Source organism: Erithacus rubecula (genome assembly GCF_903797595.1).
Source record: "Erithacus rubecula genome assembly, chromosome: 8".
NCBI classification, from domain to species: Eukaryota; Metazoa; Chordata; class Aves; order Passeriformes; family Muscicapidae; genus Erithacus; species Erithacus rubecula.
This window is the reverse complement of record NC_136659.1, coordinates 17047320-17119408: the sequence shown is the minus strand read 5'-3', so window position 1 is coordinate 17119408 and position 72089 is coordinate 17047320. Positions and strand designations below refer to the sequence as shown.

Sequence of the window (72089 nt, the reverse complement as noted above, 5' to 3'; positions counted from 1 at the left end):
CTAGACAACGATCAGAACTGCATCACAGTAAAAATTGTTGTCATTCCTAACTTCTGGATTTATTTCAAAGCTGATGTTTGTTTTCTGACTTGCATTCAAGATTGCTAAACATCCTAAAATGTTCAAACTTCCTAAGCTTCAATAAAAAGATACTCTTAAAGGCTGCAGTAGGTCTCTTCTTAATGGTGTTGCTTTGTCCTTTTGTAGCGTCGTTGTTCAGGAAGGAGAAACTTCACAGCCTTTCGAAATACAAAACTGATTCCCATGGAAACATCCTCATCCTCTGATGACAGCTGTGACAGTTTTGGTTCTGATAATTTTGCAAACACAGTAAGTACAGTACGAGAACAAATAGGATCATATGGGCAGTACTAGTAAAGACTGCAAAAAATGTGAAGCTAGTAATGTAAAACGACTTGCTCTACTTATGGTTTTGTATACTAGTTATAAACCTGTGCTGTATGTTGTAATTTCATTCCACTCTTGTGCTTCTAGGTGGTAATTGTTGGAAACAGATTAGCTATCAGTTCTTTGATATGTCACCTAACCTAATGTGCCTGATAATTTGCAGCTATGGTTCTGAAACCCCTTGTGAAATTCTTTAACTTTTTTTTCTGCATTAAAAAACTGTTTTCTTGTACTATACTTACAAATGTTAATAATTTTCTGTACAACTTAAGTTAAAGGGTATTTTATTTTTTGTAGAAATGCAAATTTAGGTCAGATATTAAAGAAGAACTGGCCAAAATTTTTCATGAAGCCTCTGATGATGAATCTTTCTGTGGCTTTTCAGAAAATGAGGTTCAAGATGCATTGGTAAGACACTTGATTTTAGTTTGCTATTTTATATTTAAATACTTACACATTCTTAATTGGAAAACAGTGCTAGCTTCGATTTGAAAGTTCAGTGTTTCAGAAGAAAGCATAATTCCATTTAGTAAACAGTCCAAGTAGCCAGAGTTTAGTTTTCTTTTCATCTCCATGAAAAGCACTCAAGATACTGAGCTTTTAAAATCCACCATATGTATTTTGAAATATAACTCTTAAAACTGTCTTTGCTGGATGTTACTCTGTTGGAGCCCAGTGTTTCTGGTTTCCTCAGTATGAAATGTTAGGCTAGCCCATGGGCTCCAGCAAGCCTCAGAAAAAATCTTGTGTGTCTTGACATGCAGTTCAGACCTCCACTCTGGCAGCATAACAGGGAATGCTGTGCATCTTTCAGCAGTAAAGAAACTGCTTTTCCTTGACCTCACTTCAAGATCAGTTCTATTGCTTAAAAAGATCAGTAGTTGACATTCAGAAGAGAAACTGTATTAGTACCACATTTGGCAAAACCAGGTTTGTCATAACTTCAGGACATGCTGAAGAATGACTAGAAAAGAAAAACATCTAATTGGAAGAAATCACATCTGAGTTAAAACACAGTAGTGAAGAAAATAAGTAGAAGACAAAGCTGGAATAGATAAGTAGAAAAAAAAAAGTCAATGACTACACATAATGTGCAACCAGAAACACATACCTACTTAATAAAAAACCTGTGTAAATAAAAATGGCCATTTGATGTCCACTATTACTGGTGATCAAAATAAGACTGTCTTGTTGTGTCTAAAAAGAAAAATCAAAGCCTGTTGCCTAATGAGTTTTTAACTAATTTATGTCCTCACTGAACTATTGTTTCTTGGGAAATTTGTAAGCAAGACAGGAGAATTCAAAGATTAGAAAATAGTGGTATTTTATTCGTAATTATTTCACTAGTTCCATTCAATGGAAACTTGAAGGAAGTTTCCATTTTTTATTATTGATACTGTGAGATGACTGTACTTGACAATTTACAAAATTTGGTTTAACCTTCTGTGGAGATCTGCATAGTGTCCTTTTTTTACAGCCAAATACTCTATGTAGCAAAATTGAGCCCTTTAAAGGCAGTTCTCTTTCTCATACCATACACACTAACTACTTTTGCTATTAGACCTGCAAGTAACAGCTGAGACAGCTGTAACTTACCTACACTCCTTTTTCTAGTGTGTTTGGCACAACCATGTGGATTTCTGAGTTTTTTTATCCCTGTGTCCCCTCTGCTTCCCTCCCACTCAAAAGTGCATTAGAACAGTAGGACTGGATTTCAGCCAGGTAGCCTCTTAACCACTCCTAGACAAAATGTCAACTGTATTTAACTGCAGAGCAACTCTCCTGGATTCACATGCTTCCGTTTTGGTTTGTTAACAGAAATTGGAATCAGATTCAGATGGGAATGATACAAGTGCTGAAAGTGAGATGGATCAGAGAGGGAGATGCCCTGTTCCTCTGAAAGTAGCCATGAAGTTTCCACTGCGGAGATCAGAGAGGAGGAAGGGGGTTGTGGAGCCTGTTCCTGAAACTCCCATGCCTGCTCCAGATTCAGACTCTGACACTGAAGAAAGTGGTGCCATGTTTTTAGAAAAAAGAGCTTTAAACATAAAGGAAAACAAAGCAATGGCAAGTACTCTTGTCTTCCTGTGGACTGGCCTTTTTCCCCCCTCCCATTCGACTCTGGGGGGACCTCTGTTTAAATTCTCTGTAATGGGAATTATGTGAATGCATTAAAATGAATTTGCATTCCTTAAATATAAATCTGATGCTTTATATTTACTGCCATATGAAAATCCATAGGCTGCAAGCCTAACGACATAATCAGTTTGAGCATTTCCAAATTACTTGCAGTCACTAAAACATAAATAAGACATAAATGTAAAGAGTTGAAGAAAGACTGCATTTCCTAGAAGTAATTGTACTTGTAGCCAATTGCCCTAGTAGTCTGTAATAACACATAAATACCCTTTTAAGGCTCTGCTTCATTTTTCTCTCTCTTGTTAGCTTGCAAAACTAATGGCTGAGTTGCAAAATGTTTCTGGTATCTTTGGTGGGAGAAAATCGTTGCCAGCTGTCAGTCATGTGAGTACAAACTTACTGTATTTGCATTCAGATTTCTAAGAGTCAAATTCTGACATTACAAAGCAGGATTCTCAACGTAAAAACTTAATAAACCATGCAAATCAAAGTCCAGTTAGAATTTTATTGCTTCCTAAAATGGGTATCCTCACTCTATAATTCTCTTTTGATTTGCCATGGTATACAGCAGAACAGATTAATTTATAAAGGTTAAGTGTCTCCACAGGCCAATAAAACCAAACAAAGTGCTATGTAAATATGTGTTTATACAAAGGCTGGAGATGAGGGAGGGCAGCTCAGACCTGAATATTCTGTGAGTTTGGAGCCTTGAAAAACACCTGGCATTATGCCAAACTTTTAAGAAGATTGGGTTGTAAATCAGCAGTGTAATGAATTTCACTGCTGATGTATTTGTAATTTGGGTGAAGATTAGAACAGCACTGAAAATTGCAGCTCCTCATAGGCACGGGTTCTGCTGCTTTTGACTATTTCTCTGTGACTAGTAGAATGCCTAAGATGAACAAGATGAATTTGCTTAGGTTCTTTTTACCTGTGTTCTGACTGGGACAGGGATAGACATGTCTTTGGAAAAGATGAGAGGAAGGCATCTTTAGGGGAGGAATTCAGTAGGGTCAGGAGCTATCTGTGTTTTCACCTGTTTCATAAGGGCCTTTAAACATTAGCAGGGACCAAAGCGACTTCCAAGGCATTCATTGCCCAAATGTGCCTTGAGGAGGAACCCAGACCGGAGCTCTCGGCCTCACACAAGGTCAAGGTCCTTGATTGAAGGTCCTCCTACTCTGGTACCAGACGAGGAAGAAGATGACCGGTACATCTTGGTGAGAAGAAGGAAAATGTCTGATGAATACCTGGAGGTATAGTTCTCCTGTTGTGGGTTGTTTTGTATAAAGGTTTCACTTCAAAAAAATAGCGATTCTTAGGGAGTTGATGAGGTTTATCAGTATGCCATGGCCTTGGAAGAATCTTAAAAAAAAATCAAAGAAAAAAAAAAAAGGACATTCTGTGCATGCTTTCCATTTCCTCTTCCTTGTCCTTGAAAAACCACTTGCACTTGCACTCCAGCAGGAGTGAAGCAAGATAAGTACGTACCATCACTGCACCCTGAAGGGGATGGGTCAAGTAAAGGTGCTAAAGCTGCATCCATATCATACTCTATACAAAGTTGTTATATTTTGCTTAAATGTGTGATGGGTGTTTGAGACTTCAGCATTGCTGAAGATCCTTGCCTTTGTATAGTTTTTGCAGAAACTAATACTAAAAGTATTTCATCTTTGCTGTTCAGCATGAAGCCCGTGCTCCCAGGAGGGGTCACCGTGGTGCCATGGCTTTTCCACATGTTGTGCGCCCAGTTGAGGACATAACAGAAGAAGAGCTGGATAATATTTGTGGATCTGCAAGTGAAAAAGTATATAACAGGGCTATGGTAAGTATATTCCAGCTTAGTGAAATGTGTACTTTGCAAAGTCATTTTTTTGTTATTCCGTGTTTGTGTTTCAGCATCAAATAGAGCACACTCCCTCTCACTGAGAGAGAGAATGTGATTTTTGGGAGAAATATGTCTGAGATCGTGAAGTGTCCTTTGTTATTTTTGCCTGAATTTGTAGAATAGCCTTTACCAAGCCAATTAGCTTGCTTTCACTCTGGAACAACTGTAATATCTAAGTGATACCAGCCAGGGGCTGTGATTACCAGACACCGAAGATGCAGTGTTAAAACAGTCTCGGTTCAAAATTGCAAGGTGGCTTTCTGTTTCAGGATAAGCACTGCTAGCTGCCAAAGGGATTTTGTTCAATGCTTTTTTCCCCCTAACTAAAACTTAAATGTCTTGTTTGTTTTCCCTGTGTCCTAGGGGTCCACCTGTCACCAGTGTCGCCAGAAGACCATAGACACCAAGACCAACTGTCGCAACCCCGAGTGCGTCGGAGTGCGGGGCCAGTTCTGTGGGCCCTGCCTCCGCAACAGATACGGGGAGGATGTCAGAGCAGCACTGCTGGACCCGGTAGGACAGTGCTCCCTGCTGCCTGGTTGTGCTGGGCTTGCACAGCCAGGGGTATTGGTCACTGGCAGCTGGGGATTTAACAGAGCTGCTCACAGTGCTGTAGTATGTCATGCACTCCTGGCTTGCTTCAGCCTGAATCACAGAACTGTGTGGTATAGGACTTGTTGTATTTAGTACTTGTGTAGTTTTATTTGCAGGAGTAAAGTATGAGAACAGAGCAGCAGCCCAAATATTCTTGTGTTTGAGCATCAGAAATAGTGTTCTCTTTTGCCTTGCATTAGTGCTCAATGCCCTATGGAAAGGAACTGTATTGTGGATAAAGTGCTGCTGCTGTGGACTGCTTCCTGTGGTTATATGCAAGGCAGTCAATAGAGAGCTTAATCCCCTGCAGACTGAGGAATTTGTACTCTTGTGCTGGTTTAGACAGCTTTATGCAGTGCTGATGTTCACTGCAGAAGTCAGTGTGTAGCAGGGCACTCTTCTAAGTCGTGGGTGTGAGTTCCATCTGGTGTAGCATCTCAGCTAAAAGGGCTTCTTGTTGTCTCTTCTCTGTGTAGACATGGAGGTGCCCCCCATGTCGTGGAATCTGCAACTGTAGCTTCTGCAGGCAGCGAGATGGCCGATGTGCCACAGGTGTCCTGGTCTACCTGGCCAAGTACCACGGCTTTGACAATGTCCATGCCTACTTAAAAAGGTGAGTGTGCCATTGTGTCAGTGATGTCGTTGCATTAAGTGGGATAAGCATCTCAGAAGTGGGAGGGCAAAGATGTCCACATCCTAGTTCATCAGATAAATCTCAAGATTACTGAGTTGCCTCCAGAATCTGAGATTTTATCCTATGGTTTTTCTGATGCACTGGTTCTTTACCCGAAACAAGTGACAAACCCACTCTGCCCTTTAGCTCAACCTCAGTGTGTATTGTCAGGGCTTCCACTAATTGGTCTAAAGAATTTTCAGTGTTTTGCTACAAACTGACTTATATTCTTACTTGTCTTTCAGTCTGAAACAAGAACTTGGAATGGAAGACTGAAGCTGTGATTGCCTTCAAATTATATGCTCTTTTACCAATGTAATATTATTGCCTGCAGTGAATTGTTTTATCAAATGAGATTACAAAGTGCCTTCCCTGCTTCTCTTTTAGGCAAAAAATGGATAAAAACCTTTCATTTATTTCAGTATAAATCATACTTGGGAAAGCTGTTTAATGCAGGTCTTTACCCACAGGCCATTGTTTTCTCTTTAGACAACTTTCCAAATCAGTCTTTGTTTTCATGATAGTATCTTTTCTTCTTCCTGAAAGGGGATGGGGCTTTAAGCCATTAGTTTCACTCACGCCACAATCTCTGCTGCAGGTTTACTTATGCTCCAAAATTGGTTGCAAAAAGATAGAGATGTTCTGAAAATCTGAGGAAGTTTTCCTCACAGAACCAAGCACCAATTTCTGCAATGCAGACATTTCACCATCAAATGGAATTGTAGAATTCTCTGAACAACAGCATGTTCTTAAATTCAAAAAGGAAGCCCTATAAGTCGCAGCTGAGCAGTCTCCAAGCACTAATATTTGATTTTATAGAGTACTTAAAAGTTCACACTGGCCATTTCAAGGGAGATTTTCTGAATTAAACAATGCAGTCAATGCTGTTTGACGTGGCACTTTGTGTTTGATGGAGAGGGCCACTGCTGAAAGCTTCCACAGCAGTAGCATTGCCTACTGGTGACAGTGGTGTGAACATACTGGTATACATTTTGTAGTGACCACTGTAAAACAGAATGTTCCATGTGTTAAATTACTGTTTTGGTGGGCTCTCTTTTCCCTGTCCCTGGTGCAGCTGCAGAACTGCTTTGCAGTGGTCCTGGGGAAGAGGGATATCTCCAGACCAGGGCTTGGTCAAGTAGAGGGGTAGCAGTTCATGTGGTTGTTGGCCATCTTTGAGTGGATGAAAGGTGGTAACTTGTTTGGTTTGGTTATCAGGAAGACAGGCAATTAATGTTTCTGTGTCTGGCTCTTTGTGTTTGTAGAAGGTTCTTTCACATGACATTTGTGAAATGTAAGTACAGCAGAAATGAAGCTCAAGAGTTCTGATAGCTGAGCAGATAGGGGTTGCCTGTACTCAGTGTTATAGAAAAGAAGGTGCCATGAAAATTGAATGCAGAGAACCATAAGGGGTGTAAATGTGCTTAGTTTTGTTATGGAAACTACTGTATAAGCTTTAGAATGTAATGTTATAAATAATGTACAGTTGAACAGTAGAAGAACAATCAACATGGGTTTACACTTCTGTGCTTGTGCAGTATTTGCACTGTGTGGATACAAAATGATCCACAGTTCATACCTTTCTGGGAATTGCATCAGTGTGTGTGGGAGGGGAGGAGAGAGGAACTTAGAAACAACAGATATTTATGTCTCAGACTTGCAGTTCTGTTTCATAAATCATCACTCCTATTGAAAATCTCCTGTCCTCTCTTTGTCTGTTTTTATAGTGTGAATAGCTGTGCAATCTGAGGTGTGGAGAGTGCTCTTCTCTCTAGGTACATTTTGTGAAGAAGGAACTCATTTTAGAAATACATGTTCTGACAGATAAAAGTGGTTGGGTTTTTTTTTCCTCCTAATTGCTTGGCTTGCCTTCTGATTGCTAGAGTGTGAAAGTACTGTGCTAAAAGCAGACCCTTATGTTATATTACAGAGACTGCTGTATTTAGATTTACTCAAATCTACGCTGTTCTGTACAAGATTTTTTTATTTTGAAAATAAAAAAAAATCAGTTTTAGAATATTTTTTGCCTCTGAACTGGTTTTTAAAAGCCTGTTAGAGTTTTACTTTGATTTTACCACTCTCAGGTGAACTTATGCTACGAAGTAAAGGCTTGGTCATTCCCATCATCCCTGGGGGAGCAGTTGGACTTGGACATCTTCTTATCTTTGGCCCTGTGTTCCTGAATCTTATTGCTCTGACATTCATGCTGCTTGGATGGAATTGTTAGGTACCTGGTGACTAAGTAGTGATGGTCAAAATACAGAGTGCTTAGTTCAGGCTTGATACAGGCTCTGGGCAGGTGTGCTGTGTGCTTTACCCTTCTGCTTTTGCTTTTTTAAACCAGATGCCTGCATCCTGAGCTGACAAGGATAAGGATAAAATTTTGGACACAAGTTGGAGTATTGTGTCTACCATATTTATTTATTTATTTATTTATTCTTTTACAAACAAGCTCTTAAGAAGCCCCTTGGGAGCTCTTTCCTGGAGCAGAGAATTACCTGATGGGGCCTTGATTGCATGCTGATAGTGAAGACACTTGTGCTGCTTTTGTGCCCTGGCTCTAGAGAGTTGTATGAGGCTGTGGCAGAAGGTTACACAAAGCTGTAACCTGTAGTGAGAGGAAATGAGAAACAAGTGATCTAGCAGTGACTGAGTTGTCCTGGATGATCTTTAGTGCTAAAAACCTTGTTACTCTCACCTAAAAGCTGTGTTTAGATATGCCCCTCATCTCACTGCTGGTGATGCAATAATAAATTCATATTTATGAATTGTGTAGGATGTTAGTTTGTTTTATGTGATGATTTTGAGGTGTCAATACCCCACTTTCCCCAAGTCCCCAAGCTACTTAAGTGCTGTTGATGTGGACTTGAAAAATAGTAAATGAGTTCATGATTTTTAAGTGCAGTGAATGAGCAGCAGTTTAGGAAACTTGAGAGGAAAAGGTCCAGTGTTTAAAAGCTTTAAAACCCAAAGATGCATAGAATAGAGTATCACTGTGTAAGGAAGAACAAGAGATTGAAACTCATGTGTGAGGTAGAATGGCTACTGATTTATAATTGAAAAAGGCTGCATGAGTTGACATTTCCCCAGTACTCAGCTTCAGAGCCAGGTGATCTTGTCTGCCAGCAACCTAAAATGTATTTTGAAGAGAAAAGCACAGAGGTGGAAACGTACTGAAGCATCATCATCATTTGCTTAGGCAAATTAAATGGAAAAGGGCAAAATGGTGGTGTCTAGTAAAAGAATGACTTGAAGTGTTTCAGGGTGAGGGAAATCATTTGTAATACACTGCATTTGTAACTTTTGGCAAGGGAGTCACCCACTGACCTCTGCTGGCATAATCCAGTTTGTTCTCTTACGCCTTTCTGTGAGTGCAGCTTTTGCATGGCTAATGGCATGAGCTAGTGGGGTGATTTTGGAAACTGCCTACTATTTTCATGTTCTTGGCCTCTAAAGCAAGTGAGTAAAAAGATAAAGGTGTCAAATGAAGGCTGGCCAGTCTATGGGGTCCTAAATGTCAGCACCCAGATAATGCTGGTGTTTGTTCTAGATACATGTGAATGCATGGGCTCCAGATGCCAAAGAGAGAGGACAGCACCACACTTCCATGATTGGCTCTCAATATTTTTCCAAATAATAAGCCTGCATCTCCTAAAAGGGTGTCATAAGCCCCACAAGCCCCTTGGACCTGGGAAATGGTAGGGGAATTGTATGTTTGAACTCAAAAATGTAATATTCAGTGCTAGAGGTAGGAGTCCTGAAAATGGAAGGTGAGAGGGGAACTGGGGATCTTATTGTGACTGATACTCACAAGAAGTTGTGAATTTTGAATCCATATGAAAATATGTCTAGAGCATAGAGATACAGTCATATTAAACCAGTTCTTGTTGCTGTTTGGTGCAGGCTTTCTTCCAGCTGTAATTGATCAACCTCTTGTTGTAAGGATGGCAGAGAATTCTGTTATGTGAAAAAAATAAACCAGAAGTTATGGTGTAGTTAGGATGGGGCAAGAAGGCATTGCATCTGTCTCTGTTAGTAGTACTTCAGTAGTTTTTGTACTGATCACCTGGGCTAGGAAAAAAAATCAGTTTAAGTGTAGCTCCAGCTATGTTGAAATTTAGTGATACAGTCTTTCCCTTGAATATGTCTATAGGCAAAACTTACATCTACTCCTGAGAGCAGATATAAAATGTTACTGAAATTTGGGTTCAGACTCGAGATGGCTTTGTATCCTTTCCTGTCTCTTAATGTAACTGCAGGCCTGGAGAATGAAATTATGTGCTAGGTTGTGTCAAGAGGTGTAAGTAACAGAAGCCTATGGCAGCCATCCTCATTTTCTTTTAATCACATACTCAATAACAAAAAACCCTATCAGCACTTCTTTTGGCCATGCCTTACCTCTTTTTAGCTTGAATATCTGTGTAAAAATTGTATGTTTGTGAATTGCTATATAAGCTTCACAACTGACTGACACCAGGACTGAGGGTGAGAGCTCTCCCACAAATAAAAATTGTTATTTTTCATGTTTTTAGAGAATTAACATTTATGTGTCCTTTCAGGATATCCAAACAAACTCCTGTTTGAAGGTAAAACTACTGGAAAGACTATACTAAATATTTAAACATTTTAGACTATTTAAACATTTTAGACTTGAGAGAAATTTAGATGGTTTCTACTTTATTGTATAGATGAAGTATAATAAGTTCAATCAGTGTCCATCATTTTGTTCTACACCTTGGAAGTAAAACATTTTTAGATGCTCTAAAGTTCCAGATGTAGAGGCTTAGCAATGTTTCTACTCAAATATGAATGAACACAGGCACTCTTATCTTACATGATTCTCTTCTTATATAGCTTATTAGCAGAATTTAGCAGTAGGAAAGATTCTATTTCTTAGTGCTTTTGTGCTGTGTATTTTTTTTGTTGTTGGGTGTGTTGGGGGGCTGGTTTTGGTTTTTGGGTATTTCTTTTTGAGGCTAGTTGTAATGTGAATACAAGTGATAACAGTGAATCATCAAGAAAAAAAAAAACCCTTTGGAAATAAGCCAGAGTCAAATTCTTTTCTCGTGCTCTGTTCAATCTGCTTCCTCTTTAAAAGAAAACTTTCACATTAGCAGAAAAATAAATGCTTAGCCAGAGTTCTTTTTGTGTCCCTTTCAGCAGGGAGAAGGGAATGAGTGTGCTGAGCTCAATGCCCATGCTGGCTTCCTCCTGCCGTGGAGAGTTAACACTCTAAAGCTTTTTCTTCCCCCTTTATTTCTCTTTCCATTTAATTCTTATGAAAAAGTTGCAATGTTACAATTTTAGAATTGGAAACCAAGCACAGAGTTTTGTTGTGAGGAACTGAAATGCTTTGATGTAATTCTAGTTTTTTTTCCAGGAGAAGTAACTTCTAGTTTTTAAATGGTTGGTGTGGCTAGAAAACAGCATTGGTACTACAAAGCTCTGAAAAGCATCTCCAGTAAATAAAAATATACTTGTGTATATGATGTGCCCATTACAGAATAGATACAGTGTTCTGTCAATGATGATGATCTTAATCACTTAAGTCACTGTTCCTGTAGTTGCAAGACCAAAACCCCATTCACCTACATAGCCAAAGCTTGCTTTGGAAAAAAATTAACACTTGAATATTCTTAATGTGAGTACAATTAATTTTCATCAAGACAGGCAGACTTGCCCACAGCAAGGAATAATGCTTTTCTTTTTTTCTTCTGTATACCTACTAAGCACAGGCTGGGGACGCACACCCTTTCTCCTTGCAAACAGGACATACTCACTAGTAAGTATATTATGCCTTATTTCTTTGATATAATCACTAGTAAGTATATTTTACATTATAGCTGATTCATGGGAGTTGAGAGTATTGTAGTCTTTTAGGTACCATTGTTTTTTTTCCCCACTTGTTTTTCCAGTTTTTAAAATCTCATGTCTGTTTTTTTATTTCTATTTTTCTTCCCAGTTCTGAAGAAAAGTTATGAATGAGATGAACAGTTTGGCTGATGTTAGGCTTAACTAACTTGCTAATTAATCAGGACTGTTGAAATGTATCTTCTGTTTTCCCCTGTACAGATACCACATTATACTTTTTACATATTGGGATACACAAGGAAATGTTTTTCCTGCCATATCTTGGAGTTCCCTGATACCTAGTGCAACAACTAGCCTTGCTGAAGTTCCCTTGCACCTCCCAGTGAGCCACAGCATGCTGTGTAATGTGCAAGATATGGATTTTGCAAATGGCTTCTTTTCTACAAAACACTCAACTCCTCTGCACACTTCAAAAGACCTCGAGCTCTTTCTGCCTCAATTTCTGAGCAATATTTTCTTGATGCTTGCATGGCACCTAAACCATGTTGACCTTTTCCCTCAGAAAAGGGGCAGTTGCTGCAGCCAGAGGTACCTCTAGTACCTCTCTGTCAGGCCAGGGTAGTGTTGCTAGTGCTTTTACCTGTAGTTGTACTGAGCTCTGCAATGCTGTGGTTAGTGTGGTTTTGGGACACAGAGCACCAAAAATAAAAAGAGGGGAGAGAATCCGTTTTGTAGTTGTTGTTTGTTGCAAGGATCATTCAGCAGTGGCTGCCAGCTCCCACCACTGGTGAGATGAGGGAGGTTATGCTTTGTTTGACAGCCTGTCTGGAAGCACAGGTATTTTTCAGCTGCTGTTGGTGAGATTGAGGCTCCTTCACATCTGTCACAACAGAAACCTGGATGTAAAGGAACCTTATGAGAGCAAATGCTAAGTGTCCTGAAGTAGAAATGTTAAATTATTAATAATGCTAATCATGTTTTAAGCAGCAGCTGAGGTGGATCTAAGTCCTGAGGCCCTGTGTAGAGTTAATTGCCTGTGGTTTACTTGGAGGTGATGTTTGTGTGTTGGTGAGAGCCAGAGAGGCTGTTCTGGTGACACAGTTACAGCTTGGCAACTACACTGGGCCCAGCCCAGGGAAATCTCCAGTTTGGAGACCGAGGGTGGGAGACTGAGCTAACAATCTCAAGACTTCCCAGGTTTCCTTAAAATAAAAATTCAAGGAAGAAAATGCAGATCAAAAATATCCATTAAATAGGAAAAAATCCTTTCAGGTACATGAGTTGCCTCTAGTGACCCACACCCCTTTTACTTTTGTCCTAAATGAAAGTCTTGTTTAAACAAAGAAACCTGATAGCACAGACCAGCAGTTTTATTTATTAATGTAGAGAAATTTACTTTAAAGTTATTTAAGCAGTGCTTTAGCTAGGAATTAGACCTGTCTAACATGGAACAGTATAGCTGGAGGTGCAGAAAACATTTTTACATGACAAAAATGTAATGGATTTTCTCCTGGTCCTGAGATCCTCTGATGTATGTCCTAAGACATTGCCAATGCATGCCTTTTGATACAGTTCACTGCTGTGTTACAGTTTTGTGTGCTAAAGTCTGCAATTGCTGGAAAAAAGGAGTAAATTATGCTGGAAAGTAAATATAATTTGCAGCTTTGGTTTGAACTATAGACTCATGTTCAGCATATTGTATATTTCTTTATTTTTCTTAAACCTGTTAGAAGACTGTTCCATCTGAGCAGTTGCTCTAAAAGCAAATGAAACATAAGGCATCAATATTTGTTCATGTGTTCGTTCTCTGAGATAAAATGCTTTGTTGTATCCTAAATTTTTTTGATATCACAGACTTACACATCAGAGACTCCAGACTAGAGCAGGCTGCTTTCTTGAGGGCTAGGAGAGACATTCACATAGGAACACTCCTTCTTAACCCCCAGACAAACCCTTTATCTTCACTAATGTGCATTCTTTTACTTTTTGCAACGGATACCCCAAATTCTGTTTTGCCATCTGCTCTGTGGCAATTGAGGCTTCAGAGGGTTGGCTATTTATTGCTTAATAGCCATGGATAGAAATACAGTAAATTCTTTACAAAATAAAAATCAATACTCACTGACATACTGCATATTGAGGAAAATAATTGTTTATGGCACACAGCTTAAGCTGTTCTGGTAATCACGTTGAAAAATACAATATTTATTCATTAGATCAAATTTAATGAGGCCTCCTGGCAGTAATTATAAAAATTACTGTAGCAGTAAATTACTAATGAGTTGTGATGTGCTTCCTACCTGTGAGGAAGGACTGGGGGTTGAAAAAATTGATATCCAGACAACACTAGGGAGGGTGAGATCTTGAGGCTAGGAGTCAAGCTCACAGCAGCGCAGAAGTTGTTCACTGCACCAGAATGGTTAAACTAAAAAAATAAAAAAAAAAAAAAAAAGGGGGGGGGAAATAGCTGAGAGACTAATAATCAGGAGTTTCACTTGAAATTGTAGCTCTACATTTGTTTCCAAACCGACACCTATAGGCAAGGGAACAATGTTATCAATGGGAGGAACAGACTTCTGTACATCGACTTGCTACAAACGCAGCTGAAGTGACCTAATTTACTGTAGTAGATCTTAGGATGGGAACAGCTTCTTGCTTTCCAGCTGTAATAAAGTTCCATGCAAAACACAGCAAAGAGGACAGTGTTTTCATAGTGCCCTTAAATCTTCAGAAGAGTCACCTAAGATGTGGAGCTAAGACAAAGATTTAAATCCCCCACCAGCTTGCTTTCAAGCAGGGGAGTTTGACCCGGATTTCTTTCTTCTGAGACAAAGCTTTAAGGAATGCAGAGGCTTTTGGTAGCAAATGGTACACAGTATGAATAACACCAGGGCATAAAGGTGTAAAAATGGTGCCACTTTTATCAAAGTCCAGGTTGCTGCTGAGCACAGGGTGTTGCTGCAGTAGCCGAGACTGGCTAACGAAAGGGGTTCTGCTGTATGTCAAAATTAATGCAAAAATGAATTGGCATATAATTATGTTTCTATCTGTAGCTTGTAAAGGTGCTGTAGATGTGACAGGTAGTATTTGGTATTGTAAAACCCAATTGAATTGGCTAGCTTTTGGCAAATTTTGATCAAAAATAATTTTTAAAAGATTTTTAAAAATCTTTTGCTGCAGATGATTGATTCTGGATTGAAACATCTACCCAAAACCAAGTGGAAAAGGCTGTGCATTTTTCTCTCTCATGGCATAGAACTGCTCTTAAATACACTGTTGAGGCTTTAAAAGGAGTGGGGAAATCCAGCACAACATTTACTCCTTGTGTTGATATGTTGTACTAAAAGGAGCCACCAGGCATGGATACTTCCACACACTCTTACACACTGTGAAGTCAAAAGGGGAGAGAAGTGTGTCCACTTACCCTCTGGTCATCTTCCAAAATCCTTGAAAGAAGCAGAAATGCAGGTGCCTTGGACACAGCGATGCAGAGGTGCTGGCTTTTGTGGAGCTAAGGGTTTTTTACACTGAAAGAGCCCCTAAAAGTCAAGCATTACAGTACTGAGCCCAAGACCCTTTGTGCTTTTAGCCTCACATCTAAAAAAATGTATACACTGAAAATACATACAAAGCCTTGTGCAAGCTACAACATGAACAGCAACAGGTCAGTATAAAGCAGGATTATTTCTGCAGTTTCCATACTTTCAAGGAAAGGGTACATTGCTACTCCCTTCTAAAAAGCAGTGATTTGCAGTGGTTCAGCTAATTCACCTTACCTGGCTTCTTGTTATTGAAATAAAGCAAGAAGAGCTTTTGCCATGATGCAATTACAAAAAGACAACACCTCTCAGCCACCCAGAAATTAACCTTATTTAACTTCATTGCCACTAAATCCCCAGACCTACTGTGTGTGCTGTTATGTCACACTGCAGAGAAAACCATCTGGTTCTGGCTGTGAAGGTGGTATCTCTGCTGCTCGAGTGCTGAGTTCTTTTCCTAGCGCTGCCACGCGTTTCCTCAGTGACCTCAGGAAATTCAGTCTTCCCCCATTTCTCTTTTTAAAGCATGGAAATCCTCTCCAGGCTTTCCCTTGCTGTCTGATCCTGTCTGGAAAAGAAAATAAAGTGTGGTTTTTTATTATTAGCTAAACTGAATTTGGCAATGGACAGATGTTCACTTTGCATACAGCTGTGCTGGCTGAAGATACATTTTTGTGTCTTTCTGGAAGCTAAATTAACACTGATAGAAAATTCTGTGGTCTTCAGATAGAAAACACTTTAGAAACAGGAATTATTGTGGGTTGGATTTTCAGAATTGCTGTCAGCCACAGCTGAAATCAGTGGAAGCTGTGGGCTGAAGAAACCTGGAGCCCTTAAATACAATAGTTTGCATGAATGTATAAATAGTTAATGGCTGCACAGGATTTTGGATCAATCTCCAGTAAAAGCTCTCAGGTAAATACAAAAGATAGATGTAGTGGAATGCTCCTATTTGGTTTTTTTTTTTGCCTGTGTTGTTTTTTGATGTTTGTTTCATTTTTTTAACTGCAGTATGCAGGTTTGAGGACTTATGCCCAAAAGGCTACAAGCTTTCATCATAGGCTGTCTGACTATTGTCTAATGATGCAAAATAGGTTTTCACTTAGTATTGTGAATTCTTAGGGCAAAATGAGAGCAATTTACCTAATATTTCTTCTTCTACACCTATGGAATTAATTTACTGCATGTGGAGAAGAGGGGGGGAGGGGACACTGTGGAACTAAATCCAAAAACGAAATAATAATGATGAAGCTTTTAGGAGTGAATGTCTCACAATCTGACATAAGTAGTAAGATTGTTGCTGTGCACTATTACTATAATTAAATTACATTATGCTATTGCATTAAACTAAACCGTCAGTAATACTGTACTTAGCAGTGAGATTTTGTCACATAAACATCATGTGCCTTTAAACTTCTGTATTTTGTCTTGCAAAATGCAGGGAAAATACAGAAATTGGAGGAACAGAATATAACATGAAAAGCTATAGCACTGGAAAAAGGCCAGCTGGTTCAACATGCCAGTCCTTTTAAAGCAGGTAAGTAGAGTGTTAGAATACATTTACCAAAAGGGTGGAACATGAGATGCATGTGTGAGGTGCCTGCTATTACTTTGAAAATGTTAGGTGCCTATCTAAAAATTATCTTTCTAGCCTTTTCCCAAACTACAGAACATGTAAGGTTAAATCAGAAGCTGCTGAGAATAAACTGTTAAGAAAAGCATGCAAATAATAACTGAAATGAAGCTGCAATCTTTTATCTGAACAGAGGCAGAAAAAGAAGAGGGCTACGGATCACTTAGACTATGATCAGTGAAACGGCAGCTGATCAGAGAGGTGCAGTCTTTAGAACAATGTTAGCTTTTGCAGACCCAGGAAGCAGAATAATATTTTTCAAACTGAAGACCTCATTCCCACCGTAAGAGATCAAACCTGCTGAAAGGATCTTTCAGAGCAGCAGATCCTGTCCTCTCTCTGCCTGGTAAGCTGTTGTACATTTATTCTGGTGCTAGTTCTTTTCCAAATGAGTTACTGGTGCTTTCATCCACATCCTGTTGACAGCTATCCCTTTCCCACCTTTGCAAAATACAGACCGTGTTAATTGTTCCTTTTTGTTATCATGCACAATTACTTGGATTTTAGCAAAAATTATCAAGGACAGTGACAGGCAGATTTGTCTCTTTGCTCACCTCTCCCATAGATATCATATAGACACACACTATAAACTTACTGTATGCCAAATAGCTGTAACGGACTACAGCATTTGTTGTCCTTCCTGTATTTGCCTCTGCCTTTAAGTGTTCACTGAACCATCCTAGTCTGCACTCCCTGTGATCTAATTGTGCTGGCAATATGCGGGGATGGACATGCTGTTCATTAAGGATTCAGAGGTATACAGGGGTTCTCTTCCACTTCCTGGGGGTAGGAACAGGATGAAAACATTATGAGACTTTATTAAGTCTTATAAGACTGCCACCCCTTGCCTCTGGCAGCTTCAGGGGTGGGAATTAGCCTTTACAGGAAGGTTATCATCTGTAATACATATTTATGCTGTGTCCATCCTATATAAGAATGCTCTCAGTAAAACTTAGGCTAGGCTGTAATAATACTTTGCATTTCTTTGTTGCCTTTCATCTGAGCATTTCATTGTGCCTTTAAAGGCTTTCATTAGCTAAAATTCACAACCCTGTTGTGCAGTTACTGTGGATTAACACCTCCATCACATGCAAAATACAGTTCAGAGAAGCAAGGACTGGAGTAAGTGGTTTAAAATGCTGGAAAGAATGGGGGGTGTGGGGGGAAATTGAATTGATTATTTCCATATCTATGTGCTAGCTCTGTGTTTTCTATCTAAATATCTTAGACTTGGATTGATGTTCTGGCTTCGTTCTGCTGCATTTTTAAATGCTGATGTGTGGCAAATTTAGCATTGTTTCAAAATTCTGAAGATATTCATTTTCAGGTTCATTTATTATCTGCTGGAAATCTATCCTTTGATAACTGGATGCAGATGTAGCCACGAGAGTGATATAATTGCCTGTGGAGCTAGGTATGCATTTTAAGTATTGCTAAGCTACAGGGTCTAGTTTCCCTGGGATATGTATGACTCTTGTGAATGCCAGTTGCACACATTCCAGAGAAGAGAATATGCCCCTAAAGCTACAGTGTCCTTCGTGCATAGCCTCCAATCCTCTACAAAGCTTACATTTCACAGGATTTGACATTATTGGTTCTTTTGGGATCAATGAGAAACTCACCACCCATCTCCAGTATCTCTGAATTACAGAGCAGAACCAGATCAAACACAGAAGAGTTCCCTCATTTATCCTGCCTCTGTAATACATCAGAGTGTGTGCTGCATTCATTTTGTGTAGGCGGGCTGGTGTCTAATGTACTCTGTGAACATATTTATAAAGGATTAACCTGTGCCTGGTGTTCCTAAAAACTGATTTAGTTAAAATACATATTTTATTCTACTTGTCTCAACCATACAAATCATTCCTGTTTAGCTTTGATGTTAGTCATTTTTGCTGCAGTGTAATGCACTGCACATTATCAGTAGTCCTGCTATGTATGACAGGCTTTTTTCCCCCAGCCAATACTTCTCAGTGCATTGTATCATCTGCGTCTGAGAATTTTAACCTGCAGTGAAACTGTTCACTAATAGCATGTACTGCTTAGCAAATGCTGGAACACTGGGGGTTTGAATAGGGTGCTTTTGCTTTCAAAGTGTTTAGAAGCAAACTGGGTGTAGAAGGTCAGGAATCACAAGTGCTGGGAAGGACCTGGATGCACTTTGTACCTGGAATGCTCTGTGTTCTGCACACACACTCTGAATTCCACCTGTCACACTAAGAAGGATCCAGTAAAGTGAAGCTCCTGGACTGCAAACAATTGCAGCCCTACCTCCCACCAGCCCCAAGTTAAGTATGTATATTTAAAATTATTTACTTTGATATGGGCAATATTTAGAAATTTGTCTTATATAGGAACAGGATTAAAAGGAAATGCTAATGAATAGCTTGGCAACAGGGAATTCTGACCCTCACTTGCAATATGTGAAGATAGTTTCAAAATGTGAAGAGCAGTTTGAGAAGTTTGCTAACTAGAAACTTGGGATAAAACTGAAGAAGGGCAGACTTCTGATGAAGGATTAAGGCTAATTTATTAAAGTTATCCACCATAGGAAAAATGACCAAGCAAACACTGCAAAATCTGTTCCTTCAGACCTTAGACAGCCAGGCTTAAGTTTTCTTTTTACCTTGATTTTCAACCAAGAATTCAAATCTTGGTTTGGTTTTGGTGTTTTAGTTTTTATTTTGTGTTAGCCTATACTGGGATAGCAACTGTGTGAAAAAGCTTATAGAGTTTTCAGCATCTTCTGGTAGAAAGGAATAGTGATAGTTGATTATACTTTTGTTGCTCATTTGGTTGCCATTGAATTCAAGGAGTGCAGGCCACTATAAATTTTGTTTTTTGATACCACAGTTTTTGTGTAACTCCTGTGACAGATATTATTTATTGTACATCAGTCTATGTTATCTGGATATAAGAAAACACAAAAATCAGTGTGTGTAGCAGGGGGAGGAAGATTATTCTCAGCAGCCCATCAGGCAGTTTTTCTAGTTCATTTTCTTCCCCATTGTTCAGATACTAACTCAGAAGCTTGCAAATGTTTGTTTCTTGCCAAGACAGTGGTGCTTTTGCCCTGGCACACAATAATGTTTTTTCCCTTTTCTTGTGTTTTGAGTGCAGCTGAACAACCAATTTCTCTCTGTTTAATAAGCAACTTCCTCATATTAAAAGTTTTTTTGCAAACTGAACTATCTTTTTTTTTTTTTAATTCCAGCACCGTTCTGCATTTGTGTTTGTTAATTAAATACTGACAAGTGACTAACAGCAAGTGCAGCAATACTGTGTGTTTGTGGGCTTTCAGAACAGCCCCTCTGGAACCTGAGCCTGCCTGTCGCAAGGAGCCACGGCAGCAGCCGTGCTTTGAGAGGTAGCCAGTAAGACAGAAAGTTGGTATTTATGAAACGTTGGCTCCTTCAAAAGAAACCTCTCTCCTGTGATTCCATGTGCAATAGACTCTACAGTACTCTCAGAAATTTTCATGCAAGTTACACCCATTTTGCACCCCTCCCTGAAACAGAGATAGTTTTGTTTTACAGCAGCAAAATTATTTGCTGCCGGTTTTCTCACCAATGTAAGAGACTTTCTTTAAGTGGAAGTTGGAGGCCAAAGGAGGACATGGAGAGATGGATGGATGTGTGTGTACGTGCATCTGGAGTTCTTTTGTTCTCTCCCTCTTAGCTTTGACTGTTAAAACAGCCATTTCAGTAATTTCTTGGCTGGCTTTGCAGGGAATAAAATCTTGGTCTTTGCTGCTCCTGGAAGAGAGGTTGTCATAATGTTGCTCCCCCACTTGACTGACAGACACCTTTGCGAACACACAGCATGTTTCATCTCAAAGCACTCGATGAATATCCTTAACCCCCCCTCTGGACCAGCCCACCTCTACTCGCAATGCTCCTTGTCTTTTCTCGCAGGATCGCAATCCTTGCCTTTTGTTCCCCCTTCTCAGGTGTTAATACCTCCCCACCTTACAAGTCAGCAGCACATTCTGTCAGTTTTAGACCCCAAATAACAAACCCTCCTAACCTGAAGGCCTTTTCCTTTCAAGCATGTATTTTTCTAGCCTGTGAGGGAGTCAGTGCCATAACCCTGAGTTTTTCTGGAACAGTTTCTAAGCCTGTATTTGTGTATCATGAATATCTTCCAAAGAGGGAATGAACATCCCCTCTTCTGGCAGCTCCTGTATTTTGTGCCTTCCTGCCCTCCCTCCCCACCATCCTCTGCTCCTTATATGCCCCTTCACATCATCCCCTCTACATGTGATGTCTCTTTTCAAATCCTCATTCACTGCTGCTCTTAACTCAGCCTGCTCCAGCCACTGCCTGACAATGCAGTCACAGCCCAGACCCCAAACATTTTTTGCCTCTGTTGAGGCATCCCACTGTTGGTATTTTGCAGATTTCCAGAAATCTGGATGACCCATGACACGAGTTTCCATCTTTCTTTTTCCTCCACACTCTATTTCCCTATCTGCTGAATTTCTGTGGCCTGAAAAAGAAAGCATCAGCTTGGTTTTTTTTTGCTTTTTACTCCATTTAAGATCTCTGGTGTCACATCCCCACCTTTCTAGCTGAGGGGTTTTTTGGCAGTCTGTGGTTTTGCTTCTTGCTTCCTAAAATGCTGCTGTGAAGAAATACTAGACACATGTGCCCTGGGGACAGTTGAGTGCCTCTAAGCCAGAGAGAGGAGACTGCTGGCTTAGAGGCAAGAGGTGACTCCTCTACAGAAATGTAAAATCGGTGACATATAGGGCCAGCATTAACAGAATTTCTGTTCATTTCAAAGACACAGACAATGATCCTGAAGATAAACTGAAGATGTGAGATTACTAAGTGATCTGATGATCTCCATCATTTTATCACTTGTTTGCTGTTTCTGACACATTTGCTGAGCCCAACATATTAAACTGTGTACTGTGTATTCTGATTTTTCCCTTTACCTCCTCACCCTGTCCCACCTTACTTTAAAATGTCAGCTGCTTAGAAATCAAAGGCATTTTTTCAGATGTCTCAGACGGTGGCATGTCAGGTAGGTATATAAAAGACAGAGGGGTATAAAACAGGAAGAATAGAACTATCATGATGACTGAGGCTTCTGCATTCTTTACAGCATGCATGACAGGGAGAATGTCCTTCCCTGGAGGAAGCTCAGCTCCTGTTACTGACAATTACTGTGGGGTTTTAGACATGACAGTGATTCAAGGTTTCTTTTCAGTCTCTGTTGGTTTTGTTTTTTGTTTTTTTTGCCTCCCCAAATGCAGGGAACTGAGAGCCAGGCTAGGCTGACCACTCCACCAGCCCTGTGTCTGTGTAACCTCCCTGGTGTCTCCCTTTCACCTGCTCTGCAGTGCCTCCCAAACACGCTGTGCTCCAGCAGGGAGGCTGTCTCCGAGCCCAGCTGCATAACACTGCTGCACAGCAATGATTTCACTCCCTGGTGACTCACTGCATTTTGCACCTGATGGTAAAAGATAATCTGTCACCTTAAATCCTACTAGTTCTGCAAGATAGCTTTTATATAATCAGTGGGTACTTTTACCCTCTTTTGTCCAAATGTGAATATAAGGTCCAGCTTGAATCCCCCATATATTTTTTTAAAGAAAGCAGCTGTGTTGTCCTTCAGGAAAACAGCTTGTAATTTAGCATTACTGTGTTATATCCCCTAGGCAACGCTTTCTGTCTTCAGGACATATATTTATCACAGACATCACAGTATCTCTATGGTGGTTTAGTTTTCCATCAAGGAAAGCTAAAAGAGCATTTAATTCCGTAAAGCTCTGATTGATCTTCACCACAATGTACCTCTGGTGTTTTTCTCAATGTCTCCTCTGCTGAACAAGATTTCTTCTTCCACTTTTGATCTCTCAGAAGTCTGAACTGATGTCAGAAGTGTGGGCTTGCTTTGCCTTCTAGCGCTACCTGTCTTTGTGCTTGGCAGAGCTTTCCTGTCCTTTGGTCAGCTCTGGAGTCCTGGTTAGCTCCATCAGCCAGTGGCTCTTTGCCTCACTCAGGAGGCTACCTGTGGAGAATTGAATGTATGTCAGCAAGGAAATAATCTGCCAGCCTTGGATGGCTTTCATTTCTTGTTTTCAGTTTCATTTTTGGTATTATAAAACAGTCATGGAGAGTAGATAGATGGACACATTTTAAGGTGTTCAATTAAGATGAACAGAAACATCATGGCCCCGCTACTTGCTCTGAAACTGTTCTCTATTCTTAACAAAAGCTGCTTTGTTAATTGCTCCTTCTTCTGGTGATCATTTCACCCTTGAGCTCAGAGCAGTGCCCTTCTATTGTTACAAATTCTGATCCCAAAAAACACTAGAAACCAAGCTTGGTCTTCTGAGTAGCAGATACTAAGTGCTACAGCACTTGTCAAATGTATTTGACCAGTGCATACGGCTTGAGAAAAAAGCAAGCAAGCAAGGAAGAACTGGGAATGCAAATTTTTGAGAAATCTTTCAAAGTCTGCAGTAATTGGCAAGATAAATGCAAGGCTCTTTCTGCTTTTCATAACACTGGTAATATCAGTTTATGATAAAAAGCTATTCTGAGTTACACAAGAAGGTAAGATATTTGCCAAAAAAAATTATTGAGTTTCAATTCTATTTTTTTATAATGGACATGAAGTGCCATCCATGCTGAATGACTGTTGGCATTCGACTTGCCACTGAGCAACTGTATGTTGATGGATAAGCCAGTCTCATCCAAGTGTCAGGAAGATTATCAAAAAAAAGAGCTGTCTGTAGTTGCTCCATCTCTGAGGAGATTGCCAACTCACCCTAACAAAAGAAAACATTAGTGTGCTATTTGCGTCTCACAAAGAGACTGTGATAAGATGACATGATAAATGATAGAGGGCTTTTTTTTTCCCCAGTAAAAACACATAAGGTAGCTAAATTGTCAAGTGTAAAGAATATTTTGGCTCTTGCCACTGAGGTGAGTCATTTATTTTTTAAAAAGGGGAAACAGTCAGAAAAACAAGAGTGTAGGTTCTGGGTTTTCACTCTAATTGCATTAAGTAATTATATGATATAGTAATTCATATACATACACATGGAAGCACCCACCTACGCATATGCACAGAGAGAAAATGATAAAGGGCCAAATTACTAACTTGCTTTCTGATATCCCACAGAAAATTGTACATGCAATCAAGCTACCATTCTGCTGGCTTGCTTGCACTAATGGCTATTTGAGTGCCCATGTTTTGTTACTCTGAATTAAGGATCGAAAGGAAGGTAATTTTAGGTAGCAAAAAAGGAGGTCTTTTAAACTAGCTCTATGAATTAGAATTTCAGTACCTACTTTTGGAGTGGTATGCACTAACTACAGCTCTGCATGGATTTACCACAATTGTCTGTATAAATTGCAAGCAGTACCTAAGAAGCTACTTGGTCGCCCAGTTACGTGATTGAACGAGTATTACATGTTAGTGCAGCAGGTACATTGCTGTTTGAGATTGCTGGATATTATGGAAATTTGGCCTTCTATGATTAAGAACATTATATGTTGCTCTTCAGCACTTTGTTGCTGCTGAGAGACATATTATTACCAAAAATTGCTGAAGATGTGTGATGAGTTACCTTCCTTTTCACCTCTCTTCTCTGCACTCACCAGATGCACAGTGAGACCAGCACTTGGGTGTTGCTGATGCTGCCCCTTTACCTGCAGTTAGTGGCCCTCTCCTAATGACAGCCAAATGCCACATCCTGATGGCTTTGGAGGTGTTGATCATTTAACACAATCTGAACCATGTGCCTTTTCCAGCAGGGATCTATACAAAGCAGTGCTCATTTTTAGCTTCAGAAGGTCTCTTGAGGCATCCAACAGCTGCTGGCCTTCTCTTCTATGGATTGCCTGAACCACAAATGAACATATACCATAACTAGCAACCAGATCTCTCCATGGTTATAACAGAAGAGACAAATTTCTGCAATGGTAGAAGAGAAGAATGTGCCAACCTTCCTTCCATGTCTGAATTGAAACAGGAATCAGACCATAGAAAGAGACCTTGCATTTTGCTTCCCAGTATGCAGAGAGAGGATTTCAGTGTCCTGAGCAGTTTCATGATAGTTTTTTCCACACAAATTCAAACAATTTAATGTATGGAGATGAGTTATATGTTTGGAGTAGGCAGTTTATGAAAGCACAGTTTTTTAAAAAATGAAATGAGAAATGAGCTCCCCAAGTGTCACTTAAAACTGCCTGTTACTGGCATTTACACTGATGCCATTTAAAGCCATGCATTCCCTAAGATTAGTAAAGCAAAGCGCACATATCTTCAGACCTAAGTTAAGTTCTTGAAGAGAATGCCTTACCTCATGTATGAGTGGATCCAGTCTTTCATATTCTGGAAGACAAATCAGTTTATGTGAGTATCATTCCACTGATGTTTGAGTGAAATAGCTGATCTTCCTTTCTTCTGAAAGGTTTTTTTCTTTATGTTGTTTAGCTCTGCCTTCATCCTCAAGAGATACCATGTTTCATGATGTCTCTTGTGTACCCACAAGTGCATAATTGTAGATTATGAAAACTGCATAAATGTAAAGTAAATAATAAACTTTGTTTATCTTCATGCCGTGAAAGCATTTCTGTGCCTTCATGTATGAAGGATAGGGAGGATTTATCCTGTGAAATGGAGGAGAAGAAGACTTATGTACATCCATGCTGTTAGGAAGAAAAGCAAATTCTGCCTTATAGTTTGGAAATAATGGCATTTTGCAACCTGACAAAGGATCCTAAATGGCACAATGCTATTAATATATTGTAACATTTCAGCAAGATATTTTTTTTCTCTGTGGCGCAAAATAATGTATGTATTTATGTCTGAAGTATACTAGAGATCCCTCATTGCAAATTTCAGACTGAATCCCTGCGAAGAACAGGTATGAAAATACCTAATTCAATCAAAATTAGTGTCCATAGGAGGAAAAAAAAACCCAAACAGAAACCCACAGACATAGGCAAAAACTGTCTTGTGACAAATTTGAAGCCTGCTCTATGTTTTGACTGACCTTGTCTTCCACAGCTTAGGAGACTCCTTCCCCAGTCGCTCCTTAGTGACCAAGTATTTGAATTGCAGCTCTAATAGCATGTGGAGCATGTTGTCTGCAGTTATTACAAAAGCAATCTCCACATTGGGGTGCAGGCCATAACGTATGGCACTGTGGGGAGGAAGCATTTTATCCATATTTTTATGGTATCCTTCATAATCCAGGTTTGAAGAGACTGCAAACCCTGAAGCAAGCACCGACTTCCTATCAACCTGTCAAAAAAATAATAAAAACCTTGTCACTAAGACACTGCTGGCAATCCTCACTAGACAGAATAAGAAACCTGCTTAGGCATAAATGAAATAGTTCTATTATGGAGTCATTGTTGAGAACAAGACTTTTATATCACTATTATATCCGTGGAAATTAATCTAATTTGTTCCCCATTTTAATTAGCCCCTTTATGTCACACCCAAGTTCTGATGCTTGCAAGAAAAAAAGAGGAATTTTTTAATAATCAGATTATTCTTCCGAAAGAAAACAGTAGAAAGATAATTTTAATATAAAAATAAAGAGACAGGAATATTCTTAAAAGAAAAATGTTATTTCTTCCAAATTATGAAGTGCTGCTCTCTGGTGTAACATTATTATTCTGTGTAGCAACTTATTAAATGAAGCAATTTATGGTAGCATTTCTGAAAAATGCCATTCTTTATTGAAATGAAAGCAAGTAATAGCATAAGGACTGTAAAATAAAAAGGCAGAATATCTTCTTTTAGACCATTACAAAAATACATGTATTGTCTCTTTGAAAATCAATACAGTATCATAAAATAAAATGGAGCTGTGGTATCATCATCATAATTTCTATTTCAAATGGTTTGCCGAGAGCCAAATTGTGTCTTTTATGGAAAAAATGACAAACGGTTTAATTCAATATCACACGCATGTGTATATGTGAGCTGAAATTCTGCTACGACTCAAAGCTGTTAGGCAAATATTTTAGTATCACCACAAGTTTAAAAACAACAGACATGTGGGAGTGCATCCATTTATTTACACTTGTACTGACTTAAAATTCAAAATGCTATTTGAAGCTTTTAAAGTACTGCTGTGGGATGTTAAATTACTGCTGAATTCTTACTGTTCTGAGATACCTTTCAACCTGCCAAGATGCATGATGATGATAATAATAATAATAACAGCAGTAGTGTGGGGATCCTTAAAATAATGTGGGGCTTATTTCTGTAAGATAAATACCATTTTCACTAACCCCTGTTTTATGATTCAGCATTTCTAATACAATAAAGTGAAATAATGAAAGTAAAACAACAACAGGTTTGTGTGGGCTGGGAAAGGGAAAACGAGCACGTGCATTGTCAGAATTTCTGCAGAAATTGTAGGGGGAAAAAAAAAAAGCTTATTTTAGTGGCTCTTCCCTCTCTCTTCCCCACGGGGAAAATTCCTCCTCTTGTTTTTAGTGTTCGCTACATTTCCTTCTTTTATTCTTTTTTCTGATCTCGTCCTTTTGTCTCCTCGGAATGCTCTCCTTCATCCCGCAGCGGGAGCTCCCGGCAGCGGGGCCGGGGCGCGGCGGCCGCGGGGCGCTGCAGGTGAGAGGGGCGGAAAGAACCCCGCACCAGCTTCCACACTGCAGGTGAGAGGGGCGGAAAGAACCCCGCACCAGCTTCCACACTGCAGGTGAGAGGGGCGGAAAGAACCCCGCACCAGCTTCCACACTGCAGGTGAGAGGGGCGCTGCAGGTGAGGGGCGCTGCAATTGAGGGGCCCTAGAGGTGAGCGGGGCGCTGCAGATGAGGGGGGCGCTGCAATTGAGGGGCGCTGCCGGTGAGAGGGGCGCTGCAGGTGAGCGGGGGCGGGAGGCAGGGGAGCCCCGGGCGGGGCGCGGGCGTGCGGGGCCTGGGCACCGCTGCCTCCCTCCCCGCCCCGCTTCTGTCCCGGGCACAGCGCGCCTATGCAGCTTCTACACCTGCCTTGCTCAGGGCTGCGGGGGACGAGGAGGCGAGATGGCAAATGTGTTCTCAGGTGAGGATGGGGGCTGCGACCCGCCCGTCTCGGCCGGGAAGGGGCTGTTGGCCACCTGCTCCCATCACCAGCTGACAAATGCCGGCTTCACTGAGGAGCCCTCCGCCCGCCAGGCACGGCCACTGCCACAGATCATCTGCAAATGTTCCACAGATGGGGGAGAGGACTTCTCCGCCTCCCTCTTGCTGAAATAGTTTGTCGCACACGGACCCTTGGTCGTTATCGCCGCTCGGCCGCAGCAGCGCGGGCACGGCTCTACAAGGAATCTTTGCACTGCTATGGGATCAGAGGTCACCGCTGCACGGGACTAGGGCTGGTTTATTAAACAGCCGAGTCTGTTTAATGTGTAATTCCTCAGGAAGAGCAGTGCGCTTGTGGCCATTTAAAGGAGTTAACAGAGCGTGCCCATTCAAGCCCGTGTGTGCTTTTCCCTAGGCACGAACCCCAGCCCGACGGGCGCCGGCCGAGTCCCTCAGCCCCGCAGGTCTGTGACCTCTGGTTCCTGCCCATGCCACATTCCTGTCCTCCGGGTGAAACCAGTGGAAGAAAGTGCAGGATGTGCCTTGGCTGTGCTGCCCCCGCTACAGCAGCGCTGGTAATGGCCGGGCTCACACAGGCGCCCGGCCGGGAGGCGCTGGACCGGGGGCGGGTTACACTCTCCCCGCCGGTGCCCGGGAGTTGGGAGCGCGGCCCCCCTACGTTGGGAGTCCCGAGCGCCCCCACTCCAGAGTTCACATGAGCGTCTGCAAGAGGGAAACCTCCCCTGGAGGCCGGGGCCGCCGCCCCGGCCCCGCAGCGCTGCCCGGGGTCAAACGCGCTCCCCCGCCGGGGCCGGGCCCTCAGCACGGCCCGCGGGCAGCGGCCGGCAGGGGGCGCTGTGGCTCCGGGAACGCGCTGCCGCTGCCCCGGCCCGGCGCAGGCCGCCCCGCCGCCCACAGCGCGGGCACGGGCACGGGCACGGGCGGCTGCCCCGGCCCCCGCAGCTCCCGCGGGGCCGGGCTGCCGCACGGCAGCGGGCAGGTGACCGCCCCCCGGCACAGCCGCCGGCCGCGGGGGCGGCCCGGGAGGCGCGGCCCGGCCCGGCTCCCCGAGCGGCCCTGGGCGGGGCGGGCGGCGCGGTGCAGCGCCGGGCCCGGCCGGAGTTGGTGACGGGCGGGTTGCGGCCGCGGCTGCACCGCGCGTTCCTTTGTGCTTGTCTGCGCTTCGGGTGATATTTCCTGCGCCGCGCGGGTGGCTGGCCGTTTTTCCATTTTTATTGCTGGAAGAGGGTATTCTATGCAAGAGAAAAAAGAAGAAAAGCCTTTGTAATTTTTGCAGAGGTATTTTTAGAATATAGTGCCGAAAAAACATTTTTTTTTAATTGGCGGGTTTTTCAGCATTGAGGTGGATGCTCTTTTTTAAATACAGATTTATGTTCCAAAGAGATAGTTGATTTATTTGACCGTATCTTTTGATCACAGCTTATAACTACTACCTATACGTACCTGTGTTTATAAGTATGTTTTAGGAGTCAGTAAGAAAAATTGTTTTCATTAAAAACCTTCCAAAACAAAAATTAGAAAAACAGAGGAAAATACGATAACCTAGCAGCCAAGCCACAGTTTCCTCTAATGTATGATCCAAATACTTTGGACCAAACCCTTGGGAATATAAATTGGTGTAGTGAACCTCACTGATTTACCTCAGCTGAAGGTCTAATTCCAGTGCACTGCATGCTCACAATATGTAAAAGATATGCCAGAAACACAAATCCACATGGTTGTGTATCTCAAGATAAACCAAACTAAGCTAGATGAAACTGAAATAAATTCTTTTTCTGTACTACAGTAATTACCTGTAGTGACTGCAAATTCTTCATTTCCCATGAACAGGGACAAGTACTTTGCTAAAACCTGTAGTGATTCTTTAAAATTGAAAGAAGTTTCTTTTTTTTCTTTTTTTTTTTTTTTTTTTTTTTTTTCTGGTGATAGATATGCGGTCACTCTAGGATATGTGAACAAATCTTAAGAAATGCAATTAATTCTGTTTTACTATTGCATATCTTGTAAAGGCTTTGAGTAACTTCACTGTTTCAAGTGGCTTTAAAATGAGAAGTTTAATGCTCACATTTTTAAAGTTTTATTTCTGTGATGTTTCACTTGCCTGGTCAAATTTATCGAGTGCAGCATGGTGATCAGGCAGTATTACAGGTAGTGGTTTATCAATTATTGTGATAGGAGGTTTCCTAAATCCACTCTGGAATGAGATGTGCTTTAGGAAAAGGAGCAGGTTCCCCACACTCAAAACTGACTTCCTTCTCTGGCTTTCTTCAGTAATTTCTCTAATGTGTCCAACCACTTTACTACAAAATAAATATTCAGAGAAAGGGGGGGGGGGGGGAGAAGGGAGGAAAAAATAGGCCTCCCAGTGAGCTATTGATTTGAAATTTGAAACATTTTATTGATACAAAAAAAAGAGCCAGACATAAGGAAGCAGTTTGATATTGCACAATATTTGAAAAAAATTGTGTGCATCTGTTTAGCACAATACACTGCATAATGACAGCAATCTTCCCTGTTTGTATCTATTCATCTGATTATACAGCGTAACAATTCTTTTTGCTACACATTTATTTACTAAAGGATTTTTTAAAATGGATAATAAATTAGTAAATCAGATATCATGTACTTGGGGAAAATATGTTAGTTGACTCCCTACATGCAAGATAGTTGCAATTCATATTTTGTGTGATATTCAGTGATACTCTCATCTACAGATGAAGTTACGTGCTTCCCTTGTGGCAAAGACAAAGGAAGTTTTAAATCACTATTTAGTACTCTTTCATCTGGGCACATGTTATTTTGAAACGCTTCAGTTTAACACCGCAGTGCAGCACTGATGTAATGAAGGGCTTTGACTTACTTGAAGTATAACCCAGTGGCCTTCTTTTGATGCCTTTTCCATAGCTATTTCTGCTGCAGCTTCCTGTCCTTGACCCAGCGATACAGTGTGAAGTTCTCCTGAGTCAATGGTAAATTCAAACTTGTTCCCTAAACAGAACAATATACTGTACTACTTTGAGGCAAATAATGGAGTGTTCAAACAAGCATGTGTTCTACACACAGTGTTAAAATGCTACCGCATCACATGAGTCACCAAAGGAAAAAAAACAGCACTCAAAAAATATAGTTTCAATAAATCAGCTGAGCTAGGATATTGTGCTGCTTTCTGGCCAGGTTTTCTGCATTAGCAAAATGCACCTGTGGCTGAAAAGCATCCCAGAGTGCAACAATTGATTCCTGCTGATGGCTTCCCTACATGTTGCTTATATGAATATTTCAATGCACACTGAAGTGGATATAGTAGAAATTTATCTAAAGCAAAAAAAAAGAAATTAAGTTAATGTCTCAGTGAAGGTGACATTACACATAGGCAATTAAGGGGGCTTAACAGAAATCTTTATGCTGGCATTAGGAAGTAGTTGGGTCAGAGGAGGGTTAGCAAATTTTTAAAAATTCGGGATCAAATCTGTTGCTCTAGTATACTTGTGCAAGGTTGATGACTTGTGCAAATACAGAAGAGCAGGCAGCTACCTCTGATTTCAGAAAGCAGCGAGTGCTCTCCAGGCAGCTGCCTGAGCCAGGCACAGAGACTTTGCTCAGGCACGGGAGGTGTGATGCCATCGGTGTGTTAACATGGACAGCACTCAGCAGGCGTGGCAAGGCCCGGTTTATTCCTCTGGCTGTGGTAGAATATCCAGGACCAGTGCTATTGCTAACTAACTTGTAGAAAGTTCTTTTATTTCATGGTAGTATTTCATGCTTTCTCGTGATTGTTAGTAATACATCTAGTCCAGACTGATCTAATAGTTCAGAATTGATAAGGGGACCAGTCCTTGAGGTGAGTGCTACTGGGGAACAGCACTGCCTTCTTTAGAAGTTTTTGTGAACACTGGACACATTTAGTTCCAAATTACATTTGGGCTAAATTCCCATAAATTAAGAATTATATTAAGAGAACCTTGTGAAAAACAACAATTAAGGTGTAAGACTGGTCTGTGGGGCATAATATTTTATCATGACTTCTGTTTGGTAGGGATCCAAAAGCAACACACATTAGGGTTACTCACAGTACAAAATCTGCCCTTCAGAGGGCTGAGACTGACAGCACAAGTTATCTTGGGCATTCTGCTGCCTCATGTAAATATTAGGTTGAGGAGAGAACTTCTCACTTTTCATGACTTTAGAAATTTCTCCTTTCTGGACATTTCAAATCCTTTTTTTTTTTTTGTGTTTGTTCTATCCAGGAACCTTCAGTATCTCTCTTCAATTAATGTAATTTATTTAACATTGCCCACAATGAAAAAATACTATGTGGAGTCAGTGCATTTGAGCACAAGCATGTGGATTTTTAAAATCAATGTAACTGAAGTTTTTTATTTAAATAAAATAAAATGAATTTTAAAATATAAAAATGTAGGGTCATTATTGTAGACTCACTGTACCCTGATTTCTCTTCACAGCAAGTTAAAGAGAAAATCAAGTAAATGTTGAAAGAATGATCTGTGGAAGTTCAGAATGTTCACAAAGCATGAGTTTGCTTTTCAGTAACTGAAAGCTTTAGAACAGAACAGCTGTGAAATTAATAGAAATTACTTGTAATATTTATCAGTGGTTATTTTCTCAAAAGCTTTGGAGTTTATTTGTGGCTAATTTCCTCATCTAAAACATTTAAAAATCATTTAAAATGATGTGATACAGCTTCTGGATATCGTAAGCTTAAATCATACACATATAGAAATATTCCTTGAAGTATATAAATATATTCACAGATCATGATTAAGTATGTCAGTTTAAAAGACCAGCTAGACCTTTACCAAAGTATGGACAAAATTCTAAACAAAGCTTTTCTGAAATTTTTGTCTTAACAAATTAAATGCGGACTTTTGCGTATAAGCCTTTTAGTATGTAAACAGGACTAGAAACACCGAACTGTGCTGAGGAGTATTAATACAACATTCCAAGGTCAGTTGAACTCAGATTTCTCTAGAAGAGGAACAATTTATATTAAGAAATTGCCAAATCCAAGTTATATGGTGGAATGCTTAGTATTTTAGAATTCTGTAAGAACCAGACCTTAATTTTCCACTGCTGTAAGAAACAAGAGAGCTCCACACCATTATTTATTGTATTGTACAGGGATGTGCTGGGTTCTGTTACCTGCTATTTAATCCAGAGGTACATTCAGCTATGTATTAGCAGCGAGCACTGAGCCATTAGAGCAGCAAAAGATAGGACAGAAATAAACTGTTGGCTGCAATTGCCCCCTTGAAAAAGAACAGGAATTTTGAGAGGAGAGAGACGGAGATTCCTTGGTCTCGGAGGAGTTTATTATTCTCTGGAAACAGGTAAACCAACCCTGGCTCAGGAAGATACTTTAGAATAGGAAATGTTTTGCCTTTGAAATGTACCAGATTACATGTCATTTCAAATAGTGTTCATGGCAAAGATACCCCTGGGACCACCTTACAAGAGCTTTATTTCTTGCCTGCAAATTAGTCAATTCAAAACACTTCTCCTCTCATCTCTGCCTTCAGCTCTTAATACCACACACGCCATTCGTAAAATAGCGGAGAAGAATGAAAAGACCCTGAATACAATGATACAATTAAAAAAAATAAAACAAAAGACTGTAAAAGCAAGAACAAGATGGGTTTCAGCAGACAAGGGAAAGAATGAAATTTTGGAGCATTTTTGGAGGCATTTCAATAAACCCTTTTTCTTCCGTTTCAGCAGGGGCTCATTGAAACAGCTCTGTTTTCCAAGTGCAGGCAGACAGCCAATAGCATCTAAATTATTTTTAAGAAAGCACTTATAGCACTAAGCACTCGCTACTACTAAATCCATCTTAGAGGAGAAGGGTGGAGTAAGAAAAAAAGGTCAACAAATGTATCAGGTTCTTTGTGTAATGCCTCACTGACATTTTCCAACTCCCTCAGCTGGCTTTTATTTTTTTATTTTTTATTTTTCAGAATCCTGGTAAAATGCAGTAAAGGATTTAAGGTTATCGTCTGTCTCTCTCTAACTTCTGACATCTCTTTATAACAAGAAAGAGTCACAGCCAACTGTAACAGGAGGGCAACACAATGAATCCTGGTAAGACAGGGAAGGGGGGAGGTTCAACTTTGCTGCCCCTTTGCCCCTATTTCTTCCTCACAGAACAGAAGTGCCATCTGTTACTAGTCTAACATGCATGCATTTGATTTCCATTCAGTAATAACTATCACAGGAAAAAGATTATCAAGTGATCTAAAGCACTATCAGCATTAGCAGATCTTCCCATCCAGTGTTTTGTTTGCACCTCCAAAGATCTAGCAGATGAAATGGATATGGGCAAGTGTCTTAATTGCCTAGAATTATTTTGTTTTCTGCTAGAGGACCATATGGTCAAGGTGTGGATTATGACCAGACTGAGGATATTTAGGTGCTTAGGTCAGGAAGAGATTTAGGAAAATCAAACAAGAGACTGACATTTATATTCTCCAATCTGAATTCTCTACTGTCTTTATTACTTGGCATTGTAATACATCATCATAAAAATGGGAAATCAAATCATAGCATGTTGTGTGAGGGTAGACAGTATTAAAGTGTAAGCCTGTTTTAAGGCAATTTGCAAAAATGTTTCTTACACTTCAGTCAAATATGTCACATTTAATTAAAAATCCCAATACCATCAAACACCTTCCAGCCCAGCAAACTCAGTTTACGATTGTGCTAGTTTTGACTGGGGTAGATTTTCTGCGTTACTTTTCTTCATAGCAGCTGGTATGGGGCTGTGTTCTGGATTTGTGCTGGAAACAGTGTTGATAATTCAGAAATGTTTTAAGTATTGCTGAGCAGTGCTCACACAGTCAAGGCCTTTTCTGCTCCTTACACCAAGGGTGCACAAAAAGTTGAGAGGACAACAGCTGGGGCAGTTGACCCCAAGTGACCAAAGGGATATTCCCTGCCATATGGCAACCTGCTCTCTGTATAGACTAGAGGTGGAATTTGTCTGGGGATTGCAGTTTGAGGACTGACTGGGCATTGATTTAGTGGTGGTGAGCAATTGTTTTTCATTGGCATCACTTTTTCTTGGGTATAATTTCTCACTTTTTTTGATATTATTATGGGTCCCTCAGCAATGCTCAGTTTTGCCTGCTGTCTTATTGTTGAAAGAAATGGGGTGCAGCAGCAGTTGTATGTGAAGGAGGGGTGCCCACAGTGTGCTGTTTGCAAAGCAGGGTGATGATTAAACAATTGGTGCAGTGGGATTTCCCTGTCACAGCCCTTCAGGTGTTTCACTGCTCTTTCCTCTTGCTGTCTATACCTGATTGTTTTAGCAGTCTCTCATTTATTTAACTTCACATCTTTTCCCCCTTTGCTCTTGCTGCCTGTACACCTTGTTACTTACAGCATCTCTATGACCAGAAATTTGCCACCCTGTCAGATGCCAGATTTCTTCTAAAAGGCTGGGGAATGAGCTCAAATGTGGGAGATGCATGGCCAGTGCTGTTATAATGTAAATAAACTTGTAAAATGGTTCAAGAGGAAAAAGCCAAGAAAATGACTAGCAAGTAGCTTGTGCTTTAGACTAGTTTAATTTACTCAAGTCAAATCTGAAGCTGATCTGTCTGGCAAACCTACTGATGCCTGCACTGTCAAAATACATGAGATAACATTTAATTTCTCCAAATTTCCATTAATTTCATCGCCTTATTTTCTTTCTTTTCCTCCTACACCAGGATGACATTTTTGAAGTGTACTTTTAAGAGCATAATTTGATCAAATGATCCAAGGGAACTCCCTATAGATATCCATGATTTAATGCTAGATCTGCTCTAAAGGTTAGCATGCCTGACAGTGGCAATTGGTTTAACCCTAGTTAATTTTGAATTATTAATAGAGTGTGTTTTTCCTGAGCAGAACTGTACCCTGCTTACACAGCTCAATGAGAAATGTATCAAGCAGAGGCAGGGCCCTGCCATGTGTGGTGGTGGTGACCATTCTGAGCATCCCAACCTCGACCACAGTAGTCTTTGTCACCTTGCTGAAGTCAGTCATTGCACATGTCCTCATGCCAGATGCTTATAGCTGACTTCCAGATAACCTTGAGAATACTGGGCAAAAATTCACTGGCTGGCTGATTTGTGTTTCAGTATAGTAGATATTCTGTGCTCTGAAAACAAGTAGGGTCAGCATGTGAATCTGAATTTCTTTTCTTCCCTTCCTCTTCTTCATTTGGAATTTTATTTTCCAGCTCAGAACACATGCACTAGAAGCCAAAGAAATCTCTTTTATCAGGTTAATACTTTCATCCTAGTCCTGGATCATATCCATGTAGGCTTTGGGCTGTTCTGCTCTGTACTAGTTTGTCACTCTTTTCAAAGGGAAGAAGGAAACTCTTGGTATGGGTGCAGAACTTAGAAGAGATCTGTGCCAAATAAGAGCGAGAACACAGCTGCACAAGACTCAGCACACTTCTCACAGACAAAATGCAGTGAAGGAAAAGATGACACTTTAAGTTAAATGAGAGATCGTTATACAACACTCTTTCCATTCAGCTCATTCTAGGAGGAATATATACATGTGGCAGCAGCACTCAGGACATGAAGAGCTACTTTGAAAGTTGATGCATTTCCCAGTGTTTGAGATGAAGATGGAAAGTAGAGAGTGAGAAAATTGCCTGTCCCTGCAGAGGTACCCCCCAGCCACAATAATATTTGTGAAGCTGTTATGCTCTTCTGTCCTTAACAAGAAAGTAGCCTGGACTGGTTCAGAGCAAATGCAGTTTGTAGGAAGCATTTCAGACTGATGTTCTTCCCTGGGGAGGGATTTTCCAGGGGCCCAGCAGAGCCAGCTGACAGCATGAACAGGCCAAGCTACAGCAAGGAGACCCAAGCAGAAGTACACAAACTTGTCCGTGTTCCCTGTACTGTGGGGAAGGCATGCAAGGGAGACCTAAAAACCTTAAGGCAAAGGTCTGCTCTGTGGGCTGTTTGGCCACACATACAGGTGTACATACACAGAGTGGTAAATGGGAGCTCATGCAAGGTTTATGCTGTACAGGGAGAGCCCACGGGGCTGTGAAAGTAAGCTCTATCCTTTGAAACAGACCAAGGTAAATGACAGTTGAGGGTGTTACATGGGCAGTTGGGTTCTTTACACTCAGCCTCATGTTCTCAGAGGGTTTTGCTCACTGCACTGCCTTGTGAAATACAGCAGTAAAAGCCTGTGACCAGAGGGAAAGTGGTAAGCCAGTGGTAGCACTAGATTAAAACAGCAGCTCACAAACACACTGACCTCTTCCTGAGTGGTAACCTCAAGTGAGAGCTAATTCACTGGATTGGTTTTATTCAGCTTGTCCATGAGAAAGTAGAGCACAGCAGCATTGACTGCAACTGGCCAGAAGTGCTTGTGAGCTTCAGTGATCTTTATAGTGCTTGTTTCAACTTGCAGGTTCTTAAAGATGGTGGTGTGATGATGTGCTGTTACACTCAAAGTCTTCTGTTTGGCAAAAATGTGCTGGCAAAAGGCAAAATAATATGAATTAATCTAAGAATTTATTGTTAGTCCAATTAATGTTTTAAACAGTCTAACAGTCAAAATTACTTAATGAATATAGAAAGATCTCATTAAAAATGGAGTTAAAATTGCTGTGTTAAGAATTTCCTCTTCTCTGGTTGTTGCACCTTCTCCCCCAGTTCTCCATTGGGTCCTAAGATTGGTATTCCTCAAAAGGAATGGGGAAGCATTATGATGAGTTATCACCAGGATTAGTGTGATACTCATGGGAGAGGGATGTCTTCCTTCTCAGCCTGGTGTCTGCTTGGATTTAGTTTTATATGTTTTCTTAACACTTTCATCTAACTATGATTAGTGTCAAAGGTGTCTCCGCTCTTTCCCACAGCTGACTCTAGAATTGTAGGCAGTTCAGTTCACAATGAATAAACATTTGTTATTACCCTAAATGAGAGTTAAACTAAAACAAATCTAATCAAGAGTGCCTTGCAGCTGGACAATTGCTATCATAGCTAAACCAAGTTAGAATCTATTTAGATCCAGGAAAACCAGAGCATTGTCAAATCCCTACACTGTCACCTCAATACAAACCCTGTTGCTTTATACTAATAATGGCAAAATCACATTTATTGGGCTATAAAGTCACTTTGAATAGTCTGTGAAGTGCAGAGCAAGGATTTGCAAACCCTGCTATGACTGCAGAGTCATGACTGAGCAGCAGATCTTGGAAACATTCACACTTTCCTAACTTCTCTTGAATTAGAGTAATTCAAAGTCTGATTGACTTATATGTCTTCATTGCCATCAGGAGGCCAGCTAACAAAAAGTATTTGATTTTCATTGCCAATATAATTTGCCCAATCAGCAGGAATGCTGTGATTATTAAACTGAGCGCTATAGTTTGTAGTGCTAAGTTAAAAATTCTTATAGCTGCAGGAGACCATAGTGTAACCTGATAAAGGTATAGGATAATTAAGAAACATGCTTGAATCTAAGATACATGAGACATACAGGCACACAGACAGGCACTAGCAGGCAGGTTTTACATGAGGTAGTTCACAACAATTTCTGAAGATGGGTCTCTACCCGAACACAACTAGATCTCTTATATATGATTTGAAATTTATTAGAAACAGAATGAGAGATGTCATAGTCACACCTGTTTAACTTTTGAGCTAAGTAATCATCTGAAGACTGGAAACTAGTATCTTCACATCTCTATTAAATATTTCAAGGCTATTTGTCAGCATTCTTCTGAAAACATTCACTGAATATTCCATTTTCTTTGGCAGATTGTGTTCACAGATGCACATCTTTAATAACAGAAGCACTTGTTATACATTTCCAAAATTATCTGATCAGCTTCCTACAAACAACAAGAACTTTTTCATCAACTTGATACATGAACTATGCATTTTACATATACTCAATTTTCACCATGTACAAAATTGAAGATGCTTTAAAATACCTCCCATACAATTGTACATACATGGTACATTTCTTTCAAAAATGTGATTTTTCAATGGCAAAAAAAACCCCTTGTTGATCCATCTTTTCTTTTGTTTTAAAAGACCTCAGAGTTTCAATTGTACTTGTAAATATATATGTATGTATGTATGTTACAAGTGTAGATATTAATATCTAGGGTGACCTGTTAAATGTGATTACTCTCCAAAAGAGGACATACATCTGGAGATAAGGGAGTCACAACCTTCCAGGGACTCTGCAAAGTTTCACCACCCTCACAGTAAATGATTTTTCCTAATCCCCGGTCAGAATTTCTCTTGCTCTGACTTCTGCAGGTTGCCTCTTTCCTGTCCTTGTGGACATCTAAAAAAACCCTGTCTCTGTCTTCTTTAAGCCTCTTGTGAAATATTTCCAGACAGCAGTAGATTCCCCCTGCCCTCTTGGCCTTTTCAAGGCTGAAGAACCACAGAGGCCCTCAGCCTCTCCTCACAGATTTCCTGCTATAGCCTTCACTGGAGTAGGTTAATGTCTTGTACTGTAGGAGATGCAGTAATTCTATTTAAATTTTTCATTTATAGCATTTATTTTTTGTTCATACACTTACTGATAGTGTAACACCCTTAACATCTTCTATAGCTGTACCTTCTTTTTGAGCTTTATCCTGTTTGGTTTAGTTGGATATGCTTCTACTTCAGGTGTCAGTTTTGTTCTCTGAAGTCCAAGTTTCTCCTTGCACTGCCTGTTCTTCAGTTACCTCCCTTGCCACTAACTAGACAATTCACATTTCAGCATGTTACAGGCTTTCCAAGTGATCACCCCTCCCTCTCTCCTTCTCTTTCTCTTTCTCTTTCTTTTTCTCTTTCTCTTTCTCTTTCTCTTTCTCTTTCTCTTTCTCTTTCTCTTTCTCTTTCTCTTTCTCTTTCTCTTTCTCTTTCTCTTTCTCTCTTTCTTTCTCTCTTTCTTTCTCTCTTTCTTTCTCTTTCTCTTTCTCTTTCTCTTTCTCTCTTTCTTTCTCTCTTTCTTTTTCTCTCTTTCTCTCTTTCTCTCTTTCTCTCTTTCTCTCTTTCTCTCTTTCTCTCTTTCTCTCTCTCTCTGCAGGCCTGCCTGCCCTTTTCTATTTGCAGAATCTTGTTCTACTTCCTGAATACATCTGCAAGAAGCTGGAACCCAAGGATATGGTTCCCTCTGAAGAGCTGGTTAACACATTGCCTTCAGACCAAAAATGCTTGGGACAGAGAATACCTAGAGGAGAGGAGCCACAATTTTGAAATTATAAGACTAGGAAAGCTCCTCTGAGTTTGACTCTGTAAAATTTCTGACAGCACTTGGCTTTGCCATGCTGCTGTATGGAGTGCTTCAGAGTTTCATCTCTGTCACTGAGAACAGAGGATACTCAGGACTTAGCAGAAATTATTCTTTTTGAAAGATCAAGCTCTTGAAGAACGCCCACTGTTAGGAATATGACCTCTTCAGGTACTTAAAATTATTTAATTAGCATTATAAACATTAGAAAGAACAAGATCATTCTAGCAAAGGAATAGAGCTATAATTGCAGGTGTTACAGAATTCAGTACAAAAGATGGGTGTCCCCAGTATTGGTTTGAAAGTGCTTTAAAAGGCTATATAAAGAAGGGAAGCAAGCAAGCTATCTGGGAGTGGGTTTTTTTCCCCTCTGTGTTTTTGTGAACTAAGATTAGAGGGAACACATAACAAGCATCTTGCTTTTAAATTTGGCCATGACAAATAGTGCAGCTGCATGTACTGTGCAAGAGCATCTGTTGAATCATGACATATGCAGAATTCCCCCACACTGAGAGCAGGACACTATTCTGAAAACAATTCAGTGGTAGAAGCAATATAAATATATTTTATATAATCTTTCTCCACCTTCTCCTCCCCCTTATCTTTTGAATCATGTTATCTACAGGATTCTGTCACTTCTTACCAGCATCAGTAAAAAAGTATAAAAGTGACTAAGCATTTCAGAATTATGCTATTCTTTCATGAGCAACTAGGATGCAGACCTTTCTTATCTGAAGAAATAAAAAAAGAAAGAATAACCAGTGGCAGAAATGCACTAGACAGACATCAGAGCTTACTCTGAATCGAGCTTGACATGGTTTGCAGATGCAATTTAACTCTTGAGAAATCAAAGGGTGATTTTCTGTGTCAGCATCTTGTGTGGTTGTTAGTTCAAAGTGAGCAGTCAGATTGCTGCCAGTCGTTTCTTCACCCATGTAAATGACAGCACAAAGCACTGTGATATGTGATATCACAAAGTGCTATGGAAAAATAACTCTAAAATCTATAGATTTCCAAAGTGAGGGGAGTCTCCTTGCCTGGGATTTTGTGCATTCCCACAGTTTGTCATTCAAATGCAGCTACAGTAGAACTTGGAAGAAGAACCTTTAAGCTCCACATGGTCATAAAAAAGGACTGTGCCTTTTTCAAAATTCATGAAGGCTTTCCCCAAAAATTATTTTAACAAAATATTTGCTTCCTTCTTCTAAATATTCTATTGTTTACTCTTTGAAATACTTTCTCTGCAATCTTTAGATTTTAAAAGTAAGAAATTTTACAATTGCAATGCAAACACTGATTTTTGCAATGTCTGAGGTTGTCTAAATTTAGATTATGTGAAGATAATACCATGAGAAGGCAAACACAAGCATGTTATGAACAGCTGGATCATTGACTTGTTTCTTTGAAACATCTTACTTTCAGTCATTAGGACAGCTCAAGACTGATAACTGTGTGAAGCTCCAAGATAATTTCCAAACCTTTTATGCAGACTGCAAAGCAAGCATGAAGCTACAAGAGCCAGCCATCTTGGTTGTAATTTTCAACTCCTTGCCCATTCAATTCCTGGAAGTCAACTGCAAAACCACTGCCCTTATAACATGTCCTTGTAAGGATTTTATTGATAGGATGCATTTTTAGTTTACTTGCTGATACTCTTTGGTCAAGTCCATTGAACTCTTGCTTCATGCATCACCTGAAAAAAACTTGTTTTCCTTTTTTTGTTTTTTTCCTTCTTTTGCTTACTTGTAAGGATGTATTTATCTCTTAATTAAATTAGATATGATTCCTCATTTAATGATACAAATACTTCCAACACCCACTTCCTGATTTGTGTGTCCAGTAACTACTTGCACAAGGTACACAGTCATGTGCATCAGCACAGCAGAAAGGAGCAGCAGAGATCCTGCAGAGCTGGAAAATGCCTTCATTAACTTTTCAGTATCCACAACTTTCACATGGAGAGGTGCACATCCGGTGGCCAGATGTAGCTGCAGTCAGCTGTGGCCACTCCAAGCTGGAAATGAGTGTCTGAGCATCCTGCTCACTAATCCTTCCACTGCAGTGCCTGTGTTCTGGCTGGTCTCTTGGGTGAGTGCTTCAACAGCTCCTTGTATTCCTGGACTCTGGTTAGTAATATAAACAGTGGTACAATTCCTAACAGTTATCAGGATAAGGAGTTGTGGAAAAAAAAAAGCTTCATTTATATGATATGTAAAATGGAGCACTAGCATTCCCCTCTTGCAGACTTTAAATAAATTAATGAGTTTTGTGGTAATTTAAAAAGTTTTATTTTATTTTCCTCATGAAAGAGACATAGTGATTCTTGGAGAGAAAACACAATACACATGGATATATTCACTGTGGATAAGTGAACTGAAAAATAAAAATTATAAAATAAATATGGTTAGTTTGGTTAGACTCAAAGGAGCCAAATTCAAAATGATTAATACTATAGCTGATCTAATTATTTTAGTTGCTTTGCTTATATTTTTGCTGCTGTGTCTTGTTTACAGCTTCTCAGCCAGAAGAATATCCCGAAGCAAATTACTGTCAGAAGCCAAAATATGTATCCATAATTCATCCTAAAGCACTGTCAACTTAATTTTAAAGTAATTTTTCTGCTTTACGAGTTCAGACCGAAGTGGTAAGTTTGCAAATTGTAAATCAGACAATAGGAAATAAAGAAAATACATACCTCTGTTTAAAATATTCTGTTTTCCTAATTCATTAAATTAAAACTTCAGTTACTTGGAAGAGAAGAAAAAAAAAAAATTATTAACTTTATTCTTTACAACTGTACACATCTGTGTTGTGACTCAAGAGCTGTCTCCTGGGCTATAAAGTTTTTCAAGTTTTATAATAGCAGAAATTAATTTAGATTGTGTATTACTCTTGAGAAACATATGTGTATGTTTGTGAGTTAGGCTGAGCCTGTTGAGGCCTGTGAAAGGCACAATGTGCTGTGAGGTCTCCTGCATTTGCAAGTGCTGTTCTGAGGCCCTGTGCAGGTGACCAGATACTCACCAAATGGCCTCAGTTTCCAAACTCAGCATCTTGAGTAACAGTGAAGCTGATTCAAGATGCATTAGAGGGCAGGTATGGAAGCCTTCTGTGGAGAATCACTGAAAATCTGGTGAAAGCTGAGTCCCCAAGTGCAAGAATAGCAGCCTAGCAGTGAGTGTGAGCATGGCCTTGTTTGAGCTCTTCTGCACACTGGGGAAAATCATGCAGAATTCCTTGTCCCAGGACTCAGTTTATCAGCACAGAAGGAGCAGAGCCCCAGTGTGTGTTCTGGCTCAGAACTGCCACCAGCAGCACTGAATAGCAGCCACATTCTGAATCTCAACACACCATGAAAATCCTCCTTTAATCAAATGCTCCCGGGGGAGCAAGAAATTCAAGATGCACTTGCAGGCTGGGCTGGTGCACACCACTAGGTCAGTACTTGGCATAAAGAGCTTTCTGCTTGCTGGTGCAGTGTGGGGGTCAGGGGACACTCGTAGCAAGCAAAGCCAACAGGCAGCACCTGAGGTAACATGACAACGTGAGGGCAGCAAGAAAGGAGGCAAAGGTACAGCACTGAGTAGGGCACTGTGGTGGCTGGATTAGAGAGCATTTTGCTTCTCAGCTTGAACTGTTTAATTAAAAAAATTCATAGTAATTTTGACCAAGCTTAACGAGTAAAAATTCAGTGCTCTGGCTCACTAAATTGTTTCTTGCAGTCTAAATAAGCTGCAGAGCTTGGAGCTGGAGGAATTCAGTGCCTTAACAGCACTTTCTCTCCAGCCTGCGCTGTAGGTAAGTGCTGTCCTGTGGCAACCTTTTTGGGGTCAAGTGATTTAGAGAGCTTAAACAAGGCTGGGTTCAGGATCCCTATATTCAGACACAATCCTGAGTAGCAGAGGCTGTGAGGAATTATTTTCTGACATTTACTAGAGGGGCAGGGGAGGGAAGGGAAGACTCAGCTCTAGGAGAGATAGTAGGTACAGCTAAACTAGAAGGAGGGGAAGGGCTCAGGAATATAATGAGGAGGTGGGGGAAATGACACTGGAATAAAAGGGTGAGTATATGAGATACACACTCATCCTGGCCTTCCTCTGTTCAAAGCACTCCCTCCAAGGGTGGGTATAAGACTTGAAGAGAGGGGATGGATGTCAAAATATTTCCATAAGTAATATAGTGCAATAAATCAGAGAAAAAGGGTAGAATGGAGGCAAAGAGCAAATGGTAGGAGAATTATTTTAGTTCTAAGTGAATGATTATGTCTCCTGAGTGATTACGCATCAGGATGGTTGTGTGTTGGGAAAGATTGTTCAGCTAGATAGGAAGGAGTGCTCAAATTGCAGTCATTGAACTGTAGTTCATGCAAGGGTGCAAATAAGATAAGAAAAATAGACAAGTAAAAATCCAGCTGGAGTCAATGCATCCTGGGCACTGCAATCCTTATGACTTAGTGTAGCTATCATACAGGTGTAGGAAGAGTTTTCAGAGGAAGCTACTTTGAATTCTTGTAGAACATAATCCGAGAAAGAGCCGATGAAGAAAGTAACAGACTATTAAAATACTCTGAACATAACTTGCATGTTCTGAGTTAAGTAAAGGATGAATAATTTCTTCAAGTTTCTGCTAGAACAGGACCACCAGCAAGAAATACCTGCAGTATGACATGCAGCTATGGAGTTATCCCAGTATGGGGCTGGTGAAAGACAAGAGATACAATGGCAGTATACAGTATCCCATTTATTATACTGCCATGAATGGAAAGTAGGAAAGGGCTTCAGCAGAGCTGTTATGGTTGCTAGGACATTAACACCTTGGACAAAATCAGGAATTCAGAAGAAAAAGAGTGCCATGTTTCCTTCATAGCTCTGCATCAGTTTTACTCTCACTAGCACTTGTCCCTTTTTGATTCAAATAGGTAATTTAAATATTGAAACAGATGTGACTTGTATCCAGTTTTCCCCCAGTGCTGATGTTTGATCTTATGCCAATGATGGCTGTAAAGCTAAGACCAGGGACTTTTTATGTGGCTGTATTACTGCCAGGCACTGCTGTCACTTTTCTATTTAGCATTTGCTGTAGCATCCATCCACTCGGTGACTGGATCAAGACCTTTTGTTCCTGGAATAGGGACCTGGAATAATAAAGGTTAAGTTTTAAATTTCTACTTGCAGAAGCTAGTATGTCTCAGAATTCACTCACTTGTTTTTTTTGTTTTAAAAAGCAGCAAAATTTATTTGTCCTCACTTCACTCAAAATTCAAGGGATAAAAAAGAGGAGGATTCTTGTACTGAATTCAGCAGTCTTTTGGCCTCCAGGAGGTTAATGGGAACTTAGTAGTGGGGAAGTTCTGAACTCATCTTTGCTCCATGTGGAGCAAAGTCAGCAATTACTATGTGAACCATTGCCAGTTATTCTTCCAGATGTTTAAAATTGCAGTTATATTGCTTTACTTATATGCTTGTATTTTATCTCCAGGTGTTTTATGAGAACATGGATCTGCATGTCACAGTACCTTTTCTCCATGGGTTAAGGGAGACTGTTCTGACATCCTCAGCTTCTGCTGCCCAGGTACCTTCTGCTGAAGCAATCCTTTGTTTTTGTGGAGGGTCAGTCACACAGTGCTTGCCTGTTATGTCCACAAGTATATGGGAATATAGCAAGGAAAAGAGAATAACAAAGCTTTAGTTGGTTTGCTTTTGCTATCCCTGACAGTGTATTAAGTTGGAAGAAGCTGCAAAAACCCTGAGTTATTTTCCTCAGCAGTCTAGTGTTCAGGAGGACCCAGAACACAGGGACAGTTGCTGCCTCTGCACACCATTCCCCCCTTCCCCAGACTGACTTTCTGGCCAAAGTTAATGATTCATAAGATTCTCTACTGATTTCACTGTGAGCTACCACATTTGCATAAGTAAAAGCTTCTGCAGCTTCTGTAGGGAGATTCTTAGTGAAATTACAGCACAAAACATTGATATTATGTAATTATGGTAGTTCATCTTAACTTAAATGAAATTGTTACTTTAAACTTGCTCTAAGTGGCTCACAATGTAACTTCTGTATGACACACCTACAAAACAAATGAGTTAATCACAATATGTGTCATTTTTAATTTTTCTCTTTCATTTTTCTTTCAGTCATTCTCTCTTTGTAATTAGCATGAAGACTACCCTTCAGTCAAAACTAGCCACCTGGAAAGTTTCAGCTTGTAATATGCAGTTTTTTTGTGAATTATGAATGTGCAAAAAAGAGACCTTTCTCCTTACACCCACTTCCTTGCATAATTCAAATATGAATGAATGAATTTTATTCAGGCTTGCAAAAAAAAAAAAAATCATATTTCAGCTGATAACAAGCATGAAAAATTTCAGATGAAAGGGATTTTTATTATTTTTTAAAAAGAATATTCTGAGCATGGAAGAACAGCCGGTTAAGACAGAAGTCTCAGTGCAGCCTTAACTATAACAATTGCTATCAAGCAAATATTGTATCCAAGCACTAAATCTTGCTTTGTGCTGCCCTGGTGCACAGTAGCAGGGACAGAGTAGAATAATAAAGGCTGGTCCCCTTATGCAAACAGCAGGGCACAGCACTTGACAGAATACAAGAAGAATGTGAGCCTGCCTACTGTTCTGACTTGCCAACCATATTCCCAAGGTCTGTGGGTTAGTTGTCACCTCTAGTTCTGGTCAGACAGCAAAAGGTACTTCACACACTAGCAAAGTGAATGTTTTGGTCCTTTCCAGAAGATCATTTTACCAATTCCTTGCCTCCAAATGTACTGTTTGTATTAAATAAAGTATTTGAAGGAATTTGTGTAAGCAACATCATGGTTCAAGGGGTCAAAAGGGAAAGGAATCAGTATTAGGCATTTTTCTGATTAATCGTGTATTTTAAAAATATCTGTGAAGAAGGTATTATCTGCACAAAGCAGAATGAGATTTGAGCTCATGCCAGTACCACTTTGAAAATAAACTGTCACAGTGAAGAAATGTTGCTGTCTGGAACAGTTCTGCATCACATTTTCTCTTGTTCCTAATAATGCTGTGGTGATAAGTCAACCTTTCCATTTTTTAATCTGACAACAGGATTAAAATTACCATTCATTTACTATGTTTTTTTTTTTTAAATGCCCATTACAGTGGCTAAACAGTAGTGAATGCTAAAGTATTACCTTGCAGATTCACAGATCCACATTGATTGAAGGATCAACAGACAGGACTTGAAAATGGCAAGCTTGGACATAAAAAATCCCCTTCCAGTCTGATGTGAGTTGACTGTTGCAAGTTGAGCTTAGCAGCGAGTGACCAAAATTGAGTTGTCAGCATCCTCCTGCATAGTGGGAGAAGTTGTTGCTTTTTCGTGCAGATGCAAGAGTTTCTGTGGGAAAACAGAACATAATCATGGTTCTGAATGTCTCTGTGGATTGGTAATGTCTCTAATACATAGATCACTTGTGCAAATTCAGTCCCAGCTGGATGGAAAATTATTGAAAATGGTTGTTGTTTGATTGATATAAAATGACTTGTCAGCTTGATTCAATGCCTTCAGGGCAGATGTCCACAGCATAATTGGCACCTGTCAGAAGCAAAGAATTCCTTGGTACAGAGTAACAGCTACTCATGTAACCAGCCAAAAACCAGTCCTTGCATGCCAGGGCTCACAGAAGAAGGAAGACTTTTTTTTTTTTTACTTCTGGGCAGAATATTTTATGCCATAAAGTCAATAAGAAATTTGACATAACACTTGGTACAAGCTTTTCCCTGGGATCCTGGCTAGACTTGATCAGCTTTTCTGCTATTTGGTCAACACTTTCCCTAAGAATCAGAAAAAAACTCACATATTTGTTTACTTATTATTATTGTCATGGCAAAGGTGTGCTTATAAAAACCAGTCAATAAAGAAATGTTTTCCTGTTTGTTAATTATAAAAAATGCTTTGAATAATTTTATTTTTATATTTCTTAATAAATTCTCCACATGGCAGTACAACTAGAGAAATAAGAGATTGTCTTCTCAGCAAAAAGTAAGGCAAAGAAACAGCCAGGACTGACAGTACAGAAGTGTCAGTATTACACTGTTTGCTAATAGCAAACAGTGACCTATTGTTTACCACAGAGTATATTAAAATGGATTTTTCCTATAAGTCACTACAGAGCTGTCATATGGTTATTACTGCCTTTGACCAAGTGTGGTACAGCTAACAACAGGAATGAATTCTATTTCCCATCAGCAATCTGTTGAGCTGGTCCCCTTCTTCATGGGGCTGGTGCTTTGGGAGGTACTAACTGAAGGGCTTTCCATTAAAACTCATTTTACTGTCTTCATCTAGTGCATGGCTCAACTTTCCCTCTTTCCTTTCATCTCTCTTTCCTCCTTTAGATTATTTTTCATTATGCCTCCTCCCCAGCATACCCACACTTTGCCTTTCATCTCTCTACGTATGCTATTCCAGCACTTGTCAGGCCCAGCAGGAGGCACATGGGAGAACCAAACAATATGATATGTTAGGTGGAAGAAAATATTAGAACAATCATTTATTGTCACACTTTAAAGAGGTCTGCTATGTTATTTATTTTATTATTCTGTATTAGGTACATGGTTTAGTTTTACAGGCATTATTAATCACGAAAATACATTACACTTTCAGCCAGGATGTTAACATTTTAAATGCATTCATCTTGCTTCTTTAAACAGAAACAATGGGTCTTCTGCACTGCCCTCCCTCCCCTTTAGTCAATAAATCCTTTCTATTGATTCAGGAAACAACTCTTAAACCCAGTTTTATATTTTAAGTTCTACTAGCTACACTCAGCCATATAATTTTGCTCAATAACAAATAGATCTTCTATTTTTGCTGTTCACTGTGTGTTTGGTTATCAAACTCAGCTTGAAAGTATTGGGTAGAAGAGGACAAAACCTATAATGGCAGTGAGCCACCATGAGAGATTTCCTAAACGAATGTTGCAATAAAATAAAGTATCTGTAAAAAGTGTATGTGTATAAAAAGCAGTCTTATCAGTAGATGAATGATAAATGAAAAAATCCATTGGTAAGTATGGATTCCCTTGAGCCAGCCTGGATGAACAGACAGTATGGATTTTTGATAATTCATGACTTTGCCATTATTTATTTTCTCCTGAAATACACATTGCAAATCTCAGAAAGATAATTAAAGAATTATCATATTGCTTAACTAAGTAGTGCAAATTGTATTAGACTCTATGTATCCCAATCCTGGGCAGAATCATTAGTGTTGTTTAATTGTTACAAATATAGTCATTGCATTTTAATAAATTGTCTTCATTGTCAATATCCACAATTGACTACTTCTCTTAATGTTTGTGGATAGGTTAGTTACCAGGTAATCTTACTGTTAAGATATACCACAATGGAGCAAAAATGTAAGAAAATGCAAAGGTCAAAACCATGTTTCTATTATGAAAAAAATGAATGATAATGACATAATTTTTTCAGCTCATCAGGTTCTTTGCTAAGTGCCTCTGTTATTGCCAGATCAGTAGTGTATAAAAAAGAAGTGCTTTCTGTAGGCTGCTTCATTAGCCTGCCCTGTAGGACCTCACCTCAGACCTTTCACTAATCTGTTGGCCAGCTCAATAGCCTTGTTAGTTCTATTCACTTCTTCCTGGCAGCGGATTTTCTCAGCTGTAGCTCTCTCAAAGGCAGTGGTTAAGACAGCCAGGATTGTGTCTGGTTCCTTCAAATAAAAACAGTAACAAACAACTTTGGACATTGTAAGAACACATGAAATATTCCTGCTATCCCATTTTATATCGCTGAAAGTTAAATTACACAGTGCAAGAAAGGTGTAAATTTTAACTGCACTCAGAATTTTGTTTGGGTTGTGGTCCAAATGTGGATGCAGGAAAACCTGGGGAAAAGTGGGGCTGGTCTTCTGATTTCCCCCAGTTGTTCAGAACAGCCTTTAGAATGAAATTATAAACTTTATCTTAAGTCAGTAAAAAAGGAATATCCCCTTCTCCCTGAGGATTCTGAAATGAAATTGTAAATGAATTTCTGAAATGAACATCTTCCATAGGGGATCTGAAACTTGAAAAGACAACTCTTTAGAAATCTAAAGAAAACAGAAGGGTTTAAAGATGATAGACAAGATACTTGAAAATGCACAAGTCATTACCCTTTACTGACTTTTAAAGTTAGATTATGCTTCCCAATGCACATGCACTGTTTCTGAAAACAGCCTGAAATCCCCAGCCACCTTAGATTTGGGAGCAAGCAGCTCAGTGTCTGGTACATCAAAACATTCGAGCACACAAACAGTCCCACTAGGTCAAAGCCTTGGTTATTCCCAGAGGGAGGAGTGGAAGATAATTCAGCATGGATGACTGAGCATGGAGACAAGGAAAGAACGATGTGCAACTCCAGAGCCACGGGCAGAGCACCCAGATGACTCTGAGTGCAGAGGATGAACTGGCTGGGCAGCTGATAAAGGAAAGGCCAGAAGGGTGCTGTAAGGCCCCAGCATAGCAGGGCACTCCAGAAATGGTGCCTGTGAACAGAGCCAGTGGCTGGGCCATCCAAGCAGCCAGAGAAATGATTCTCTGCAGCAGCAAATATGTATTCCCTTCAGCCTGGCAAATACATGTCCATGCAGCTCTACTAACTCTGGAGCATTCCCCAGGGAAAGTCAGAGCTGAGCAGGGTTCCTGGGAAAGGGCTGTACTTTATCCCAGCAGTGCTGCTGACAAGCTCTGTGCACCCTGGGGAAGGCCAAGGGGTGCCCTGGGAATCTCCCTAGAGAAATGCTAGAGAAATTCCCTAGAGAACTGCTGAGTGGGCTCCTGCCTTGATGATACCATGAGGTGAAACCTGGGTGTGTAATAGGACATTGAAATGAATGTATGATGGGACAGATGGCTATTTCATTGGGAAGGTTTGGAGAAATTTGGAGTACATTACAGCACAGGCATTTCTAAAAGTGGCCCAAAAATACCCTTTACAGAAGGGCCCAGCAGTTGTGCAGCCCCTGTGCAGCCTAGAGGGGCTCAGGAACAGGCAGAGTGGGGACAGGCTGGCCCTGCTGCTGCGTGCCCCATGCAGGGGAGCATGGGCAGCACCTGTGTTAGAAATGTGTCCTGTTGGCCAGGCCAAGGCACTCTGAATCCTGCCTCTCCTTCCTGCACAGGGAACATCTAGGCACCAGCTGAAAACTCACCATGTGTGAATAAAAGCACCTGCTCTGGTTCCAAGGCACATTATGTGGCTGCAGAGGCTGGGAATGTGGTCCCATCCTTTACCTGAAACTTAAAAATACTAGTGAGTGATGAATTGTACTGACAAACGTCTTTGCCAGCATTGCAATGAAATGTGGGAAATAGCACTGACAGAGAAAGGTATTACCAGTAACTGAATTTTAGAGGCTTCTAAAATGACCAAGAAAGTATTTTTTGGTACATCTAGTTGTCCTGACTTTAAAGTTCATGTCTCTGAGCCAATTGGGATTCCAGCTTTCCCCAAGCTTTCTGTCTTCCACTGTAATGCACTCCTACAAATCTTGTTGATTGATATGTATATACATTGCCTAAACAGAAATTAAGGTTGTCAGATGGATAGCAATAGGTTTGCCTTCAGGTGAGATCAAGGATCAGCACATAGGTACTGAAGCTAAGGGAATGCAGAGAGAGAAAAAAGTGGAAAAGCTACCTGCTGTTTTGAGCATGGATGCTGCAATGCTCATGGCAGGGAGCAGAACTTGCTTGAAGATCTTTTAGAGGTCGTTCAAGAATTAGGAAGGATTTTTTTATTGCAGTTTTGGCTGTACTGAGCCAGGCTGAAACATATTGTGTGCTTCTCTGCCCTCAGACCATTTAGTGTTTGGCAAACCTTGCTCTAAAAGAAAAAAAATTAAAATAAATTATTGGAAGCAAAAATTTAAGTGGAAGACAGAGACATGAAAGAACACATTTGTGTATATATATAAATATATGTCTGTGTGAATATGCATGTATATGTTTATGGTTGAACAACAGAAGAACAATTCCAAAGGTCAAACCCAGAACTTGTGAAAGGTGCCAGAGGCAGTGAAAGTGCTGGCAGGAGCCGTATGGGGAGCTGGAAGTTGCCAGCTCCTCCATGTATTTTTTTAAGGTTTTATTATATGAAACACTGTGTGCCAGGAAAAGTATGTAGCAGCTTACTGTTGGATACCACTTCTTCCCTCTCATCCTTTGCAACCTCCCTGCAACACGAGCAGTTCCTTCTCAGCACCTTTACTCAGCTGGCAAGTTATCTGTGATGTGGAACTGATTTAGGCAGAGAGGCCAAACTGCAGGTGAATAGCAGAGCTGCACAGAATTGCTTCCTATTCAAATGGAAGCCCAGAACAATCAGGCCCTTAATGTGTTACAATTCATTTGACTATCCACATTTTTGACTTTCTGTAAATAATGTGCTAAATGGATAAAAGAATATACCATTTTTCCTTCTTTCCTCTGAGTTACTGATAACAAGACAAGTTCCTTCCCTTACAGTTTGTGCATATAAATGTGATTAATGTAAAAAAAAAAAAAAAGTGCCAAAAATCTCTTTATCTTTCTCTCTCTCTTTTTTTTTTTATTTTTTTTTTTTTAAAGCATTGCCCTTTTCAAAACAAGGGGAAATTCAGTATAGTTTCAGTGCCACAGTGATCAAACAGTGTCACATCACTATGGCAATTGCTGCCCAGGCCAGGAATACAGATCAGCTTTAATTGTGCAACGCCTTATTGCTGGTGCATGTCAATCAGAACCTATGAATTGAGAAAAATTTGCTCTGTTCATTCTGTTAAATGATGTATCCAATTAAACCTGTTAGAATTCATGATCTTCAGTCAAGGTTAAATGAAAGTAGTTACTCCTGTCAGCTAGGTGATTAAATGCTGCCTACATCAGGCACATTTATGTGCAAAATTAAAATTTTGGTATAAAGCATGAATCTTTATGCATGCCAGTTAATTATCTTGCGGCTCCTCCATTTATTAAATGCCCACTGCATTTCTTCTTAATCATCAGCTTCCTTTCAAAACTTATTTCATACACTACATTATACCAAATTTCAATGTTTAAAATGAAACGCTTTCTCAATGAAAACTTCCTCTTTTTAAGGGCTTGGCTGTTGCTATGTTACTAAAGATGGCCATTAACAGTTTTGGAATCATTATGCAGAAGGTCTGTTGGTGTTGTTTTGCTCGATTCTGAGAGAGCGTTATAGGAATCCCTCGAGTTGCTGTGTGGGGCAGTTCCTCCTCCCCAGAACGATCAGAGTTGTGCTGCACAGCAGCCAACTGCAGCAGCAGCACTGCCACGGCTGTGCTCCTCTGCCGGCACACACAGGATGGGCAGGGCAGGGGCAGCACAGCACCAGGGGCAGGGCAGCACCAGGGGCAGCACCAGGGGCAGCACAGCACCAGGGGCAGGGCAGCACCAGGGGCAGCACCAGGGGCAGCACAGCACCAGGGGCAGCACAGCACCAGGGGCAGGGCAGCACCAGAGGCAGGGCAGCACCAGGGGCAGCACCAGGGGCAGCACAGCACCAAGGTTAGTGCAGTACCAGGGGCAGGGGCAGCACAGAACCAGGGGCAGTGCCTGCCAGGCTCCCACACCGTGGCCAGTGAGGCTCTGCAGTGTCTCCAGCAAGCCCAGGCTGCACCTGTGACTCCCACCAACACTGCAGCCTGCAGCAGGGCTCCTCTGGTACCCTGCACTGAGGGCTTGGGTTTGTCCCTTTCCCTGCCAGCTTTCAGAGCTGTCTCAGAATTCCCTTTGGCTTGGCAATCTGCTGCGTCCTGTTTGCCCCAGGCAGCTCCCATATTGCAATATCATATTTTAATTAGAAGAAAAATTATGTGTTGCATGCTTGAATTAAATTAAATTGCATATTTATATTTATAAGACACAGTATTGGCAGGATTTAAATGCTATATGAATTGAAGAACCAGAATACAGGTGTATTATAGTGATTTGTAGCTGAAACATTTGCTAGAAATGCACACAAAGCAGAACAGTACCAAATGCTAATTTAATACCCTAAGACAACACTGTGCTCTTGCAAGCACAATTTCCCATATTCCATGTTAGCATTTATCCCCTTTCATTATGAAAAGTTATTAAGAACCTTTGTTACAAACAAGCAACATAAAAAATATGTCATACCACTTCACAACTACTAATGAATAATATCATTTAAAACAGACTGGGAAATAAACTAGTATAACACATTTTACTCTACTAGTACTATAAATATTCGCAAGGTTGTTATTAAAGATAAATGCACACAGTAATTTTCTACTTGTAGGTTTTACAGGTATAATTTTGAATCATACAATATTTTTAAAAACACATCACAAGGATGGAAACCAACAAAAAGGCTGACTGGCAGCAATTCCTTGTGATCAATAGCTGACGTCTCCATCTATCTTTGAGGGCCCACATGAGTTATATTGTGGCAGTATGAACCTTCAAGAGGAGTGATGTGATTAACTTGTTCAGGGTCACAATGGGGATTTTTCACCTGTGGCATTGCTGTGCTGCAGCCAGGTTTGCAGGATGCATTCTGCAGGTGTCATTCTGGGGTGCTGCCAGGGGGAAGGAGGGCTGTGGCAGGCCAGCCCCAGCTCCATATTCCTCAGGGGCAGCTCATTTTGTCTTCACTGAGATCAGAAGCTGAGCTATGTTTCACAGCAGGTGAGGCAGGAATGTCACACACACATCTGTGCCCAGCCTGAGCCTTCCTGGGAAGCTCTGGTGCAGTTGCTGCCCCAACCTGCCCTTCCCAGACCATCTTCACCCCAGGCTTGGCAAGCAGACAAAAAGACCCCTCCTCTGCTGCTCCCCTAGAGCTACAAATAATGGACTTCTCTTTCCTGGCAGCTGCAGAGAAAACCACAGATATATTTTTCCTGTTTTGTTCAGCAAATATAAGCCGTAAGTTAAAGCCCAGTATCTTTAGATACCTCAACAAAAGAGGAAAGAAGGGAATGCACACTTGAAGAGAATAATTCCTTGGGGGCTCTGACAAGAGATGGCAATGTGCCAGGGAAGGTAGCTGGAGAAAAGCCTCTTTGCAGGATTCTGGAATGGCTGCTGCTAACTGCTTCAACTCACTTGAACTATCTAGAACTCATATTTAATTCTTCCTCTTCTTTCTCCACATGGTCTTACTTTCACCCCAGTCCTCCAAAACCAGATATCATAAGCTGTGAACCCCAGGCCCAATGTGCCTTAATGTTACCCCATGAAACAATACTGGCAGGACACTTATTTCTGCTCAAAATAATTTCCCTGTCCTAAAATTGTGATTGTTAGGTTAGCATCCCATTGAGATGAGAAAAGGAAAGAGCTGCACTTTCAGGTTGTGCCTAAAATTTTAAGGAAGACAAGCTGCACTGATTTATCCTTGGCATACTGTTTTATACCCATAAGAACAAAAAACTCCTCTTTAGTGGCAGATTAAATTGTGCAGAAATGGACTGACACTGAGAAGGCAAACACTGCAGTCTGCTTAAACAGGCTGAGTCTCACATCAAAGGCTGCTTGGCCACAAAAATATAAGTGTGTGTACACACACTCTTGGATTATTTGATTTCATGAGTGACTGTATATTTAAAAAAATATAAAGATCTGAAAAAAAAAAAAGGCATGGAATTGCATTTTTTTAATTGATAGATTTGCAAAGAATTTGCAAATTTAGATTATATTCATTTTCAGGAAACTTGTTTGGAAAGTAATTAAATGCATTTTATCCGTTAATTCTCTCTTTTTTTGTTGTTTTGCATTGTGCTACAGAAACAAAACTAAAAACTATGGAATGGAAGGAATTTTTTTAAATTGAATATCATAAATGAATAGAGCAAGGGATGTTAATGTTTGTCATTTTCCTTATCTGTACACATGAATATGTTATATGCTCATTTCCATTGCAAATGGAACAACAGAATGATCATTGCAAACTGAAATATACTGTACATTTCATTTCTTCATTTCTTTGAAAATACCACTGACAAAAATAAACAATTACTAACATTCTTGTTCCAAAGCTCTGCATCTCAATGAAAATTGAAGGAATGAATGGTGTCCATCTGGAATAAAGCATGCAGGGTGTTCTGGAGGGTGATTATTATTCACTGCTGAAACAAAGTCAGCCTATGTAGCCCTGAACCATGACTGGGCAATTGTGCAAGGCACTGTACAAACATGTGGCCATCCTGTTTCTTCCACACCTCTCCTGCCCTCTGCTCACAATCAATGAAACAAAAAGATGCATCATAGCTACATTAGTGAGGAAACACTGAAGGAGGAGAAGAACCTTTTGAGGTAAAAGACAAGCTTGTCACAAGAACAAACCTGAATAAAATGTTTGGTGGTACAGTTAAAGCCACAATTAAGAGATTTCCATCGATCTGAGAAGAGAGGTTCTGGAGTAGAATTCCTGTAGGAGTCATGGGGCACAAGAAACCTCCCGAGGGTTAAGAAAAATATCAGTCTCTTTGAGTTTTTTAGCTTTCTACTCCTGTGTTTACTTTGCAAAGTACAGTAATGTCTCCTTCTCATCTGGTCCCAGAGATTACAAAAATACAGGGAGATGGAGTGCCTAGCCCAAAGTATTTTTGAATCATCATAAACAACAGAACCAAAGGAAGAAAGATCTGCAAGTGCAAGTGTCAACTCTGAGCTCAAAATGATTTTTGAAGATAAAGTGAAAAAAACTACTTAGGAGTACTGGTACTTCTTACATAATGATGAGGCTCTATGGGACAGAAAACAAAAAAATATGTAGAATAAATAGATGGGAATAAAACTATAGGATGAATATGGCAGGAAGGTAAACTGCATCCTGCTGAATGGAGTGGGACTGACATCATGTGTGCTTGGTCTTGCTGCTAATGGGACACTGGGACACATCCTGAAAACCCTTACTTATGCAAGTAATCCCACTAAAATCAATGGGAACCATGACTGTAATGACTGCTTCCATGTCTCCACTAGGGATTGCAAGGTCAGGTCCATTTTCTGTGCAATATTGGATGAATGCTAGAAAATCAATATCTCTATTGAGACTTCTTCTTTTGGAGTAAAAATAAACCTGGACCATTTTGAGTTCAAATGTTCATTGTTCCTGGGTGTTTTTATAAATTCCTTTTGAAAGCAAAATGGTCAAATCAAAATGGAGTGAAATGCTCATCTTTTTGGTGTGTTTTACAGCTTGTTGTTATACCTAGCTTTGTAATGCCATGAAGGTTAAAGGCAACTTCTTTTTATTTAATCTTTATCTGTTAAAAAGAGACATTTTAGTTTTAGCAATTCCCTCTATTCAAATGAGTCAGGGCTGAGGGAATAAGTGGGGAGAAAGAGAGTCTATTATTTTAGGAATTTTGTTATTTGATGGAAAACTTACTTGTCTTTTTGCCATAGAAAATTCAAAGAAAGGGTTGTTTCATAAAAATTATTTTGGTGCAGTCATAAAAATACAAGTCATTGTTATCAAGCATTGCTTTGGTAGCATGGAATAAAACCCTGCTCAATTCTGTTCACATTACAGGTTACTATTATACTTCAATCACTATGGAGCACCTTCAACTATCATTTTTAAATGCCTAAACCAAGCTTGGGGCATTTTTTCTTAATTTGCTACTAAACTACAATTAAACCTACTTGTAATTGTGTCCAAATTGAATTTTCATACGAAATATGTTAAATTCCTGTGTTTGATTCCCTTATACTTCAATTGTGATGGGTCAAAAGGAAATTATGATTAACCCAAGGCCTACAAATTAATTATTTTAAGGATTTTATAATAGACTTATGTTTTCCTGGTTTTTTCTGATGGTTTGAAGGAAATTTTAAAATTGATGCCATTATGTTGGAGATTTGATCAGCTTCACGTCTGGCATGCACAGTGGTTTACAAAAGAAGCAATTTCACAGAAAAAAAACCAGCTAATTCCTAATATATTAGAAGTGTAATATCTACCAATTAAGAAACTAATAAACAGGAATTGGTGTGCTTTGTCTCAGAGACAGTTCCTTGAAATTTTGAGAAAATACACCCCAAATCCATTCTGCACCTTATGCATTTGGTTGACCTCACTCAAATATTTTTCCCTAGAAATTGAATTCAACAACAATTAATGGAAAGATCAATTCTCTTTCAACCCAGATTAATGAGAATTAGGAGTCATCAAGAATTAAAAATGCTTTGATGCCCAGGTTTCAGCTAAGGTGATTGTATTTTTTCTGGGACCAATACAAAAGTATGGACTTATCCGAGGATTCCAGCTCAGCTGGATTTACTGGCGTGCTGGGGAGCAAATCCAAGAGTGTGTTCAGTGCTCAGCCCCTTTTACCCACCTCTGCAGGGCTTGTTTCCCACCTGCTGTGACACATTAGCCATAACTTCTTCCCCTCTTGCACCACTGCACACGGGGCTGTGCTTTGGCTCTGTTCTGCTAACAGCATTATTGACAAAGCAATGCTCCCAAAGCAGAAGGAGCTGCTGTAGCACTTACAGAACAACCTGCACTTTGCAGATACTCCTTGCTTCCGCTGGTTTTGGAGCTGTATTACTCACACAACCTATTTCTCTAGCACTAACAGCCTTAGAGCTCAAAAAACATGCACTTGAACATCCAGGAGAACAGCTGGCACCACTACAACCCCACACAAGCACAGCACAACACTACAGCAAGCTGTACCTGTTCTTCATGGTGTGCCCTGCTTTACTTCATTATCTGATTTTTGTGTTATTATTGCAAATGAAGTTAACCCAAACCGCAAAGCAATGTGCAACACTTCACAGTCTGTTTTTTAGCCAACTGTGCTGCCTACAGGATAAGATTAAAAATATTCCAATTCTTGGAAAAGTATAAAAATTAGGCATCAAAACAGGTCAGATACTTACATATATCTTTTTGATGTGCCCATGTGATAGGAGAGCAGATTGATAAAGGACAGGAGAAATGCTAAATATGCACCATGACAAACAGTGAAAAATTAAGTATTGTAACTAACATTAATTACACTCCAGTAAGATGAATAGGCTGCTCATCATTAATGAGAATGTACACCTTTGTCTAAGTTTCACATCTACCTGTGATAAATGTGCTAACAGCGATAAAATACATCATAGTAACATTTGAATTAACAGCACACTAATAGATTGACATACAAGTATGAATAAAGCATTTAATCATAAGCATTATACCACACCCAACAGCAAATTTTCTTTTTTGCATATATCTCAAGTAATATGTATAAACATTACAATTTTATTTCAGTTTATGCTGAGATAATCTAATGGTATTACCTCACACCATCCTAATATTGGTAATCCAGATTATTAGATACTTACATGGTGGTTTTTGGGAGACATCCAGACAGTTTAATTAAACAGTGAGGGGGATTTCTGAATAGAAAGGGTGGGGCTTGATCTCAGGACAAGCTACCCACTGACTCTTGCCCACGTGGCAGGGCTACATGACCCAGTGCCAAAGAGAAAGCAGATGGAAATGCCCGTGCTCTGCCACAGGGACTCAGCAGATGCTCCAGCTGAGGAGCCAGAAGGGAAGCTGGAAGTGCCGCTTGGCTATGGTGCTCCAACACCTCCCTGCTCTCCCTGGCAGAACAGGTGCCCTGAGGAGCAGGGGCAGATGTTTGGCACAGAGCCAGGGTGCACAGGCAGCACCTGCACAAGGATTCTTCCTCGCTCAGGGTCGAGGGAAGGGAGAGGGCTGCACTTCCCTGCCCAGCCTCTCCCGTGCTCTGCTCCCAAAGTCTCCTCCTCGTGAAGAGCCTGACAGGCAGAGATGAGACAGCAGAGAGGGAAGGAGAGCAGGAGCAATCTTCTGACTTAGTAGCAGCAAGCAGAGCTCTGCTACAAGTAAGATTAACAAATGGTGTAAAGACCAACTGTAATTCACAGAACAAACATTGTGAATTAGTTAAACATTGCAAGAGGGAATTGCTTTAGCCTAATAGTTTCCTGAAGATCATTCAAACAGTACAAGCTCATCAGTGTATTTTTTATGCAATTAAGCAGATGGTTTAAAATACTTTAATTACTGCCAGGGTTCACCTAGGCTGCACAGTAGATGACACTGGACTTGTGTAGTGCCTGATATAAAATGCTGTTATAAAATACTGAGAAATATTATACAAGCAATGTATGAATACTCAAGCTCAATGAATCCATCCACATGGATCACAAAAAGGCTCTGCAGGTCAACAAGCCTATGGACACAAGTGAAAAATCGTGTCTGCTGTCATTTTGTAGAGCATACTGTGCCAAGGCAGCTTGTGCTGGGGATCTGCTGGGGAAAGCAAAGCAGCATTCCAGGGGGAGTCAGTCCCCACGTGCAGAACAAGGCACACACACGTGGTCAGAGCACTTAAGTCAAGCTTTTCCCTTCTACCTAAACTGACAGATCTCTCCAGGAGAACTGGAAGTCTTGAAAACTAGTGTAGGGATTTCAAACTGTTTGTATGTTTTATGCTGTTCTGCTGCCACACCAGCACACAAGCCAGCAAGATAATACAGTATGACTGCCCTGGTAGCTGCCATACTCACATTGAAAGCATATATTTTCTTCTTTGTTACAATAAATGGTACATTACCTTGCTTTCCTTTGCATTCCAGCTGGCAACTTATTGATTAGGGGAACACTTCTGGGCTTCTCCCTCCTATGTAATAATCTTTATAATTTCACATTTCTAAATGCTAAAAGCACACTAATGCAAGTGGGAAGAGTTTCCTCTGCTATTTCACATACTTAAGGAGAAGATGTTATCGATTCATATGCTTTACTCTACAAGTGCTTTGCAAAAGCAATAAGTATTATTATTTTCATTTTAGCAAGAAGGAAAATGGCACACAGATTGCCCAAGGTCACCCTGCAGATCAGTGATAGAACCAGGATTAAACTCATATCTTTTGTGTCTCTGTGCAGAGACTCTTCTGCTGACCTATTTTTGGAAGCCTCCAAATGAAGCATGGCCATGATACACAACCCATTCTCACAGTCTAAAAGTAATTTATGACATTCAAAATATTTTTTCTCTAGTATTTTTTAATGGCTCTAACTATGAAGTGAGTTCTTTGAAATAGCAAAAGAAGAGCTGAAAGAAGCAAAATCTTAAAATTTTGAGGTGAAGAAATTTACACAAGTTTAACTCCTACCTCCTGGACTCTAATGATGTTAACTCAAGCACTGTGTGCTGCAGCCACTGAAATTTTCTTGTACAAATTTTGAGTTGAACTCTGGGTCATGGAGACAATCTTCTTTTACAGTTTTAATGGTAACTCCAGAAATGTATTCTTTATCAAAATTAATAGTTTTGCAGAAATCCACCAAAAAAAAAAAAAAAAAAAAAAAAAAAAAAAGAAGTAGATATGGAGATAGTAAACAGGTAACAAAATTTGAAGCTTGTGGAAATTTCATTATGGTCCAAAAAATAGCAGCTTGATAAATCGTGAATCAGTACCAAAAATGGTAACAAATTATTCAGAACTGTTTTTTAGATGTATTTTGATTATTAGTTTGGATATTTCTCTCAACACTGTATCTGCTCTTCTTTCATACCTTCCTTTTACTGAAGCTTATTGTTACATGGAAATACAAGTCTTTCTTTACTAATAAATTGTCTTCCCCTCTTTTTCCTTATCTCCCTTACCTAAATACAGTACCCTGGGGTTTAACTAGCAAAATTGAAAAATTATATTACTGGGGGGAAAATTGTATACATGGCATTATACACAAAGAAAGTAAAATATAGTCACCTATTTCAATATTTTTAATTTTTGCTACAATGAAAAAAAAAAAGGATAGTTCTGTGATCTCAACAAGCCTTCTGAGTAATCCAGCAATTTACTAACAGCCTTAACAGAGAAAAGATAACAGAAAATTTTGATTTTACATGCAATCTATGCCAATATTGTACATCTCAATAATGTATTTTGCAATCACTGGGTTAAATGTCTGTGATCCTGTAGATATTCTCATTGTTCCAGGATATGAGAAACATCTCTGGACACAAATAGTAATTAATTGGACTAATGGCTGATTTGCTAACATGAACTCCACTTAAAACTTGCAGTAATTAATTATTGTTATTCATCAGGGACTGCTGGTTTTCAGAAATTGACCAGTAAGAAGTCAAAATGACAAAATTATTTTTAATACATTACTTTGCAGAAGCATAAATTTTCAATGTTTAATCTAAATGAGGTACTAACTCCAGTGGGTCAATCATTAACCTAATTTAAGCAACAACTTGATTTGTCTTATTTTTTCATTAATCAATAGATCAAACAGTCTTTGAAGTAGTAGCATGAATAGTCCCTAGGACAGAACTGATTGTCAAACTATTTATGAGCAATAGCTCAGGATAAACTAAAACTCCACCTATGCAGCAGTCAAGATAAGATCTTCACACATAGGTTGGTTTTCTGACTTGCCCTGTATTCCTCCATGGGACTTCTCCAGAAAAATGTGTGCAACACTGCACTGACACTACCTTAAAGCATAGGGGAAGACAGACAGCTGAAACCCCATACTCAGGGCATCCAGCTGTTTTACTTTTTCATTTGTGTGGCTATCAACAACTTTTCCAGTCACTCCTTTTAATTGAAGACTGATGTTATATTCTCAAAGGTACTGGTAGTGACATCTGGACATGCTAAAACCTAAAAGTGTTGCTCCACAGCCCTGTCTCAAACACTTCTAGAGCAGTAAGGACCAGTATCACAAGCCTTTGACTTTCCATTGCTCCAAGGAAGACAGAGAAATCTGTGAGGTGTGTATTAATATCCACCTCAGAGCTGTCTAACACATTTTTGTAATTCCTTTACACCACCATCAAATTAAAGAGGCAGAGCTGGTATGTTTATGTCCTAAATCAGAACAGAATCAGAAATGTTTCAGTCTAATGTGATGGGAAGTGTGTCTTTTTCCTGATGTGCTTTGAACTCTTTATATTTTTCAATCATTTAAGTTTAGATAACCTGGGCTAGGCAGAGCTGAAGAAAAGAGCAGAGGCTGGAGGCTGGAACACAGCCTGACACTGAAAGTCTGCTATGCTGTGATTGCAGTATTGCTGCTGGGAACTGTCACAACACCACTCACAGGAACTGTAACTGCACCCACCTGAAGGCATCCAGGGCATCATCCTGCCTTCCCTCAGCCAAACCCATGGGCAGGGATTGTGCAGTTACACTGCTCCAGGAAACTAGAAAAGAAATCCATGATATTTTATCCACCATTAAAGCTTTTGAAAATGTTTGCACTTTCCCTTTCAGGGATGAGGGGCACAAAGAAAATGTTTTATCTTCTAGGAAATTTACTACCTGTATGTAAAAGATCTATTTAGCATTAATAAAAAGTATTTTTCTTTTCATAACTAGCAGCTATTGCTATATAGCAACTAGAGGCTTTGAAACCTCATTCTCTATTCTGTATTTCATCAGAAGTACTAAAGAAAGACTGAGAATTGAACCTTATGCTGAATAGGTAGGATTCAATCTACCCGTGCACGTTACCAAGCAAGGCTTCAGCTTCAAAATGTGCTGGTGCTTAACTGAGCCTCAGAACTTGCAAAAGCTGCAAGGAAGGCTGTGTTGAAACTGAACCTTTGGTGCCTGACACTATCATCAGCATGATAAGTGTTCCTGAATGCAGTATCAATAGCCATCTTTCTTACATGGTATGAAATTAATCCTTCACTTGAAGCAACTTTCTCTTGGTCACTATATCTTATTTCTTGGTGACAAATGGACAGGGTGTGCTACAGAGGAATTCAGCACAAAGGAGATGAGGGAATGTAAGCAGACATGCTGTAAACCTCCCACTGCTTACCTCTGGCATTTCAGCACTCAGCTGCATGACGAGTAAGAGTTCATATTTCCCAAGCCTCAAACAAAGCAAACAGGAGCTTTTTTCCCTTTTCACATATGGACATTACTTGGAATTGCAGGCCTCCAAGGTATGGCAAGAACAGGGTGCACTGTTGGGCAGGCACTGGCTGCTCCATGAATGCTACTTAAGGTACATTAGAGTGAGTAAGGCTGAGCACTGAGTTCTCAGCCTGTGCTTTCCTGACACAGTCCAGTCCAAACAAGCCTGATAATGACAGCTCTCTTAAAAGCTGTCACAGCATCACATTAATGGTGCACATTAGACTGAAATTTCTGAAGCTTCCTTGGAAAAAGACTTTCTCTGGCACCCATCTGAGGAATCTGTTTTTTTGACATACATCTCAGAGCCTTTATACTTGCTAAAAACATACTGACATTTAAGAAGTGGATTCTTTGGCAATATTTAAATATGTCACATTTTGCAGAAATAAGATGGTAAAGGTGCTTGCAATTCACTTGGGAACAATTTTTGAATTTGACAAAATCCTGCTATTTCTGTGATCTTTGATATTTTCTTGAAATAGCACTGGAAAACCTCTGTCTGGCAATAAAACCTCATTTAGTTGGACTGTTCAAATAAATCACATTTCTTAAGTGTGCTCACAACATTTTTCAATTACCTTCTCCCCATGTATATTTGACATTTTCCAGCCTCAGTCCTCTGGACTTTCCCCCACAGAGACAGACACAGGCTCTGTGGTGCTGTGCCACACTGGTTATACCTTGAGTAGGTTCAGGAAAATTCCCAAATCCATCAGGCTTACTAAAAGCTGACAAGATTACAAAGGTCTGTTGTAAGCAGTAGAAATCCAGAACTTCCAAATGAGGCAAAAAAAAAAAAATTCTGATAATTCTATGGCAGAGCAAGAAAGACACATTAATATATTTAGAATATTTAAAGCCGCATTTTTGCATTAAGAACATAGTCAGATTTAGCAAGGTCATCTTCAGACTCCTGTTGCTGATTCTAACTTTTGCCTGACTAGCAGCAACCTGGGAAATATCACACTTCCATTTTCACACCCACTGCAGTCAGGCTGCATGGCAAAATAATCATTAGAAACAAATGGATTCAGAGCCCTATGAAACCAACATATTTACAACCTAGTCCAGCTCAGGAAACCCCTCAATTTCAAACTCACTTACACAGGAGCAAATGACAGCCTATTTAACCCTTGATTTAAATGTCTTGTTAAATATTATTTATTAAAGACTTATTAAACATGGCCTACTTCTAGCTATGAAGGATACCTTTTGTATATGAAAGATTTTTGAGTAGTCTATGCAGTTAAAAAAATAATTTTGACATCTTAAAATTTAAGAGTCATCATTCTAGGAAAAATTGAGGCATACTAAGTGCCCTTCACAAATAGGATGAATTGATGTATATCTGTAAATGAGAGGTTTACTTGTTAATACAATAATGTGAGGATGTGAAATCTATAGCATAACCATCTTCTCTAATATTTTGCATCTTCTTCTTCCATTAACATCCTATGAATGTGCAGCCTGAAAGGACAGAGCAGTGCTGTGGAAGGCTGTCAGTACTGGCATCAGGACTGCTAACAAATGCCTGGCATTTCAATCAAAGGCAAGGCATGCACTGGACAGAATGAACCAATGGGAATTGTTCCCAACCAGGTGCTGTGCCAAACCACTTGAATTTCTGCCCAGTGGCAATTGTGCAATAGCTGGAAGTTTGGATGCACATCCCTCATTGTGACTATGGTCATACTAAAAAGGGTGAATTAAATCAATACAAAGCTGCTTTCAGTTGGATGTGAGGGCTAACAGGAATGTGTTCCAGTTCAAAGCAGGGGAGCAGACAGTGACACTTGTTACTAAACAGTGTCTGGCAAACACAGCACAAAGGAGAGACCTGAGGCAGCAGTCTCTGTGCTGATGGGATACGTATCACGGAGGGAGGAAATCAGGAATGTACCATTTTCAAGATTCCTGGTCTTTTTTGGCAGCAAAGGTAGATCTGGGGGAAGGGAGTGAAGGGACACAGCACCACAGCGCAGAGAAACCATATGCTCTATTCTCTGCTTTACACTTTATAGAAAGAGAGTAGACAGTGAGGATACAGAATCTTCCATAAATCAGTCCCAAGAAACAGGTTTTGTCAGTACAACATTACTTTAAAATTGTTCACCAGGAGCTTTATTTGGGGTACAAACCTGAGGCCCTGTCCCTGACCTCATACCTCTGATACAGAGATAGAGTTGCTGTTCTGACCTCTTCTATCAGTCATGGAGGAAGAAAGAAGATTATCATGTTCCAAAGTGCTTAGAAAATAAACATATATCCACAGATTTTCATACAGCAGAAATTCCTGATAAAATGTGCCTACTCCAAATACCACCTAAAGTCTGTAGCCAGGCTGGCTTTGAATTTGGAGTTACTCACTTTTACACCTGTTCTGAGCAGCCATCATCTCCCAAAATCCAGCCATGGAACAAAGTGGATGAAAGCACTGGTCCTGCAACTCCCCTCCTAGGTGGATACAGCTTGAGCTGAATCAGCATTAATGAATAAATCACCACCTATATATAAGCATGAATGTGTAGATGTAAATACTATTATGTAGGTTTATATATACTCTAGTCTATTTATATTTCTGTCACAAAAGGCATCAGCTCAGTTCCATTTTTATGTGGATATTTTCCCTGGGTTTGGCTGGGACAGAGTTAATTTTCTTACTAACAGCTGGTACAGCAGTGTGTTTTGGATTTCCTATAGAATTCTTGTTGATAGCCCAGTGATGTTTTGGTTGCTAAGTAATGCTTACCCTAAGTCAAGGACTTTTTGGTGCCTGGTGCTCTGCCAGAGAGGAGCTGCACAAGGAGCTGGGGGGCATGGCCAGGTGCCCTGGATGGTCAAAGGGATATTCCATGGCACAGAATGCCACGGGCAGTGTACAGACAGGGGAGCTGGATGTGAGGGTCTGATCACTGCTGGAGATGGGCTGGGTCTCAGCACGTGGGGAGCCAGGGTATTGGGCACCACTTGCATTTCTTGGGCTTTTTCCTCTGTCCTTTCCCATTTTATTATTATATTTTAAAGTTTTAAAATTATTAATCTATTCTTATCTCAACCCACAGGTTTTACCTATTTTTCCTGATTCCTCTCCCCATTCTGCCATGGGGAGGCAGGAGGGAATGAGCAAGTGGCTGCATAGAACTTAAATGTGGACCTGAGTTAAACTATGACAACATAAACAGATAGATGTGAGTTCTGTTTCTCATTCTTGCCCGTGGTAATTTTACCAAGCTTTTCTTGTTTTGTCAATCTGTGCCTTGGTGTCTTTGTTTCTCAGATGAAGTTCTCTCTCTCAAACAGCACACTTAGACATCAGCTCTTCCACCTAAATTACGGAAGAGAATTGGTAATTAAGTTTTAACAAGATTTAAATGATATTAAAACCAGACAGTTAAAAGGAGACACTGCCTTGGGCTTTGTTGTAAATTTGTATAATTATTTTTAGTTCTCTAGAGGATGCATGATTATGTTTCTGTATTTATAAAAATACTGCCCTGGAGGCATGAAAATGAATTTTATAGTCCACTGATTTGCATATTAATGTCAGTCTTACGATGTCAAATGTATTTTTTTGCAAATAAATGTCCATGACAATTACCAAAATTTCCAAAGAATTTTATCATATATTTGACCTGGATTAATAAACTTTTTTTTTTTTTTTTTTTAAAATAAAGTAAAGACAAGACAGCCAGTAGAGCACAATGATAAAGATATAGGAGAGGAATGAACCAGATGAACTAAACAAAACAAGTAAGGATTTTGAGCTATGAATTATAATAGTTTTGGTAAATAAGCATTAAATGCTGACTCGGGTTCTGATCCAAACATCTTTAAAGACTCTTAGTCTGTAGATTTTTGACAATGCAGTTCTGTATGTTTGCCTTCTTACAGAAACATAATCACTGGGAAAATCATTCTCTAGCTCAATTTCCTTATAGACTTTTCAGACTGAGAATAAAAAAATTGGTACAAAAGATATTAGTTACTATGATCCAAAATAATAACAAGGAGCTGGAAGTGTAATGTTCAAAGCTTGTATCACCAGCAGAGCAAAAGCTATGGCTTTATGGTGCAAGGTCATGGAAGAAAAGCCATCTCTTCCATGCTGCTACATACAGGAAACCATAGTTAGTTTAAGGTTTGTTGTTCTCATCTATAAACCTGCCCTGCAAAATCCTGATAAATATATAGTTGCTCTAATCCCTAATTTCATAATTTTTAAGAGGCATTTTGAAAGAGAGAAATTCTGTGCCTGAAGTGCCAGGTAAAGCCATAGAGCTTGTCTGGGGCTTTTGGAGCTTGTCTGGACAATACAGAATGACAATATTGCACTAGTGCAGAACTCATTCTTGTTACATGTATGTAGACAAAATTCTCACCAGCATTCAGTTAAAAGACAATGAACTCAATGGGAGATTTCTTTGTGCATGGATGGAAAAATTACCATCATAGTTAATGGTAATCCATTTTGTTATCAAGATAAATCCATTGGCCTTGCAGTTTATCTCCCCATGGAACTAATGTATTGTCAGCTGAAATAATGTGTTATTATCACTACAATAATTATCATTGTAATAATCTTAAACAATTATTTGGATTAAAACCTGTCATATTGTCCAAGTTTATGAGGAGAGCTAAATACAAGTTTTGTGATTTTTCCTCACAGACAGTAGAGATGCTTGTTGTGTGTCAAAAACTGTAGCAAAAAGTGCCATCTTAGTGCCTAATAGTAGAAGATAAGGTGTATTTTACAAAAATGATCAAATGCCAGTCAACTGCTGGCTCAGGGAAACACTTTTTAGGCCATAAATGAGCTGACTGCATGTGCAGAACTGCAATTTCCATAAAGTCTCATTCCAGGAGATATTAATAGTCACTACTTAAATGTGACAAAATGTTGTCACAGAGGGAACACATGTGTGACATTCTCCACCTGTCCCTTGCAAACATAATTCCTGATATACAAACCTTTCCCCCATTCTAATAGCTAGAATATTTAAAAGTACAGAAAAAATACCCTTTAAAATAAAAATAAAATAAAAATAAAATTAATTCAAGCAGTCAAGACTGAGAAGAATGCTTCTGTGATGCTCCAGTGTTGCTGGCCAATCATGTATAAAACCCTGGGAATAAAACAAGGAAGTTTGAAGCAAGCACAGAAAATTCTTGTTTATCCCCCATCAAATCTGACCTAGAAAAGTTCTGTGAATATGGACCTCTCTCTATATGAGACTGGAATATTTTTGATGGAGAATCACATGCCAAAAAAACATATTTAATGTCTTGTAGTCATGATTTATAATATTTGACTACAGATGGAAAAGTGTACTTTTCGTTTGTAAAATATAATTGCTTTTTATTTGCAGTTCAAGCCATCCATAAATAAAAAGTAAAATTTGAGGGTAGAAGCTATTTATCTTCAAGGATTTACCAAAGATATAATGCTGCTTATATAAGCAAAATTATAAACAGTACTGCATTTAACAGACAAGAGGTATTTAAAAGAGCTACTGTAAAGATATAGCTCAGGATTTTAAAATATTATCTTCCAGTTTTTCTGTTTTCTCATGGTCGGCCCAGGGTTAAAAATAAATTCAGAGGAAATACTTTTACACAATCTGCTTAATCAGCAAGATAAAGTTTTGTAGGCAAATTTTCAGAGTTGCTCTCTGTTCCAGTCATTTTCTTTCTAATTGATGTTGATAATTAGGGATCAATTACTGTTTGTCCCAACTCTTTGTGTGGCAGGTGAAAGACAAACAAAGGGATGAAGAGATGGCCAAAAGAGCCTTTCTTGCTTTCAGTCAATCAGCAGAAAAAGTCAAACGTAGCTGCAGTGCTCTGGGCCAGCCCATTCTGTCCCTTTAGGATGCAATATTCCCAAAAAAGAGACAAAGGGGCTATTCCCATCTGTGCCATTGCCATGGATGAGCTTAGTTCACTAAAAGAGTAGCATTGAGGGGTTCTCATGATACCCCAACATAAGGAGGAATCCCAAATACTTGAATTTGTTGAGCCAACATAATTCTGCCCTATTCCCTGTTCTAGGTTGTTTGGGCTGTGAACTGTTTAGTTATAAGAAGAGTGAAGGCAAAATTGCTGCTAGAGTTATCTTTGGTCTGCACAAAACCAGCACCCCAGAGGCACTGGAAATCAGACACAGCCTGTACCTGTGTAGCCACATGCAATCCTATGGAAAGCTGATTTATTATCAACATCTTCTTCCAGGAGTTTGCAGCCCTGTTTCATACTCTGAATGCCTCATTATACAGAATCTGCACTTCTGGACTCTTCTTTTTCTGGGTGGTGTCATTTTGAAGTAATACATTATCAGCTTCCATCAGCTGGTGATGCATTACAAGAGCACATCAGAAAAACAGCTGGCTCAGTCTCTCAATCCTCAGCGTCCAGCAACTGCTGACTGTCATGATATATTGCATGAACTCTTCAGTCTATCATTGTAATACATCAAAACAAGGCACTGGTCTGAAGGTGTATTACTCAAAGAAAGGCAAACCTGTCCAGGAGAGGGGTTCTGGTTTAATTATGGAACAAAAGTTACAGTACACTGCTCAGAGAAGGTTTGTTAGCTTCAAATTTTTGGTGCATTGGTAAAACACATTTTTCATTCATATAATTTGTGCTATAGAAGAAGGTCAATCTCAACAGAGTTTTGCAAAACACTGCAATGTGCCCTGTATAAGAGAGGCTGCATATATAAGGGAGTCATGCAAGATTTGAGTTCACCTGCAAGCACCAATTCCTATTCTTTTAATTTCTTGATGGAAATCCCAGACAAGAACCTGATATTTGAGAGTGGTAACTGAAAGTATCTCACCGGTGGGTTCTCACTGCTCCTTCATTTGGTGACACTTAGCAAGTTCCAGATGATGCTGTGAGTCTGCCAAAAGCAGCAGAGAAAAGGGCCTGAAGCATTGTCAGGGAAAGAGCTGGAACTGAAAGAAATGAAAAAACAGGAAGTGAGACAGTCATCTGCAAATAATAATATTATTTAAGCCAAACCTTCTCGTAAGAGTTTAATTGACTGTGGCTACTTGCATCAGACTTCACCTTGTTGGATGAGCAAGTGTCTCCCATTGATCAGGACTGCAAACTTGACATGGGAATATCAGGAGATGATATGAAGTACAATCAGTTAGAACTAAGGCAGTGAAAAGTTCACTTGCCTGTAATGCACAAGTATTATTTCCCAGTAATTTTTCAAAGACTCAACTGCCTGACCATCTTTCTACCTATCTCAAGGTCCAGCTTCTTTATAATGAGGCTCAGGATAGCTCCTTCATGTATGCTACTGACTTCACATTGCAGTTTTATCAGTCCTTCTCCTGCCTGTCATGCTGCTATATGCTCAGTAATGCCCTGAGAATTGAATGCTTTCCTGATGAAAATTCCTGCAACCTTACTGTAGTCCCTTTCTACCGAGTTTCTTTAACTCAAAGTAAACTTTGGTGGGTTTGATTCCAATAAACACACTAAAACCAGTATGTAATATGGCATTCAATCTGTGTATTTTTGTCTTTCCCTGCTATACTTCATTGCTCTAGCATAGAATATTTTAGTCAGAGAGGACTTATAACAATCATCTAGTAGATCTAAATGCAGAAAAAGTTTTTTTGATTGAGAGTTGCTGCACCTGAATGTACATTACCAGCAGAACAAACCCCCCAGAATTTAACTTCATGGTGAATTAGGAAATTGAGGGCCATACATTTTTCTGCTCATGTTTCTTTTTCAGTTGAAGCAGCAGATATCTAATGTTCTTAGGAGATAATTGTAAACATTACATTACATTACAAGGTGATCTGAGATGGGGACAATAGCCAGCTGTTTGTTTAGATAGCTAGTATATTATAAGGATCATGAATCAGACATACCTGAGAATGAACATTTCACCAATATGTTACATTCATCAGAAGAATTTTAGCTCCTTGTTAATGTTTACAAGATCTAAACAGTCCTTTATTTACAAAAGAGATGGTTCACACTGACATGTGTGACAAGGGCCCCTGAATAAAACATGCAGCAAGAAGAGATTAAAAATGTGATCAGTAATGAGAATACATAGGGCTGTTACAC

The 72089-nt window shown here is 39.8% G+C and overlaps 1 protein-coding gene and 2 long non-coding RNA genes across 6 annotated transcripts in view; 2 read left to right on the top strand and 1 right to left on the bottom strand.

The window, feature by feature from the left end:
• CDCA7 (cell division cycle associated 7) overlaps positions 1–7532 on the top strand; it is a 10089-nt gene extending 2557 nt beyond the window's left edge. For 2 of the 3 annotated variants that reach the window (XM_079310989.1, XM_079310990.1), the window contains exons 2-10: positions 208–330; positions 706–816; positions 2227–2475; positions 2854–2931; positions 3612–3803; positions 4232–4372; positions 4799–4948; positions 5506–5642; positions 5948–7532. In XM_079310989.1, the coding sequence (XP_079167115.1) occupies positions 208–330; positions 706–816; positions 2227–2475; positions 2854–2931; positions 3612–3803; positions 4232–4372; positions 4799–4948; positions 5506–5642; positions 5948–5978 (1212 nt within the window). In that variant the 3' untranslated portion in view covers positions 5979–7532. The remainder of the gene's footprint in view (positions 1–207; positions 331–705; positions 817–2226; positions 2476–2853; positions 2932–3611; positions 3804–4231; positions 4373–4798; positions 4949–5505; positions 5643–5947) is intronic. The other variant, XM_079310988.1, reaches the window with a different exon arrangement.
• Positions 7533–15496: 7964 nt separating this feature from the next.
• Positions 15497–28558, bottom strand: LOC306804167. 2 transcript variants are annotated; one of them, XR_013774820.1, is made up of 7 exons: positions 27936–28558; positions 25702–25952; positions 25006–25037; positions 24353–24617; positions 23349–23466; positions 22487–22699; positions 15497–15620 (listed from the first exon to the last, which is right to left on the bottom strand). It is a non-coding gene; the product is annotated as an uncharacterized lncRNA (long non-coding RNA). The 2 variants fall into 2 exon arrangements; XR_013774821.1 differs by lacking the exon at positions 15497–15620 and adding an exon at positions 22022–22142.
• A 1621-nt stretch (positions 28559–30179) lies between these two features.
• LOC306804166 lies at positions 30180–47979 on the top strand. The gene is made up of 5 exons (XR_013774819.1): positions 30180–30735; positions 33736–33859; positions 42547–42677; positions 45512–45604; positions 46168–47979. It is a non-coding gene; the product is annotated as an uncharacterized lncRNA (long non-coding RNA).
• Positions 47980–72089: the final 24110 nt, after the last annotated feature.